At 45.2% G+C, this 53281-nt stretch overlaps 3 protein-coding genes across 6 annotated transcripts in view; 1 reads left to right on the forward strand and 2 right to left on the reverse strand.

Moving 5' to 3' along the window:
* The window catches only part of tmem235b (transmembrane protein 235b), a 13525-nt gene extending 7350 nt beyond the window's left edge, over positions 1-6175 (reverse strand). The window contains exons 1-3 of the mRNA XM_024388058.2: positions 5640-6175; positions 5378-5443; positions 5065-5202 (exon numbers count right to left, since the gene is read on the reverse strand). Of these exons, the coding sequence (XP_024243826.1) occupies positions 5065-5202; positions 5378-5443; positions 5640-5817 (382 nt within the window). The 5' untranslated portion in view covers positions 5818-6175. The remainder of the gene's footprint in view (positions 1-5064; positions 5203-5377; positions 5444-5639) is intronic.
* Positions 6176-17521: 11346 nt separating this feature from the next.
* Positions 17522-23742, forward strand: faap100 (FA core complex associated protein 100). 4 transcript variants are annotated; one of them, XM_042306145.1, is made up of 9 exons: positions 17522-17614; positions 18352-18518; positions 20038-20159; positions 20252-21216; positions 21288-21468; positions 21579-22548; positions 22874-22981; positions 23075-23161; positions 23345-23742. In XM_042306145.1, exons 2-9 carry the CDS (start codon positions 18363-18365, stop codon positions 23474-23476), a joined length of 2721 nt encoding a protein of 906 aa, XP_042162079.1. In that variant the 5' UTR covers positions 17522-17614; positions 18352-18362; the 3' UTR covers positions 23477-23742. The 4 variants fall into 4 exon arrangements, with proteins under 4 accessions (XP_042162079.1, XP_042162078.1, XP_042162076.1 ...); XM_042306144.1 differs by lacking the exon at positions 17522-17614 and adding an exon at positions 18105-18209; XM_042306142.1 differs by lacking the exon at positions 17522-17614 and adding an exon at positions 18132-18227.
* Positions 23743-24978: 1236 nt separating this feature from the next.
* Positions 24979-42591, reverse strand: fscn2b (fascin actin-bundling protein 2b, retinal). Its single transcript, XM_024388049.2, has 6 exons — positions 42496-42591; positions 41523-42249; positions 36373-36529; positions 27146-27267; positions 26830-26997; positions 24979-26639 (listed from the first exon to the last, which is right to left on the reverse strand). Exons 1-6 carry the CDS (start codon positions 42589-42591, stop codon positions 26437-26439), a joined length of 1473 nt encoding a protein of 490 aa, XP_024243817.1. The 3' UTR covers positions 24979-26436.
* Positions 42592-53281: the final 10690 nt, after the last annotated feature.

A 53281-nucleotide genomic window follows, 5' to 3' on the forward strand; every position in this document is an offset into this window, starting at 1 on the left:
AATTTGTTCTTAACTGACTTTAAAAGTTTTTAAAAAAATGTTTTAAGTGTGCTGATGACGCAACACTATACACGTCAGCGACTGAAATGACTGCAACACTTAAAAAAGAGCTGCAGTTTCAGAATGGGTGAAACTACAGTCCTAAATATTTCTAAAACTAAAAGCATTGTATTTGGGACATAATTCACTAAACCTCAACTAAATATTGTAATGAATAATGTGGAAAGACCAAACTGCTTGGAGTAACCGTGGATTGTAAACTGCTATGGTCAAAACAAATTTATACAACAGTAGCTAGGATGGGGAGAAGTCGGTCTATAATAAAGCGCATTCTAAACAGCACTATCCACAAGGCAGGTCCTACAGGCCCTAGTTTTCTTGCACCTGGACTACTGTTCAGTCGTGTGTTCAGGTGCCACAAAGAGAGACTTGCAATTGTCTCAGAACAGGGCAGCACGGCTAATATTAATAATATGCATGTCAATCTCGCCTGGCTCAAAGTGGAGGAGAGATTGACTTCATCACTACTTGTATTTGTGAGAGGTATTGACATGTTGAATGCACCGAGCTGTCTGTCTGAACTACTGGCACAACTCGGACACCCATGCATACACCACAAGACATGCCACCAGAGGTCTCTTCACAGTCCCCAAGTCCAGAACAGACTATGGGAGGCGCACAGTACTACATGGAATTCTATTCCACACCAAGTAACTCATTGCTAGCAGTAAAATTAGATTTACAAAACAGATACACCTTATGGAACAGCAGGGACTGTGAAGCAACACAAACATCGACAGATGCACACAAACATACGCACTATACACACGTACACATGGATTTTATGTAATAGATATGTAGTAGTAGAGGCCTGAGGGCACACATTTAAAATGTTGTATAATCTGTTATGACTGTATTGTAATGTTTTTAAAATGTATTACTGCCTTAATTTCGCTGGACCCCAGGAAGAGTAGCTTCTGCCAAGGCAGCAGCTAATGGGGATCCATAATAAATACAAATAGGAAGGAGGTGTCATACTGCATGAGGCAAATGGTGGTCACACCAGATACTGACCAGTTTTCTGATCCACGCCCCTACTTTAAAAAAAGGTATATGACCAATAGATGCATATCAGTATTCCCAGTCAAGTGAAATCCATAGATTAGTGTCTAATGGAGGTATTTCAATTGAGTGATTTCCTTATTTGAACTGTAATCAGTTGAAATTGTTGCATGCTGCGTTTATATTTTTTGTTCAGTGTAATTCCAGCCTTGATTCCATTTCACACATTGCCATGTGCTGTTGATTAGGTCTGAAGGCATTTAGAGTCTTGTTCCTTAACTCAGTTCTCCTGCATCACAAGGCTTTCTTTATCAGGGTTATTCTAGGCCTAACTGGCAGTGTCACGGGGAGAGAAAGGGCACCAGTAGAGTTAGAATTAGTAGAATCTAGAATGTTCCTTCCACTCATTCAAATTGTGTGGGGACGCCCATCGGTCAAGAGCGGAGTGTTGGCTGAAGCTGCTGCATTGGTCACTCTTGATTAAGTAAAACAGTAAACAACGCTCTACCCTCAAGTTCATAATCTATTTAGGCCCCTTGTCTGACCAAAATTAAGCGCTCGTAAAACTAACGTAATTCCCATTTTAGGCACTTCTCTCGCTATGTGTATTCTGACCTTGAATCTAAGCAGGAGAACAACATGAGTATTCTGACCTTGAACCTAAGCAGGATAGCAGCATGCTATTCACCCGCTATTTGTTCGGTGCGGAGATCTAAGAAATGAAGTTGTAACGGAGGTGTGTCTACAGATAAATCTTAGTCTGACCTTGGTTTAGTCGCCTCATTATTCCACTTTTACGCGCGAGGACTCCATGAATAAGATCGAGCGAACCTGCCCGTTCCAAGAGGAAAAAGCATATACTTTATGTTTTGCTTGGAGACGAATGTGAAACCAGCTATACGGAAGCAAACTGAAACTCAACATGACATGTTTTGCGGCCCCTTTTCCACAGTGAAAGAGGCTACAAATAGCTGTGCCGTTGTTACGAATTTTAAATGTGTGCCCGCATAATTTGCGTGGATGAAATTTGGACACCCAAACTATAGGCTTTTGTAGGGCCGAACCTGCCGAGTTAATGCATGCTCATTAGAATGTCTTAATTATAGCCTATGCCCGGGCTTTTCTCAGGTTTATTTTACAATGTGTGTAATGTTAAATATCAGCACTATCGGGGAGCCACCGTCAGTAATACCCACATACATTTATAACTCACTTCAGTGTTAGTTTTCTTCCATTTGTAGTTTATATTTTACATCATTCCATTCCGTTTCCCTTTCAATTCCTCTGTCACGTTCGTGTAATTGTTCCTGATGGTCGCTAGCATTTGTGGCTCATATTAGGCTAAAGTTGTGCAATAATTTGGGTCACGTAGCCTTTTTGAATCATTGAGTAAATCAGACCACACGTAGCAGGTTAAAGCCTGGAACCTTGCGCACGGTTCACGACGAGTGGACCGTTATGTTTCATGATTAGTGAGAATTAGGGTAAATTCATAGGACTATTGTTCAAACCCTATTGTACACTTTTTTCCACCTTTGAATATTTTATGGATTATACTTGAATATAACAACTTTCAGGATTAATCAAACCACTTTTTTATTCATTAAGATATGTAGTGCGTAAAGGCTCTCTAAACCGGTTTATGATTCATAGATACTTTCCTAACCCTAAAATATACCGTATTAATCGACAAGATCAGAGTATTTTTTAGATCTACCAGTTGGTGCTGAAACGGAGACGCATAGATGGCATTCTTTCATTGATCCCTATTTTCTGAACCCATTCTCTCGATGTATTCTAGTCTTTCGATAAAATTATAATTAAAAGGTATACAATATTTAAAGGGATGGCTTAAGATACATGTACTGAAAAGTTGTTTTACATTTATTCACCGCGCGCAAGGGAACCACGCCTGCAAATCCCGTTATGCACCTTCACAAGGTAAATCTGAATACCATCTACTGAGAAGTGCGTCGGAAAGGCGTGTGCAATAGTCATTTCCTAAGTCAGAATCGGGCCCCTAAAGAATAAGGTGCTAAATCCTGGTAATGTTGTCCAACGATGAAAAGGAAAACACTTTCCAGTGTGCTGTCCAATTAATTGATATTCCTCTCAGAGGACATACAGTACTGTGTACTTGCACTTTCCATAGAGAAGGTCTTTACAACTCTAGCGCCAAGTGACTCTCTATAACGATAATAAAGGATATACTGTACGGTTGAGAAGGTAATCCTCATAACTGGATTGGTAATCAACAGGCTAGGCAGGGGTGCCATCAAGCCATCTGTGGTCTGTTCCTTCCCAGTGATATGGCCTTGTAATGGGGGGGATCGGTGTACAGTGTAAGTCTATCATCATCCATCCCTCTCAACCTAGTTCTCTCTCTACAAACCTTTATTTTTACAATCTCTCCATACCCTCATTTCTCTTGTTTAAATCCCAAACACTAATCTCTTCATCTCCATCCAATTTAAAGCCCATAACCTCCACCTCTTTCTCCTCCTCTATAGCTGGCTGAAGTCATTCCCATCCATATCTTGCTCTCTAGTACCTTCCCTCTTCTATTCTCTCCACCCCCCTCACTATTACACAAATGGCTTATTTCAGTGGATATAACCAAATCATTGCTCTCCTCAGCAGCCCCCTTTCATCAAAATGAAATTAGGAAGTGAAAGTGTTTGAAAGCAGAGGGATATTGCAGTGTTGGCCTTCCCCAAAGATCAGTAACAGATATACTAATACCGGTAATCCATCTACTATCTGGGAGGCAAACAAACTAACATTTCCACTAAGTACAGGAGAGAGATGTAGGGCTGAATAGACTTTGTTTTCTTTTTTTCCTACTGTATTATTGACTGTATGCTTTGTTCATTCCATGTGTAACTCTGTGTTGTTGTATGTGTCGAACTGCTATGCTTTATCTTGGCCAGGTCGCAGTTGCAAATGAGAACTTGTTCTCAACTAGCTTACCTGGATAAATACAGGTGAAATAAATAAATAACATTTTAAAAGATGGACTGGTGGGCAGTGGAGAGAACATCCATCTTAAAATATTCTTCCTTCCTCCGTGGTCAAATCAAACCCATTATTATCAGTCTAGCTCCAACCACATGGAGATAGTTTAGTGTGTGTGGAGAATGACATTGTGGTAAATAACATTGCCGACAATAACAAGACCTTTCCAAGTCGTTCTGTGATGCAGAGCCAGATGGTGTGAGACCTTCTGTATCTGTGCTCCAATTAACCACACCACCACCCTCTCACTTCAACTGTGAAACTACAGGGGTGAATCTCAATTATCTAAAATTACCCTGATGCCTCCAATTGTCCTCCTTTGTACGATTGATATGCACACAACTCTAAGTGAATGGGCTGGCTCTAAAGCAGTCTTTCCCAACTCCAGTCCTCGAGCACACCCAACAGCACATATTTCTGTTGTAGCCTGAGACAAACTCACCTAAATCAACTCATTGAGGGCTTGATGATTAGTTGACTAGTTGAATCATGTGTGCTTGTCCAAAGCTTCATCAAAAATGTGTACTGTTGGGGTTACTTGGTACTGGAGTTGGGAAACATTGCTCTAAAGCAGAGGTTGGCAAATCCAGTCCTCGAGGGCCTGATTGGTATCACTTGTTCTCAATCCCTAGCAAACACAACTGATTAATCAAATTGCATTCTAAACTGAAGATCATGATTAGCTGATTATTGGAGTCAGGTGTGTTAGCTGGGGCAAAACTGATTCCAATCAGGCCCTCAAGGAATTGCCCACCCCTGTTCTAAAGACTTTATGGATGAGAGTATGTTGCATAGGAGTGCATTTGGACATGTAGGTGTCAGGTAACCTTTCCCTTGTCCCAGATCTCCTTGTGCTATCATGTCAACTTCGTGTCATGCCAAACATGACAATGAGTAACAAGGCGTTGGCATGGTAGCACAAACAGAGTAGCACTAAGACTAGGAGTTAGGGCCCTAAGGATGAGCGATGATGGATGACACACTTACTGCAGAGGATGAGATAGGAGGCGGTGCCAGTGAGGAGGGTGGGGCTCCGGGCCAGGGAACTGATCAATCCACAGATACCTCCGAACACCAGCAGGACCAGGCTTAGAGGCAATAGGACCACAATCGCACTGTGCATGTCTGGGGAAACAAACAGACACACAATATTCCAACCATAGGAGCACTTCTATCACCAACACTTGAGACACAGATTGCGGCTTCATCAATAAGAGAATCTATTCAAAATAGCAATACCTGTAAATGTTTTATTCTATAATGTATTGTTTAATAAGGTGATAATGGACAGGTAACTCACTCAACATGTGCATCTCAGGTTCAGAGTAGTTGGGGGAGTTAAATGTGTAAGAATAATACTTCTGACCTGAAAAGATGGATAAACACATTGAGGACCAAATGGATTATCCACGGATTTTATTCAGTTTTCATTGTGACAATAAAACAGTGTCTTGCTACAGGAAAAATGACAACAAATAATCCTAACTGATACTATAAAAGGCATCTATCTAAGAAAGACATTGGTTTCAAATTACTTCATCCAAATGCATAGGAATGCATACCTTCATAAGTTATCCACAATCCGGAATGGGAATCCGAAACGTCTGTATCGGTCCGGTTGGTTCTGTTCACCTCAATAATGTACCAGTAGTCGCTCCCGATCGCCGTAGCTAGGAACGCGAAACTGAGGATACCGAAGATGCCAGCGGTGATCACCAGAGAACTAAAGGACAGCTTCATCTCGCCTGATTGATGTAAAGTAGAGTATTTGCTCAGAGAAAAAAAGTGTGCATCGAGTCAACCCCCAACCGGTATAGGGACTGGTAACATGCCCTATTTGTACGCACTGTTTCTGTGGTTGACTAGAAGGGTTAATGCCAGTAAAAGGCGAAAGTACTATAGAGTATAGTGAAATTAAGTAAATTATCACAACTAATGAAAATCATCTCCACTGGTAATCTTTATTTCCTTGTCTTCAGGATGGCGCGCGGATGGCGGTATATCCTGCAAATTCACCGCCCAATAGAGATTAAACAACGAGGTTACGAGGTTGAGGCGTGAACCATTACTGATGAGGGTTGACCACTACGCTGAGGGATAAAATATTTTTTTCTGAGCAGCAGCAGAGTACAAGCAGGCGGGTCCTTTTATTTTATGTGCACCAGGCGCACAACAAGTCTCTCGCTCTCCCTTTTACGCATGGCTATTACGCACATCTACTAGTGCACAACACCAACATATTGTAGCGATCCGCAATGCTTAGGGTGTTTGCCTTTCACTCCAGCGACCCGGGTTAGCTTCTCTACCCCAACATTCACTGCAATTTGTCAGCAGATCCTCACATTCGAAGTTTATATAATCAGTTCTAACAAATGAACACAATATATGATAAACGTATCTTCAGATAATACATTTTTTAACTCAAAGATATGCCTGTATTTACAGTGCATTTGTAAAGTATTCACACCCCTTGACTTGTTCCACATGTGGTTAAGTTACAGCTTTATTCTAAAATGTATTCAATCAATTGTTTTCATCAATCTACACACAATACCCCATAATGACAACAAGGTTTTACATACATTTCTTCATGAATTTTTACAAAATTACATAAGTATTCAGACCCTTTGCTATGAGACTCGAAATTGAGCTCAGGTGCATCCTGTTTCCATTGATCAACCTTGAGATGTTTATACAACTTGATTGAAGTCCACCTGTGGTAAATTCAATTGAATGTACATGATTTGGAAAGGCACACACGCGCACACACACACACACACACACACACCTTTATATAAAGGTCCCACGGTTGGCTGTGCATGTCAGAGCAAAAACCAAGACATGAGGTCGAAGGAATTGCCCGTAGAGCTTCGAGACAGGATTGGTGTCGAGGCACAGATCTGGGGAAGGGTACCAAACAATTCTGCAGCGTGGAAGAAGTTTGGAACCACCAAAACTCTTCCTAGAGCTGGCGACCCGTCCAAACTGAGCAATCAGAGAGGTGACCAAGAACCCGATGATCACTGACAGAGCTCCAGAGTCGCTCTGTGGAGATATGGTTGTCCTTCTGGAAGGTTCCCCTCTCTGCAGCACTCCACCAATCAGGCCTTTATGGTAGTGGTCAGACGGAAGCCACTCCTCAGTAAAAAAGGCACATGACAGCCCACTTGGAGTTTGCCAAAAGGCACCTAAAGACTAAAGCATATAGAGGTCTGTAATTTTTATCATAGGAACACTTCAACTGTGAGAGACGGAATCTAAAACAAAAATCCAGAAAATCACATTGTATGATTTTTAAGTAATTAATTTGCATTTTATTGCATGACATAAGTATTTGATACATCAGAAAAGCAGAACGTAATATTTGGTACAGAAAACTTTTTTTGCAATTACAGAGATCATACGTTTCCTGTAGTTCTTGACCAGGTTTGCACACACTGCATCAGGGATTTTGGCCCACTCCTCCATACAGACCTTCTCCAGATCCTTCAGGTTTCGGGGCTGTCGCTGGGCAATACGGACTTTCAGCTCCCTCCAAAGATTTTCTATTGGGTTCAGGTCTGGAGACTTGCTAGGCCACTCCAGGACCTTGAGATGCTTCTTACGGAGCCACTCCTTAGTTGCCCTGGCTGTGTGTTTCGGGTCGTTGTCATGCTGGAAGACCCAGCCACGACCCATCTTCAATGCTCTTACTGAGGGAAGGAGGTTGTTGGCCAAGATCTCGCGATACATGGCCCCATCCATCCTCCCCTCAATACGGTGCAGTTGTCCTGTCCCCTTTGCAGAAAAGTATCCCCAAAGAATGATATTTCCACCTCCATGCTTCACGGTTGGGATGGTGTTCTTGGGGTTGTACTCATCCTTCTTCCTCCAAACACGGCGAGTGGAGTTTAGACCAAAAAGCTCTATTTTTGTCTCATCAGACCACATGACCTTCTCCCATTCCTCCTCTGGATCATCCAGATGGTCATTGGCAAAATTCAGACGGGCCTGGACATGCGCTGGCTTAAGCAGGGGGACCTTGCGTACGCCGCAGGATTTTAATCCATGACGGCATAGTGTGTTACTAATAGTTTTCTTTGAGAATGTGGTCCCAGCTCTCTTCAGGTCATTGACCAGGTCCTGCCGTGTAGTTCTGGGTTGATCCCTCACCTTCCTCATGATCATTGATGATCATGCATGGAGCCCCAGACCGAGGGTGATTGACCGTCATCTTGAACTTCTTCCATTTTTCTAATAATTGCGCCAACAGTTGTTGACTTCTCACCAAGCTGCTTGCCTATTTTCCTGTAGCCCATCCCAGCCTTGTGCAGGTCTACAATTTTATCCCCGATGTCCTTACATAGCTCTCTGGTCTTGGCCATTGTGGAGAGGTTGGAGTCTGTTTGATTGAGTGTGTGGACAGGTGTCTTTTATACAGGTAACGAGTTCAAACAAGTGCAGTTAATACAGGTAATGAGTGGAGAACAGGAGGGCTTCTTAAAGAAAAACTAACAGGTCTGTGAGAGCCGGAAGTCTTACTGGTTGGTAGGTGATCAAATACTTATGTCATGCAATAAAATGCTAATTAATTACTTAAAAATCATACAATGTGATTTTCTGGATTTTTGTTTTAGATTCGGTCTTTCACAGTTGAAGTGTACCTATGATAAAAAATTACAGTCCTCTACATGATTTGTAAGTTGGAAAACCTGCAAAATCAGCAGTGTATCAAATACTTGTTCTCCCCACTGTACCTGCTGGAATGTGTGCTACGGGTGGGTGTTGTTATCGTGACCAGTGAACTGAGATAAGGCGGAGCTTTACCTAGCATAGACTTATAGATGACCTGGAGCCAGTGGGTCTGGCGACGAATATGTAGCGAGGGCCAGCCGACTAGAGCATACAGGTCGCAGTGGTGGGTGGTATAAGGTGATTTGGTAACAAAATGGATGGCACTGTGATAGACTGCATCCAGTTTGCTGAGTAGAGTGTTGGAAGCTATTTTGTAGATGACATCACCGAAGTCGAGGATCGGTAGGATAGTCAGTTTTACAAGGGTAAGTTTGGTGGCGTGAGTGAAGGAGGCTTTGTTGCGAATAGTTAATTTCAGTTTGTGACAAAACAAGCAAATGTAAAGTGTAGAGAATCATTGTACCAGCAAAACACTAGTGGCGCAGCGTTTTAAGGCACTGCATCGCAGTGCTTGAGGCATCACTACAGACCTGGGTTTGATCCCAGGCTGTCACAACCGGCCGTGACCGGGAGACCCACGAGTTGCCGCATAATTGGGCCAGCGTCTTCTGGGTTAAGGGAGTGGTTGGCCGGCTGGGATTTTCTTGTCTCATCGCACTCTACCGGCTCCTTGTGGCGGGCCGGGCGCCTGCAAGCTGACGGTGGACGGTGTTTCCTCTGACACGGTGCGGCTGGCTTCTGTTCAGTAACCCAAAATATTGTATTTTCAGCTAGTGTACAAAACAAAGTAAAACCAAAACTTAAGAACAGGAAGCATGGAAATAGCACACACAGAACAGATCTACCACTTCTTAGACTTGCTTTCAATGAGAATGACATATTTATAACTCACGTTTCGATGTCAATTTGGTCAGGTTGCCCAAAACATTACATATTGTAGCTACACTGTTTTAACCAGTATTTTTCAGTTACAAGCTCTAGTGATGGGGAAACAAAGCTTCCTGAAGCATTGAGGCCTTTGAGCCAAATGTGTCGAAAATAGGTAAATTAGACACTGATCAACAATGTACACAATAGTGGCTCCTGCTGGTCAAAAGAATTTAGAGCAGCCAAATTATTATAGATTCAGAGTTTCTAAACCCAGAGTTGCAACATCGAGACTTCCGGGAACGCTTGCGAAACAGACCAAACATACCAGGCCGCTCCACGCTCCGGCCAAACTCGATCCACTCCAGCTCCACTCCGAGACAATGTCTTAAGTAGTAGAACATGTTATTATTCCAACCTCGTGAAAGCGACAAACTGACATGTTAAAAACAACTTTATATCAAAGGAGTGCCTTCGTTTTGTCCACAAAGTTGATGACTAAAGTGACTTATTAGGAATTTTCAAATGTGACTTCTCTATGTGGCCATCAATGGGAATTGTCTTTCTCAGTCATGATTCAGTTAAACTGCAGTACCTAAGTACTACTGTAAGTGCAGTCAAAAGCTTGCTTCCAGACCAGAACCCTGGCCCATTAGCTCGCCAACATCAGCACAACAGGCAAAATGGTTTCCAATTGTTACCATAGCCACAAAGCCAAAATCGTAAATTCATGAAAACATTTGCCTTTTGGTTGTGTGCTGAGTGATTAACCAAAATGTTGGTTATTTTTCGGTTTTTAATTAAACAACTAATTGACCGTCATTACATTTAGTAGATTTTTTTTCTATGAGCTCAATGTGCATATCGCAGTTTCTTTAGAGCAGAGATTGCTAACCCTATTCTTGTAATGCCTGGGTTTGGCGCTACCTGACCCAATGCATAGTGCCAACTGTACAATTTGATGGAAGAGAAATAATGGTCTGGGGCTGTTCTTCATGGTTCAAACTAAGCTCCTTACCAGTAAAGGGAATTCTCAATGCTACAGCATACAATTACATTCTAGACAATTATGTGCTTGCAACTTTGTGGCAACAGTTTGGGGAAGGCCCTTTCCTGTTTCAGCATGACAATGCCTCAGTGCACAAAGCGAGGTCCATATAGAAATGGTTTGTAGAGATCTGTGTGGAAGAACTTGACTGGCCTGCACAGAGCCCTGACTGCAACCCCATTGAACAACATTGGGTTGAATTCGAATACCGACTGCGAGCCAGGCCTAATCACCCAACATCAGTGCCCAACCTTACTAATGCTCATGGCTGAATTGAAGCAAGTCCCCGCAGCAATGTTTCAACATCTAGTGGGAAGCCTTCCCAGAAGAGTGGAAGCTGTTATTGCAGCAATGGGGGGGACCAAAACCATATTAATGGCTATGATTTTGGAATGAGATGTTCAACAAGCAGGTGTCAACATACACTACATGACCAAAAGTATCTCTACCTGAAAATACATGATCTAAAGCCTTGTTCACATTGGCAGTTTGAAGTGACTAAATGTTTTTTAAAAATTGCTTATCCGATTTGAATCTCTTCTTTCTCCTTCAGTCTGAACAGCCAAACAGCCCATGGAATCAGATATTTCAAGTCACATTCCTTGGTAGGTGGTTTGATGTCATATACAAATCTGATTCCTAGCATTGCGACTTGTGTCTGAATGGTCAAATCTGATTTATTTGCCCTGAAATGGTTTTTAGAATTTTTTTTGGCATATCTTGTTGCTTGCTAGCTAATTTGTTGACAGTTTGACAAGAACATGTGAAAGCTAACTAGGTTATTAATAACTTACAAATGAGTGAATTTGCTAAACAGGTACCCAGCTTACTGCTGTGGTTAGCCAAGTTGGATCATCTTATCCTTTTAGGCTTTAAAAGTGTTCTTACACTATGATTTCGAACATTCAAAGTAACCAGGAAACATCCATGAAGTCGGAAGTCTGAGATTTCCCAGTTCCAAGTTGTTTTGAACATGACAAAAGATGCCAGAGTTTCCGACTTGGATGACCATTCAAAACGATTTCCCTAGTCTGATCTCGCTTTCCCCCTCCCCAGAGTTCAGTTGTCTTGAACAAACCAAAGTCAGAGATTTCCAAGTTCCCAGTTCTTTTGGCACAACATCAGTGTTGCCAACTCCTGCTGTCCTAAAAGTCACTAAATAACATCCTCACCTAATTTGCATAATTGGCCATGTGCATGTAATTGTGATGGACGCTGTAGGAGAGAGGAATAAGGTCGTGGGAGAGACAAAAAGTTTGTAAAAAAACACCCTAAATATGTTTAGAACTACAAATGAACTTTCTTCTGGCGATTCTTGTTTTTTTTTTATGCCACAATTCCAACCCTCCTCCTTTATCCGGGCTTGGGACCGGCAAAAGTGACCCAAAAGAGACACTCAGGCGGAGTTACTTAGTTGTTTATTTGATTTTTTTGTTGCCTTAATTTGTTTTTTTTAACCTTATGGTCCACTTAAGAGCCTACAATAAGTCACAGTAAAACATGAACATTTTTAACCATAACATTTAAAAAAAAAAATCTTTGTATATAATCTACATTAACAATCTAAATGGACCAAAAAGAGACAATAGAAAAAACTGTCAATGGCAATGTGAGAAAATTATGGTAACTAGTCTGGCCCTAATTCAGGTTAATTGTTTTTTTTTCCCCCAGACCCCCCTCCACACACACACAGGCTGTGCTGGCTCACAGAAAGAGTGGGTCGTCGTCATTTTGGCAAGCCTCTCTATGGCAGGTTCAGCAACTGAGGGAGCTGACTTAAATGAGTAAGCAGCTGATGTGTCAAAAAGCTGCAAAACATTATCAGTGCTCATAGTAAGCCTCACCAGACAACTTCAGTCCATATCGAATGTACAGGATGGAGTTAAGGGTCTGCAAGGACATGCGATTTCTAAGTTTGCTAAGTGGTAAGGACAACACAGACACAGCAGCCATGGTAAGTTCTTGAAACGGGTTGAGATCAGCTGCATCCCTGAACTTCCAAATCTCACTCCAGATTCCCAGTGTGTTTTGTGTCTCATTCCATTTACTAAGATGGATGGCATGCCATTGCTGGACAATCTTGTCTATCTCTGCAGGGGAGTAGCCAAGGAGCTTGGCTATTTTTTTCTATTCCTCCAGGGCTCTTATTGAGCTTTTGATTTTCCTCCGCATTGAAAACTGACATCTACTGCAATGCGTCGATGTTGTCTGGCAGTCTCACCCTCAACTCATTAGTGAGGGAGATAGTGAAGGCAACACACCGCTTTCGGACATTGTTTTCATCCTCAGGCGCAAGGTGGAGCTCAGCTGCCTTTGACTCAAAGGTAACCAAGGTACGGTTTGGGACTGATGTATCCATCTATTGGCCCTTTGAGTACATCAAAATTTGCCAGTGGATTCAGCACCCTACTGCTCACAGACTTGATCAGGCTAACCAAGCTGTCAAGTAGCTTAAGAGGATCTACTTGCTCTCCCTCGAAAGCCTTGATGGCCAACTGTACCTCACCCAGCACTGACTTCAAAAAATCAGATACAATATGTTTTGAGGATCACTGTACATGGAGTATAAAACCTCAGCCATGTAGCAGTGTTCACTGGACTTGGTGACTGCAAAATGCAGCCTAAGCTCCTCCCACTGGTCCAAAATGCATGAAACCGCGGGTTCAATGGAGAGCCAGCGTGTGGCACACACCTTGGTTATCCGTAAAGGTTTCTCCCCACAGTTGATGGTCTCATATATGGCCTTGTAGGCCTCCCTGTGCTTTGGAGACACTGAAAACCAGTTATAAGTCTCTCGTACCAAGTATTCCACACTACGGGGGATGGTGTCATTGGAAGCATGACTTACAGCAAGCTGCAGAGAGTGGCACACAGCGAATAAGAACCAGATATTTGAGGCCATACACCTCCTTCAGCACTTTATGGACCCCATTGTTAATCCCCGTCATAACAGAGGCATTGTCAGTCCCTATCCCCAGGAGTTTCTCTTTTTTAAGACAACACTTAGAGGAAAGCCACAACAGCACTGGCTATAGATTTGACATCTTCTCCCTCCAACTCAACAAGCCCCAGAAATGTTGATACAATTGTCTGATTGGTGTCACTAAAGTACCTTATCACAACCCCCAGGTACTTAGAAACACTTACATCCGTGGACCCATCGAGGAGGAGGCTGAAACGCTGGTCACCCACATCTGTGGACCCATCGAGGAGGAGGCTGAAACGCTGGTCACCCACATCTGTGGACTCATCGAGGAGGCTGCAACGCTGGTCACCCACATCTGTGGACTCATCGAGGAGGCTGCAACGCTGGTCACCCACATCCGTGGACCCATCGAGGAGGAGGTTGAAACGCTGGTCACCCACATCTGCGACCAACTTTTTCAGAAAGTATGGTGCTAGAACACCATTAATCATTTCTGTGCACTTTGTCCTGTGCATGTTGAAGTGGGTAGCAGCAGTGGAGTCTGAGAAAGCAGCTCTACATGCTTCTCCAATGTGATCACCTGCCAGCATGGAACAGTGTTCAGCGATAGCTAATGCCATGGTGGCCTCAGCCTTTTTTGCAGAGTCAATTTTTTAAAACCATAAATGGCAGCTTGTTTTGGGTGGAACTGTTATAAGGCTTTGCCTTTTGAGTATGTTTTTGAGATGTCAATACACGGCTTCAACCAGCCTTTTAATTCAGGGTTTGATTCCCACTCCTTTCTGTATTTTTGAGTGTACAGTTTAGACATGAACTAGCCAGCTAGATGTTTAGCTTATGTCACAGAGAGGCACACACAGTGGACAAGGTGAGTAAGTGACTGAGGCTGTGTGAGTCAAATGCATTGATTTATTTTTGTGTAGTGGTTTATTTTAGACAAAGAACATTTTGCATCCCGCCCTGGGCGGGATCAGCCAGCAGAGGATTGGGCCCAAGGCAGCACCCGTGGCTCATTGAGAAGAGTAAGAACGATATGTGCTTTCACGTCAGAGTCTCAAAGTCTCCAATAACACCAGAAAAAGTCGCTAGATTTGTTGCTAGTCGATTTTTTGAAAATGTGTCGCTAAGTTGGCAACACTGCACAACATTCCTAGTTACATGTTTCTGGCGGCATTCTTTCGTTCACGTTACACACATTGAAATAAAGGACACAAAGAACCAATTTAGGGTACTTTAGTGATAAATTGTCCAACAACTCACTCTGGGTCATCTTCTGGCTCCCAGCCCTCCAGTTCTTTGAGACAGAAGAAGCACTTGGCTAAGTCCGGGCCAGAGTATATGTGAGCGGAGCGAGAAGCGAAGCTTGCCCAATTTTACTGGAGTGCGGAGCGAGAGACCCAAAGGCTGGAGTGTCGGCCTTCTCGCCAATTCCAATTGTGCTCACATCACAAGCTCAGGACATGCCAGGCCCCGCATGCGTTTGTAGTCTATGTGTGTGGTGCTGTAGACACTTGCTTCAGCTACTGTCATGGAGTTAGCTAAATATTTTCATAAAGAAATTGATAAAACACACATGTGCAAAATCAAGGTGACTTACAAAGATGAGGACCGAGAGCAAGAAAGGGATGTTTGACTAAAATATAATCATTTTAAACCTTGCTTACATATGTATACGATCATGTGTCGATCATGTGTCTCTCTATTATGCGTGGGAATACTTGGGAACAGATTTCTTAAATTAAAATCACTGAGCTGATTTCCTGGTGTTTTTGTAGTCTTTTATGTCCAACAATGAAAATTCTACAAAGTTTTTTTTTGTTGTTGCTCGGAATACTTGGGGGGTTCAAATAAAACCACCAACAGCCAAATTCAGCCCGGGGGCCGCCAGTTGGAGAACTCAGCCCTAGACCCACTTCAATTTCCATACCACCCTAATAGATCCACAGTCGATGCAATCGCCATCGCTGCCCTATCCCATATGGACAAGAGGAATAGCTATGTAAGAATGCTGTTCATTGACTACAGTTAAGCCTTCAACACCATAGTACCCTCCAAGCTCATTATTAAGCTTGGGCCAGGGTCTGAACCCCGCCCTGTGCAACTGGGTCCTGGACTTCCTGACGGGCCGCCCCTAGGTGGTGAAGGCATGAAACGACACCTCCACTACGCTGATCCTCAAACAAAGGGACTCCACAAGGGTGCATGCTCAGCCCAATCATCAAGTTTGCAGATGATACAACTGTACTAGGCCTGATTACCAACAAGATAAAGCCTACAGTGAGGAGGAGGTGAGGGCCCTGGCAGAAAATAACCTCTTCCTCAAAGTCAACAAAACGAAGGAGCTGATCGTGGACTTCAGGCAGCAGAAGGAGCACACTCCCATCTACATCGATGGGACCGCAGAGGAAATGGTGACAAGCTTAAAGTTCCTCGGCATACACATCACTGACAATCTTAAAATGGTTCACCCACACAGTGTGGTGAAGGCACAACAGCGCCTCTAACTTCAGGAGGCTGAAGAAATTCAGCTTTGCACCTAAGACCCTCAAAAACTTTTACAGATTCACCATTGAGCGCATCCTGTCTGGCTGTACTACCCCCTGGACAGCAACTGCACTGCCCTCAACCGCAGGGCTCTCCAAAGAGTGATGCGGTCTGCCCAACGCATCACAGGTGGCACACTGTCTGTCCTCTAGCACACCTACAGCAACCGATGTCACAGGAAGGCCAAAAAGATCATCAACATCAATCAACATCAACCAGCCACGGTATGTTCACCCCTCTATCATCCAGAAGGTGAGGTCAGTGAAGGTGAATCAAAGCTGGGACCGAGAGACTGAAAAACATCAAGGCCATCCGACTGTTAAATAGCCATCATTATATGGCCATTAAATAACACACAGCAGCATTTAAAATTAATGTAGAGGCTATATTTAGAGGCCTGTGAGCTAGGATCTCTTTAAGGCGAGGCCTATAATACATAAATAAACATTATAAAACACAAATAGAGTTCTAAAATAGTTATATTGTGTAATAGCCTAAATTGCAATGCCTACAAGTTGAAGGCCTATTTTTTTTTTTTTTGGATAGGCCTAAATAAAACATTGAATTATTAATTACTAAAGACCTTTGGATAATTATGATACTTTTGAATACACACATGGATTTCAATAAACACATGAATAAGACTGTTCCATTCTCTTTGATTTAGTTCCTATTGCCACTCAGACAAATGACAGAATGGATGTCAGACTGACTGAACTGAATGAAGGATGATTTAAATGTTCAAATATGTTAGAATGATGAGTTGCCCACATCAAGCATGCTTTGCACTTGATTTGGCTAGTAGGCAAATGGGCCTACATTAGAGTATAATGACTATAGCTGCATGCCTTCAGAAGGGCATCTTCTGAGGCTGAGGGGTGCTTTTCCAAAGGCTCATGGTGCTGCATGGAGATCACAAGCTCTTCACCTGGGCAGCAGTGTCACAATTGAGAGATTAGCCTATACGGAGACTACCTCAGACCACTGAACAGTTCTTGTAAAGTGTGGGAATAAGTTTATGGCAGATTTAGCCTAGATGTAACCAATTGGATGGTACAATATTGAACTAGTCACATTTTGAGAAGGTGCATACATGGGGGTGTCCACATCACCGAGAGATATGCCCATGCTGTAGAGATACACCTAGCAAACTTCACTGTTGTAGGCATAATACAGCTAGTGCCATCTAGACTTGCGCTGGCAAACAAATCCATTACATTAGCTACCCAAATGTGACGTAAACTCAACTGAGGAGTAATAGAGAATGGAGACTTTTAACTTGAAAACGTGCAGGATACTTATTTTTCCGGTTTCCCCGACTTCCGTTTTTTTATATACTGGGTTAGGCTTGTCCATGTAGCACTCCTAACAAGTGGCTTGGTGTACGTTTTTTTTTTTTTTGTGAGAGGAAACTGCCAAAACTCTGAAAGGCATTATTGAATGTCAGAATTGCAACAAGATTTGTTCAAGCCTAAAATGTTAGTCCGTAATCGTAACCTGGTGTTTGTATGTTTACATGGGCGGCAGGGTAGCCTAGTGGTTAGAGCGTTGGACTAGTAACCGGAAGGTTGCAAGTTCAAACCCCCGAGCTGACAAGGTGCAAATCTGTCGTTCTGCCCCTGAACAGGCAGTTAACCCACTGTTCCTAGGCCGTCATTGAAAATAAGAATTTGTTCTTAACTGACTTGCCTAGTTAAATAAAACAAATGAAATTTTACGTGTAATGTTTCACGCATGGCTTTTCTTACTGATACGTACGTTCAACCTTTTGGCAGCTATCTGACTCCGTACATAACGCTTTCAGCCAAGAGTTTACAATAGCTAAAAGCTTACGATCGCACCGCACTAAAACGTGTTCGAAAATTTGGCGGATGTTTTCCTGCGATGTTGTGATTGGTGGGAGGTTCATGACGTTATACGTTGGTATTGGTGTTTGGGTAATGGGTAAAAAAAAAAAAAAAAGGTTTGGAACGCTGATTGGTCAGAAACAACACCCACGGAGTTTTGCATCCGTCAACAACCAGTTGATGTTTTTTTCAATCAAGCTACAGCACTGAAACGACCTAAAAATTGGTATTATGGACATAACTAGTTAGTAAATAAGTTGCTGCTATCATAACTTTGACTGCACAATACATTTCCTAATTGTGACTATAAAGATAATTTGAATAATCTTTCTTGGTTGAATAATCTTTCTGACCTGTTATTTTTCCAGTTCTCTCGGCTATGGAGGCGAGATGTGCTGTTGTTGAGACTTGGGCTGAGTTCGGATGTCCTTCGCCGGGTACAGCTGCTAAAGTGATCTGGTCTGGGGAAGATGTGTTGATTTGCACTGGGGGCGACGAGGTGTCGGTCTTCAACACACAAGAGCTGAAACTGACGGTAAGGCTGAATCTCAAACGATACACTTCGCCCGCTTCAATTTTTATTCATTTTATTTTACCTTTATTTAACCAGGTAGGCAAGTTGAGAACAAGTTCTCATTTACAATTGCGACCTGGCCAAGATAAAGCAAAGCAGTTCGACAGATACAACGACACAGAGTTACACATGGAGTAAAACAAACATACAGTCAATAATACAGTATAAACAAGTCTATATACAATGTGAGCAAATGAGGTGAGAAGGGAGGTAAAGGCAAAAAAGGCCATGGTGGCAAAGTAAATACAATATAGCAAGTAAAACACTGGAATGGTAGTTTTGCAATGGAAGAATGTGCAAAGTAGAAATAAAAATAATGGGGTGCAAAGGAGCAAAATAAATAAATAAATTAAAATTAAATACAGTTGGGAAAGAGGTAGTTGTTTGGGCTAAATTATAGGTGGGCTATGTACAGGTGCAGTAATCTGTGAGCTGCTCTGACAGTTGGTGCTTAAAGCTAGTGAGGGAGATAAGTGTTTCCAGTTTCAGAGATTTTTGTAGTTCGTTCCAGTCATTGGCAGCAGAGAACTGGAAGGAGAGGCGGCCAAAGAAAGAATTGGTTTTGGGGGTGACTAGAGAGATATACCTGCTGGAGCGTGTGCTACAGGTGGGAGATTCTATGGTGACCAGCGAGCTGAGATAAGGGGGGACTTTACCTAGCAGGGTCTTGTAGATGACATGGAGCCAGTGGGTTTGGCGACGAGTATGAAGTGAGGGCCAGCCAACGAGAGCGTACAGGTCGCAATGGTGGGTAGTATATGGGGCTTTGGTGACAAAACGGATTGCACTGTGATAGACTGCATCCAATTTGTTGAGTAGGGTATTGGAGACTATTTTGTAAATGACATCGCCAAAGTCGAGGATTGGTAGGATGGTCAGTTTTACAAGGGTATGTTTGGCAGCATGAGTGAAGGATGCTTTGTTGCGAAATAGGAAGCCAATTCTAGATTTAACTTTGGATTGGAGATGTTTGATATGGGTCTGGAAGGAGAGTTTACAGTCTAACCAGACACCTAAGTATTTGTAGTTGTCCACGTATTCTAAGTCAGAGCCGTCCAGAGTAGTGATGTTGGACAGGCGGGCAGGTGCAGGTAGCGATCGGTTGAAGAGCATGCATTTAGTTTTACTTGTATTTAAGAGCAATTGGAGGCCACGGAAGGAGAGTTGTATGGCATTGAAGCTTGCCTGGAGGGTTGTTAACACAGTGTCCAAAGGGCCGGAAGTATACAGAATGGTGTCGTCTGCGTAGAGGTGGATCAGAGACTCACCAGCAGCAAGAGCTGAACAACAGGTGACACATTCACTCAGGTGAATAACAGGTGAACTGATTATTGATGAACACTCAGGTGAGTAGCAGGTAATATAATGACAAGGAACTTATTATTGATTATTGATTAACGCTGAAGTTGCAGTAACAGGCTGTCAAATATATCTGATATTCTTCATGGACAAGAAACACTCATCTTGTCTGTTATTCCAGACTGTTCTTCAGTTCCTGAGTCCAGTGTGTCACATGGTGCTGAGTGAGGACAAGCAGTCTGTCTATGCTGTCTGTGAGAGTGATGGGGTGTACTGTGTCAGTCTACCAACTCTGCACCCTAAGTATGAACCTCTTCATTTGAACTATGGAGACTGACCATGCAAAAATGACATGTATATTTGATTACCCTCTCCCCCTTGTCCTGTCTCACAAGGTCTCCCACTCCCACAGCTGACCAATCCCCTGGCCCTGCTCTGATCAAGGTGTTGTCTAATTCGCTGGCAGCCAGAGACGAGGGGGTGTGTTCTCTGATTGAGGTGGGAGGGTCCGGTGGGACCTTGGTGACCGTCTCCCTGAGAGACGCAGCCTGGTGGTTTACTCTCTATAAAGCAGCTGACCACCAGAAACTGACTCAGTTTAGTCTACCTGTCGTTTCAGCTGGTCACCATGTTGAATCAGAGGAAAATGGTTCCGCAGGACTGGTCATGAGACCTGTGTTAGCTTGCGTTTACAGCAGTGATGCACCACCCTTATCATCTTCATCATCCTCAACAACAACAAAACTACCACCTTTGTCATCATCATTAGGCGTCAAACATTTTCTCCTGGAGCCTCTCCTCTTCAAGCTCCTCTTCGGCGTCGACGCTGCCCTCATCAACTCCCCCATGATCCTTTGCGGCCTGCCTGATGGGCGTCTCTGCTCCCTCCCCTTACTTCTCCCTGGACGATCAGACCCCTGCGTTAGAGTTCTACACAGCATGGAGCAGCCAATCATGTTTATCGGAACCACGACCGGGACAAATTATGGTCCACAGTGTTTGGTGGCAGTAGGCCAATGGGGGAGGGTGGTGCTGGTCAGAACCTGTGAAGGGGGGCCGGAGGAGGGGGGCAAGGTAGCAGCATTAACAGAGGGGTGTGTGTCAGGGCCTGTGGTGTGTGTGTGTGCAGGCAGGGAGGGCCTGTACTACAGCACAGGGTCAGATCTTCTAGCCCTGGATCTCTCAGGGGTGCGAGAGGAACCTCCGAAGCCAGAAGAGAGCCTGGTGGTTGGCCACAGGGAGAGGCAAGGCCAGGGACAGGCCATGGTGAGAGCAAGGGAGTCTGCTACCCTACAGAGTCCTGTCAGCCTTAATGTCTGCAGAGTCATTGCCCTGGCTGGGCCCTCACACAATGCCTCAGGTAAAGTGTGTGTTCAGCTCAACCAATATTTTCTGCAACCGATCTTTGTTATCAAGTTTGTTTTCTTTCAGATCATGTTTGTGTGTGTGTTACAGGCATAGTGCAGTTGGTGGCTTTGTCTCTCCGGGGGAGGCTCCAGCGTTTAACCCTGCCTAAGGGGACAGAGACAGGGGGCATACCCAGGCTCCCCTTATCACAGGTGGGACAGAGAGTGAGGGACCTCCTTGCAGCCATCGGAGATGTGTGTGAGAGGTGAGGAGGCATGCAGTAGATTTGATGGTAGATCTAACATGTTTTATTCAGATGAATAGTACTTATTTAACATGTTAATTTACTTGTATGTGCTCTTGCTTGTCCCACAGAGCATCTGTGTTGAAAAGCACCATACAGTCCAAAAACCACTCCCTCAGACACCTGAATCAGGTGCTCAATGTCTGCTGCCTACTGCTAGCAAATCAGAACAGTGGAGAGCAGCTCCCGGTCAGCAAGAAGCCAATCAGGTGTCACGTTGTTGCCAAGTGGAGCCGCCTGCTACAGAGAGACTCCCTGAATCTGACCTGTGTTCTGGACAATTCTAGTCCTTACATTCTAGAACGGAACTGGATGTTCTGTGTGAGAGTTCTACCATTATCCTACCCTCTTCCTGCAGGGGGGGTGAACACCTCTCAAACATTCTCATTCCCATTCCAGAAACTAGAGCCGGGTGGGAGAATGGAAGTGTCGTTGCCCCTAACAGTGGCGGGGGACACATCTTTCCCTGTGACGGTTAGCTGCTCGCTCACCTACTCACTGCAAAGCCTGCTGGGGTCTGAGGAGCTGTCCCGCCTCCTGGCCAATGGGGAGCCGGCATCTCGTCTGGGATTGGAGGGTGGATGGGTCAGTCTGCCCCTTGACACGCTGACAGTGGATTGGCTGGATGCTCTGCAGGTGACCGGGACCACGCCCCCTCACAGGGACCCAAACAGACCCCCCATTTCCCCGGATACCGTCTCGATGGATATCGTTGAGGCCTTCGTGAGCACCCGTCGGAGCAGGGGTTCTGGGAGGGGGGGTGGAGAAGGAGGAGGAGAGAGGATGGTGGCGTCTGATGGGGGGCTGTTTTCAGCAAGCATCAAGGTCTCAACAGAGCTACTGAGAGGGACACTAGGACTGGAGCCAGCAGGCTCTGCTGGCCCTTCTCAGGGTGTGTGTGGCTCTGTGCTGGGCTGGCTGCTGTCACAGGGGACAGGAGGAGAGGACTGGAGGGGCAGAGGGGACAATGGAGGACAGGAAAGCTCTGTGGTCTACGCCCGGTGTCTAGGGCGACACACCGTCAAACTCACAGCCAAAGAGGTGTGTATTTATTTTATATTTTTTACATATCATGAAAACATGATTGTATTGATACTGGGTGTATCAGTTGGGGTCCTTTAGCTCAGTTTGTAGAGAATGGCGCTTGTAACACCAGGGTAGTGGGTTTGATTCCCGGGACCACCCATACATAAAATGTATGGCATGCATGACTAAATCTCATTGGATAAAAAAAAAGCGTCTGCATTTATTATATTATTATAGTTGTATCCTTTTAGACTCACTTTAAGGTCATGTTTAACTTTCCTGGGAGAATATTGTATGAGGTATGTGTTGAGAATGACTGTACCTGTATGTTGTTGGCCAGGTAACTGTAGGGGACACCAGTGTTAAGGAGGCTGTGGAGGTGCGGGTGCAGTGCTCCTCCATGGCAGCCGTGTGTGGACTACACCATGCAGTGTTAAGCCGTGTTCAGGTAGGGAATCCCAGCATGTGTGATAAACATTTGTGCCTGTTTGCTACATCAACCTCTCCTCCCTTACACCCTGTGTGTTGTGTGTGTTGAAAGGCTCTTCTCCAGGGTAATGCTAGCACACAGGAGTCCTCTATGGGAGTCCAGGGACTGGGCTTGAGACAGGCCCTACAGCGGGCACAGGTGAGACCAGACTAACAACAAACTACCTGGTAACATAAGGGTTGAAAGAAATACTCAAACACATAAATCCTCAAACACACAAGAAACAGACAATCTGTAGTATTTTCTCAACTTTTCTCTGTGTCTATAGCCTTACCTCTTTTTCCTGTTCTTTATCTTCTTCCTCCTCCTCACCCCTGCCAGGTCCTATCTGAGCATCTCCAGGAGGCTCGTATCCCAGAAGCCATTGGACTGGGGATGACCACGGGACAGACCACCAAGACACTGTTCAGCGTTTACAGGCAACTCAGAGAGAACCCCCTCCTCATCCTCTGACACCGTTACCATCCCACATACGCTCCTCATACACAACATCCTCACACACAACATCCTCATCCACACATTTACAATCCTCTCCTCATCTTCATTCTCAGCCCCACACTCACTATCCAATACATCTCCTGCAAAGGAGAAATAAATGACTGTTTGTCTCCCTCTGCTGTTTTAGTACACAAACAGCATTTATTTATTTATATGAACGTTTGTAAAATAGTACATAGCAGGTAGGTTGTGTGTGTGGATTAAAATGTACCTGCAACGGATTTGAAGAGTCACTTCACTGACAACATTATCCACACACGAAACATAACTTTTACACATCTCAGAGATTATTTTTATTATAGTTTTTCAAAACTTTTCAGAAAAATTAATATTAGAAAAGGATAAAACAAATGAAGTATGTATCATTGCCAAGTGACAGGCTGTAAATCACGAGCACTATACTCTTTCTAGGATGGTCGTGTAGTTTTGTTACACCTGATGTGTTACTGTTTTGATTGTAGGGAAAAGCCCGTAAAAATCTCAAACGACACCCATTACACTCCTGTATCCCATATAGAGGGCTCCTACTTATCACCTGAAGCCATTACTCTATGTGTCTGTGTTTAGAAGTGGGCCTACTGCCCTACACGGGGAAGAGGGTAATGTTTGAGATGCAGCTGCCTGTCATGCTTGTTAATGTCACGATGCTAAGGGAGCTGTCCGCTAATGATGACTCGGCTACGATGAATTGATGACTTTCTGAGTTTATTATTACACACCTCTATACACTGTCACTCGCTTAGAAAGGCAGAATTGGCAAAACGACAGGGAAGAATGGGAATGGGAATGGAAGAGTGGAAAAGAACAGTTGGTGAAACCAGAGAATCAAGTGAGAGAGAGGGGTGGAAGAGTGTAATAGACAGTTGGTTTAAGGCACATTGGTTTTACACCAGAGTGTCTATAGGTATTTGTAGCATTGTGTATATGTTCTGGAGTATTTGTAGCTGCTGTAGTAATGTATACCATTTAGCAGATATATTTATCCAAAGGAACTTAGTCATGCATATATTTTACATATGGGTGGTACCAGGAATCAAACCCACTATCCTGGCATAGCAAACACTAAAGTGCCATGCTCTACCAACTGAGCTACAGATGACCAGTAGACACTTCAAAACTGAAAACCCAAGCTATGTCAACTCCTCTATAGCCTCATTTATACCTGGTGCGAACATGCATCCTCTTTCCTGATCTTTTCCACAGTCTGATTGTGCCCACATTTTCAGAAATATGTCTACACGTGGTATTAAAATGTTTCTCTTATCCATCTACTGTGACTACATTTCCTGGTCCCTCCCTGTATGCAAATTAATTGACAGCTATTCTTTCAAAATAATATTTATTTCTTTATTTTAAAGGGGCAATCAGCAGTTGCTACATCCATTTTTGGACTTATAAATGAAGGATATGTACCCATTGATTCTTGAAGAACTCCTGAGTGGTGCAGTGGTCTAAGGCACTGCATCTCAGCGCTAGGGGCATCACTACAGACCCTGGTTAGATTCCAAGCTGTATCATAACCGGCCGTGATTGGGAGTCCCTTAGAGCGACTCCCGGTGTCGTTAGGGTTTAGCCGGGGTAGGCCGTCATTGTAAATAAGAATTTGTTCTTAACTGATTTGGCTAATTAAATAAAGGTAAAATCAAAAGAATGAACTTGTAAATGTCTCATGAGCTTAGTTTAACGATCAGAACCCAAAATATAAGTCCTTGCAGCTATAGCTCTGTTTATGAATTTGAGAGTGGTTACATTTCTCCAGCCCAATCCCTCAGCCTTTAACCAAAACTGGTGGGGAGTGTGCTTTGATATTGTTTCTACTGTTGATTGCTGCTTAAAGATACATATTGATGCCATAAGTCAACAGTGCCAGCTGTCAGTGATTTTAGAAGGCTGGATAATGATGATTTAAATGGTTTCACTGTCCAGAGCCCGGTTTCCCAAAAGCACCTTGAGGCCTAAGTTCATTGTTAGAACCTTAGGATCTTATAATTCTAAATTGAACTTAGCCTTAAGATGCTTTTGGGAGACCAGGCCCAAATCCGTCTACACTTGTAAGATATCAGACCCACAATGTGTCTTTTAATGCATCTGGTCTATGCGATTAAAATACTCATTTTAATACCATGTATAGACATATTTCTAAAAATGTGGGCACAATCAGAATGTGAGAATGTGGACCATGACAGGACAAAGGACGCATGTTAGCGCCAGGTATAAACAAAGCAATGTGTTGACAATGGAAATATTAGTAGTTGTATTGCTGTTGTATCATGAATAGTGTTGTTGTAGCTAAAATAATGTTGCAAAATGAAAACCCAAGCCATGACTAGTCCTCTATGTGTGAGTATGGTACTTACTCTGAACCCTGACTTTTACTAGTAACATGCTAATTTTAAAAAACATTTTTAAAAAACCTCATAAGCCTATAAAGCATAGTGTTGTATGGAATCTGCCGTTGACTCACTGAACAGTGTTGACTCCAGCAAACATGATTAATTTCTTCTGACCAGGCTCTTCTGAGCTGAAAACTTGAGACCTCTGCCTTATTTTAAATGAACATTTTAGTCATTAAGCAGACACTCTTATCCAGAGCGATTTACAATTAGTGCATTCATTTAAAAGCATGTCTTCCCTCGACCTCCCCTGTAAAAAGAGTCTGTTTTCTCTTTGTGCCTTCTTCATTGGCTGGCATGCCAGGAGTAGGTTGAGGGGAGTGACAGGGGCAGAAAGGGACCTATGGGAGAGGGCAGAAGTTGCCACTAACTACTAGTCTAGGGTCAGATATTCTTTACCAATCTGTTCATTCATTTTTAGGACATGGGGGTTAGGGTAATCTGGTAATCTGCCCCAATCTGATCCTAGATCTGTGGTTAGGGGTAACCTCCGGCAGGGTAGGAGAGTGGCCCCCATATTGGTCAGTACTCCCAGAGAGCAGAGCTGTCGGGGGTAACCCCGTCACCCTTCAGCATGCCCCCCTGGCCTCGCAGGTATCTGCCGTTCTTGCCTCGGATGGCGATGCGTCCGTGCTCCAGGAACTCAAATGAGAAGTCATCTGGTGTCTCTCCGTCTGAACATACCAGACCACTGCTGTTCACATACCAGAACCTCCCTCCCTCACCTACAAGAGGTTAGTTAGAGAGAGACAACATGGACTGGCAGCACTATATGAAAGGCCTTTACACATCAAGGCAGATTGAAGCAGAAAGCAATAGATTAAAACAAGCAGTTGCACAAAACTTCTTACATTCTTCATGAAAAATGCATTGAATTCTATGCAATAAGCTAGAATGTGCATATCATATCCTCACCTTTGATGTGGTACGCCCCATCACTGAAATGCAGTGTGAAGATGTCATAGACTGATCTGTTGGCATCCAGCGTGTTGGAGTTCTTATGGTGGCAGATGAAGCCGTTCAATCCTCGCAGGATCAGCATGGGACGGTTTATCAGCTTTAGAATCAACTTCTCATCCTCACCTGATCAGGGAAGAGAGGGAGGGGAAAGAGAGGGAAGGAGGAGGAAGAGAGGTAGAGGTAGAAATTAAGGAGAGAGGAAGGAATATTAGGTTTAAAAAGCATAAGAACCATGGAACCCACTCACCCACTTAAAGACACAAACACTTACCTATGGAGTCGCTGATGGCTGCTAGCTGGCCGTTCTTCTTGGTGCAGATGTATTTCCCATTACTGGCTCTTAGTGCCACCCTGCGGCCCATCCACTCCACTGCAAACATGGTGTTGGCAGACCTGGATAATAAATGGTTAGTGTTGTGACTGGAGCTAGGGTTAGTGTTGTGACTGGAGCTAGGGTTAGGGTTGTGACTGGAGCTAGGGTTAGGGTTGTGACTGGAGCTAGGGTTAGTGTTGTGACTGGAGCTAAGGTTAGGGTTGTAACTGGAGCTAGGGTTAGGGTTGTGACTGGAGCTAGGGTTAGGGTTGTGAATGGAGCTAGGGTTAGGGTTGTGACTGGAGCTAGGGTTAGGGTTGTGACTGGAGCTAGGGTTAGTGTTGTGACTGGAGCTAGGGTTAGTGTTGTGACTGGAGCTAGGGTTAGGGTTGTGACTGGAGCTGGGGTTAGTGTTGTGACTGGAGCTAGGGTTAGTGTTGTGACTGGAGCTCGGGTTAGGGTTGTAACTGGAGCTAGGGTTAGGTTGTGACTGGAGGTAGGGTTAGGGTTGTGACTGGAGCTAGGGTAAGTGTTGTGACTGGAGCTAGGGTTACTGTTGTGACTGTGGCTAGGGTTAGGGTTGTGACTGGAGCTAGGGTTAGGGTTGTGGCTAGAGCTAGGGTTAGGTTGTGACTGGAGCTAGGGTTAGTGTTGTGGCTAGAGCTAGGGTTAGGGTTGTGACTGGAGCTAGGGCTAGGGTTGTGACTGGAGCTAGGGTTAGGGTTGTGACTGGAGCTAGGGTTAGGGTTGTGACTGGAGCTAGGGTTAGGGTTGTGACTGGAGCTAGGGTTCGTGTTGTGACTGGAGCTAGGGTTAGGGTTGTGACGAGCTAGGGTTAGGGTTGTGAATGGAGCTAGGGTTAGTGTTGTGACTGGAGCTAGGGTTAGGGTTGTGACTGGAGCTAGGGTTAGGGTTGTGAATGGAGCTAGGGTTAGGGTTGTGAATGGAGCTAGGGTTAGGGTTGTGACTGGAGCTAGGGTTAGTGTTGTGACTGGAGCTAGGGTAAGTGTTGTGACTGGAGCTAGGGTTAGTGTTGTGGCTAGAGCTAGGGTTAGGGTTGTGACTGGAGCTAGGTTTAGGGTTGTGACTGGAGCTAGGGCTAAGGTTGTGACTGGAGCTAGGGTTAGTGTTGTGACTGGAGCTAGGGCTAGGGTTGTGACTGGAGCTAGGGTTAGGGTTGTGACTGGAGCTCGGGTTAGGGTTGTGACTGGAGCTAGGGTTAGGGTTGTGACCGGAGCTAGGGTTAGTGTTGTGACTGGAGCTAGGGTTAGGGTTGTGACTGGAGCTAGGGTTAGGGTTGTGAATGGAGCTAGGGTTAGGGTTGTGAATGGAGCTAGGGTTAGGGTTGTGACTGGAGCTAGGGTTAGTGTTGTGACTGGAGCTAGGGTTAGGTTGTGACTGGAGCTGGGGTTAGTGTTGTGACTGGAGCTAGGGTTAGGGTTGTGACTGGAGCTAGGGTTAGTGTTGTGACTGGAGCTAGGGTTAGTGTTGTGAATGGAGCTAGGGTTAGGGTTGTGACTGGAGCTAGGGTTAGGGTTGTGACTGGAGCTAGGGTTAGTGTTGTGACTGGAGCTAAGGTTAGGTTGTAACTGGAGCTAGGGTTAGGGTTGTGACTGGAGCTAGGGTTAGGGTTGTGACTGGAGCTAGGGTTAGTGTTGTGACTGGAGCTAGGGTTAGTGTTGTGACTGGAGCTAGGGTTAGGGTTGTGACTGGAGCTGGGGTTAGTGTTGTGACTGGAGCTAGGGTTAGGGTTGTGACTGGAGCTAGGGTTAGTGTTGTGACTGGAGCTCGGGTTAGGGTTGTAACTGGAGCTAGGGTTAGGGTTGTGACTGGAGGTAGGGTTAGGGTTGTGACTGGAGCTAGGGTAAGTGTTGTGACTGGAGCTAGGGTTACTGTTGTGACTGTGGCTAGGGTTAGGGTTGTGACTGGAGCTAGGGTTAGGGTTGTGGCTAGAGCTAGGGTTAGGGTTGTGACTGGAGCTAGGGTTAGTGTTGTGGCTAGAGCTAGGGTTAGGGTTGTGACTGGAGCTAGAGCTAGGTTTGTGACTGGAGCTAGGGTTAGTGTTGTGACTGGAGCTAGGGTTAGTGTTGTGACTGGAGCTAGGGTTAGGGTTGTGACTGGAGCTAGGGTTAGGGTTGTGACTGGAGCTAGGGTTAGTGTTGTGACTGGAGCTAGGGTTAGTGTTGTGACTGGAGCTAGGGTTAGGGTTGTGACTGGAGCTGGGGTTAGTGTTGTGACTGGAGCTAGGGTTAGGGTTGTGACTGGAGCTAGGGTTAGTGTTGTGACTGGAGCTCGGGTTAGGGTTGTAACTGGAGCTAGGGTTAGGGTTGTGACTGGAGGTAGGGTTAGGGTTGTGACTGGAGCTAGGGTAAGTGTTGTGACTGGAGCTAGGGTTACTGTTGTGACTGTGGCTAGGGTTAGGGTTGTGACTGGAGCTAGGGTTAGGGTTGTGGCTAGAGCTAGGGTTAGGGTTGTGACTGGAGCTAGGGTTAGTGTTGTGGCTAGAGCTAGGGTTAGGGTTGTGACTGGAGCTAGAGCTAGGGTTGTGACTGGAGCTAGGGTTAGGGTTGTGACTGGAGCTAGGGTTAGGGTTGTGACTGGAGCTAGGGTTAGGGTTGTGACTGGAGCTAGGGTTCGTGTTGTGACTGGAGCTAGGGTTAGGGTTGTGACTGGAGCTAGGGTTAGGGTTGTGAATGGAGCTAGGGTTAGGGTTGTGACTGGAGCTAGGGTTAGGGTTGTGACTGGAGCTAGGGTTAGGTTGTGAATGGAGCTAGGGTTAGGGTTGTGACTGGAGCTAGGGTTAGTGTTGTGACTGGAGCTCGGGTTAGGGTTGTAACTGGAGCTAGGGTTAGGGTTGTGACTGGAGGTAGGGTTAGGGTTGTGACTGGAGCTAGGGTAAGTGTTGTGACTGGAGCTAGGGTTAGTGTTGTGACTGGAGCTAGGGCTAGGGTTGTGACTGTGGCTAGGGTTAGGGTTGTGACTGGAGCTAGGGTTAGGTTGTGGCTAGAGCTAGGGTTAGGTTGTGACTGGAGCTAGGGTTCGTGTTGTGGCTAGAGCTAGGGTTAGGGTTGTGACTGGAGCTAGGGCTAGGGTTGTGACTGGAGCTAGGGTTAGGGTTGTGACTGGAGCTAGGGTTAGGGTTGTGACTGGAGCTAGGGTTAGGTTGTGACTGGAGCGATTGTGAATGGAGCTAGGGTTAGGGTTGTGACTGGAGCTAGGGTTAGTGTTGTGACTGGAGCTAGGGTTAGGGTTGTGACTGGAGCTAGGGTTAGTGTTGTGACTGGAGCTAGGGTTAGGGTTGTGACTGGAGCTCGGGTTAAGGTTGTGACTGGAGCTAGGGTTAGGGTTGTGACTGGAGCTAGGGTTAGGGTTGTGACTGTGGCTAGGGTTAGGGTTGTGACTGGAGCTAGGGTTAGTGTTGTGGCTAGAGCTAGGGTTAGGGTTGTGACTGGAGCTAGGGTTAGGGTTGTGACTGGAGCTAGGGTTAGGGTTGTGACTGGAGCTAGGGTTAGTGTTGTGACTGGAGCTATGGCTAGGGTTGTGACTGGAGCTAGGGTTAGGTTGTGACTGGAGCTCGGGTTAGGGTTGTGACTGGAGCTAGGGTTAGGTTGTGACTGGAGCTGGGGTTAGTGTTGTGACTGGAGCTAGGGTTAGGGTTGTGACTGGAGCTAGGGTTAGTGTTGTGACTGGAGCTCGGGTTAGGGTTGTAACTGGAGCTAGGGTTAGGGTTGTGACTGGAGGTAGGGTTAGGGTTGTGACTGGAGCTAGGGTAAGTGTTGTGACTGGAGCTAGGGTTACTGTTGTGACTGTGGCTAGGGTTAGGGTTGTGACTGGAGCTAGGGTTAGGGTTGTGGCTAGAGCTAGGGTTAGGGTTGTGACTGGAGCTAGGGTTAGTGTTGTGGCTAGAGCTAGGGTTAGGGTTGTGACTGGAGCTAGAGCTAGGTTTGTGACTGGAGCTAGGGTTAGGGTTGTGACTGGAGCTAGGGTTACTGTTGTGACTGTGGCTAGGGTTAGGGTTGTGACTGGAGCTAGGGTTAGGTTGTGGCTAGAGCTAGGGTTAGGGTTGTGACTGGAGCTAGGGCTAGGGTTGTGACTGGAGCTAGGGTTAGGTTGTGACTGGAGCTAGGGTTAGGTTGTGACTGGAGCTAGGGTTAGGTTGTGACTGGAGCGATTGTGAATGGAGCTAGGGTTAGGGTTGTGACTGGAGCTAGGGTTAGTGTTGTGACTGGAGCTAGGGTTAGGGTTGTGACTGGAGCTAGGGTTAGTGTTGTGACTGGAGCTAGGGTTAGGGTTGTGACTGGAGCTCGGGTTAAGGTTGTGACTGGAGCTAGGGTTAGGGTTGTGACTGGAGCTAGGGTTAGGTTGTGACTGTGGCTAGGGTTAGGGTTGTGACTGGAGCTAGGGTTAGTGTTGTGGCTAGAGCTAGGGTTAGGGTTGTGACTGGAGCTAGGGTTAGGGTTGTGACTGGAGCTAGGGTTAGGGTTGTGACTGGAGCTAGGGTTAGTGTTGTGACTGGAGCTATGGCTAGGGTTGTGACTGGAGCTAGGGTTAGGGTTGTGACTGGAGCTCGGGTTAGGGTTGTGACTGGAGCTAGGGTTAGGGTTGTGACTGGAGCTGGGGTTAGTGTTGTGACTGGAGCTAGGGTTAGGGTTGTGACTGGAGCTAGGGTTAGTGTTGTGACTGGAGCTCGGGTTAGGGTTGTAACTGGAGCTAGGGTTAGGGTTGTGACTGGAGGTAGGGTTAGGGTTGTGACTGGAGGTAGGGTAAGTGTTGTGACTGGAGCTAGGGTTACTGTTGTGACTGTGGCTAGGGTTAGGGTTGTGACTGGAGCTAGGGTTAGGGTTGTGGCTAGAGCTAGGGTTAGGGTTGTGACTGGAGCTAGGGTTAGTGTTGTGGCTAGAGCTAGGGTTAGGGTTGTGACTGGAGCTAGAGCTAGGTTTGTGACTGGAGCTAGGGTTAGGGTTGTGACTGGAGCTAGGGTTAGGGTTGTGACTGGAGCTAGGGTTAGGGTTGTGACTGGAGCTAGGGTTCGTGTTGTGACTGGAGCTAGGGTTAGGGTTGTGACTGGAGCTAGGGTTAGGGTTGTGAATGGAGCTAGGGTTAGGGTTGTGACTGGAGCTAGGGTTAGTGTTGTGACTGGAGCTCGGGTTAGGGTTGTAACTGGAGCTAGGGTTAGGGTTGTGACTGGAGGTAGGGTTAGGGTTGTGACTGGAGCTAGGGTAAGTGTTGTGACTGGAGCTAGGGTTAGTGTTGTGACTGGAGCTAGGGCTAGGGTTGTGACTGTGGCTAGGGTTAGGGTTGTGACTGGAGCTAGGGTTAGGGTTGTGGCTAGAGCTAGGGTTAGGGTTGTGACTGGAGCTAGGGTTCGTGTTGTGGCTAGAGCTAGGGTTAGGGTTGTGACTGGAGCTAGGGCTAGGGTTGTGACTGGAGCTAGGGTTAGGGTTGTGACTGGAGCTAGGGTTAGGTTGTGACTGGAGCTAGGGTTAGGGTTGTGACTGGAGCGATTGTGAATGGAGCTAGGGTTAGGGTTGTGACTGGAGCTAGGGTTAGTGTTGTGACTGGAGCTAGGGTTAGGGTTGTGACTGGAGCTAGGGTTAGTGTTGTGACTGGAGCTAGGGTTAGGTTGTGACTGGAGCTCGGGTTAAGGTTGTGACTGGAGCTAGGGTTAGGGTTGTGACTGGAGCTAGGGTTAGGGTTGTGACTGTGGCTAGAGTTAGGGTTGTGACTGGAGCTAGGGTTAGTGTTGTGGCTAGAGCTAGGGTTAGGGTTGTGACTGGAGCTAGGGTTAGGGTTGTGACTGGAGCTAGGGTTAGGTTGTGACTGGAGCTAGGGTTAGTGTTGTGACTGGAGCTATGGCTAGGGTTGTGACTGGAGCTAGGGTTAGGGTTGTGACTGGAGCTCGGGTTAGGGTTGTGACTGGAGCTAGGGTTAGGTTGTGACTGGAGCTAGGGTTCGTGTTGTGACTGGAGCTAGGGTTAGGTTGTGACTGGAGGTAGGGTTAGTGTTGTGACTGAAGCTAGGGTTAGGTTGTAACTGGAGCTAGGGTTAGGGTTGTGACTGGAGGTAGGGTTAGGGTTGTGACTGGAGCTAGGGTAAGTGTTGTGACTGGAGCTAGGGTTACTGTTGTGACTGTGGCTAGGGTTAGGGTTGTGACTGGAGCTAGGGTTAGGGTTGTGGCTAGAGCTAGGGTTAGGGTTGTGACTGGAGCTAGGGTTAGTGTTGTGGCTAGAGCTAGGGTTAGGGTTGTGACTGGAGCTAGGGTTCGTGTTGTGACTGGAGCTAGGGTTCGTGTTGTGACTGGAGCTAGGGTTAGGGTTGTGACTGGAGCTAGGGTTAGGTTGTGAATGGAGCTAGGGTTAGGGTTGTGACTGGAGCTAGGGTTAGTGTTGTGACTGGAGCTCGGGTTAGGGTTGTAACTGGAGCTAGGGTTAGGGTTGTGACTGGAGGTAGGGTTAGGGTTGTGACTGGAGCTAGGGTAAGTGTTGTGACTGGAGCTAGGGTTAGTGTTGTGACTGGAGCTAGGGCTAGGGTTGTGACTGTGGCTAGGGTTAGGTTGTGACTGGAGCTAGGGTTAGGGTTGTGGCTAGAGCTAGGGTTAGGGTTGTGACTGGAGCTAGGGTTCGTGTTGTGGCTAGAGCTAGGGTTAGGGTTGTGACTGGAGCTAGGGCTAGGGTTGTGACTGGAGCTAGGGTTAGGGTTGTGACTGGAGCTAGGGTTAGGGTTGTGACTGGAGCTAGGGTTAGGGTTGTGACTGGAGCGATTGTGAATGGAGCTAGGGTTAGGGTTGTGACTGGAGCTAGGGTTAGTGTTGTGACTGGAGCTAGGGTTAGGGTTGTGACTGGAGCTAGGGTTAGTGTTGTGACTGGAGCTAGGGTTAGGTTGTGACTGGAGCTCGGGTTAAGGTTGTGACTGGAGCTAGGGTTAGGGTTGTGACTGGAGCTAGGGTTAGGGTTGTGACTGTGGCTAGGGTTAGGGTTGTGACTGGAGCTAGGGTTGGTGTTGTGGCTAGAGCTAGGGTTAGGGTTGTGACTGGAGCTAGGGTTAGGGTTGTGACTGGAGCTAGGGTTAGGGTTGTGACTGGAGCTAGGGTTCGTGTTGTGACTGGAGCTAGGGTTAGGGTTGTGACTGGAGTTAGGGTTAGGGTTGTGAATGGAGCTAGGGTTAGGGTTGTGAATGGAGCTAGGGTTAGGGTTGTGACTGGAGGTAGGGTTAGTGTTGTGACTGGAGCTAGGGTAAGTGTTGTGACTGGAGCTAGGGTTAGTGTTGTGGCTAGAGCTAGGGTTAGGGTTGTGGCTGGAGCTAGGGTTAGTGTTGTGGCTAGAGCTAGGGTTAGGGTTGTGACTGGAGCTAGGGCTAGGGTTGTGACTGGAGCTAGGGTTAGGGTTGTGACTGGAGCTAGGGTTAGGGTTGTGAATGGAGCTAGGGTTAGGGTTGTGACTGGAGCTAGGGTTAGGGTTGTGACTGGAGCTAGGGTTAGTGTTGTGACTGGAGCTCGGGTTAGGGTTGTGACTGGAGCTGGGGTTAGTGTTGTGACTGGAGCTAGGGTTAGGGTTGTGACTGGAGCTAGGGTTAGTGTTGTGACTGGAGCTAGGGTTAGGGTTGTAACTGGAGCTAGGGTTAGGGTTGTGACTGGAGGTAGGGTTAGGGGTGTGACTGGAGCTAGGGTAAGTGTTGTGACTGGAGCTAGGGTTAGTGTTGTGACTGGAGCTAGGGCTAGGGTTGTGACTGTGGCTAGGGTTAGGGTTGTGACTGGAGCTAGGGTTAGGGTTGTTGCTACAGCTAGGGTTAGGGTTGTGACTGGAGCTAGGGTTAGTGTTGTGGCTAGAGCTAGGGTTAGGGTTGTGACTGGAGCTAGGGCTAGGGTTGTGACTGGAGCTAGGGTTAGGGTTGTGACTGGAGCTAGGGTTAGGGTTGTGACTGGAGCTAGGGTTAGGGTTGTGACTGGAGCTAGGGTTAGGGTTGTGACTGGAGCTATGGTTAGGGTTGTGAATGGAGCTAGGGTTAGGGTTGTGAATGGAGCTAGGGTTAGGGTTGTGACTGGATCTAGGGTTAGTGTTGTGACTGGAGCTAGGGTAAGTGTTGTGACTGGAGCTAGGGTTAGTGTTGTGGCTAGAGCTAGGGTTAGGGTTGTGACTGGAGCTAGGTTTAGGGTTGTGACTGGAGCTAGGGCTAAGGTTGTGACTGGAGCTAGGGTTAGGATTGTGAATGGAGCTAGGGTTAGGGTTGTGACTGGAGCTAGGATTAGTGTTGTGACTGGAGCTAGGGTTAGGGTTGTGACTGGAGCTAGGGTTAGTGTTGTGACTGGAGCTAGGGCTAGGGTTGTGACTGGAGCTAGGGTTAGGTTGTGACTGGAGCTCGGGTTAGGGTTGTGACTGGAGCTAGGGTTAGTGTTGTGACTGGAGCTAGGGCTAGGGTTGTGACTGGAGCTAGGGCTAGGGTTGTGACTGTGGCTAGGGTTAGGGTTGTGACTGGAGCTAGGGTTAGTGTTGTGGCTAGAGCTAGGGTTAGGGTTGTTACTGGAGCTAGGGCTAGGATTGTGAATGGAGCTAGGGTTAGGGTTGTGACTGGAGCTAGGGTTAGTGTTGTGACTGGAGCTAGGGTTAGGGTTGTGACTGGAGCTAGGGTTAGTGTTGTGACTGGAGCTAGGGCTAGGGTTGTTACTGGAGCTAGGGCTAGGATTGTGAATGGAGCTAGGTTTAGGGTTGTGACTGGAGCTAGGGTTAGGGTTGTGACTGGAGCTAGGGTTAGTGTTGTGACTGGAGCTAGGGCTAGGGTTGTGACTGGAGCTAGGGTTAGGGTTGTGACTGGAGCTCGGGTTAGGGTTGTGACTGGAGCTAGGGTTAGGGTTGTGACTGGAGCTAGGGTTAGTGTTGTGACTGGAGCTAGGGTTAGTGTTGTGACTGGAGCTAGGGCTAGGGTTGTGACTGTGGCTAGGTTTAGGTTTGTGACTGGAGCTAGGGTTAGTGGTTGGGGTTAGTCTTAGGTTTAGAGCATGTGTCAAACTCATTCCACAGAGGGACGAGTGTCTGCATGTTTCCGCTCCTCCCTTGTACTTGATTAATGAATTAAAGTCACCGATTAGTAAAGAAATCTCCACACCTGGTTGTTTAGGTCGTAATTGAAAGAAAAAAAGAAAAACCTGCAGACACTAGAGTTTGACACCTCTGGTTTAGAGTTAGAGTTACCTCTCTGTGGTCGTAGTCTGGATGCCTCCGTGGGCCACCAGGGCCCAGTATTTCCCCTCGTTGGTCCGAAACAGACACTTCCTGCTCTCCTTGTCAATCTCCATCTGGAACGTCTCCAGGTCCGTCTCGTCCTCCTGGTTTGCCGAGATACTCACACCTGGGAGGGGCCAGAGGTGTGAGGTCAGTCAAATTCAGTTCATGGTATGTTCAGTTCGAAATCAATCCAAGTTTTATTGATACTCATAACTGTCAATACAGGCTGTCTGAAATCCATGGGCACGCACGTTTACACACTCACACATGCATGCCCTTATACACCCACATGTGGATGGCCCGTAACCCACCATACTGTCAAAGACCTCTGTCCATTATGCAGAATACAAATAGCATTAACATTAATTAAAGACACAGGCATGCACGCAGACAGGCAGGCAGATTCTACCAACCCCTTTACTAACAGTCTTCTGCACTAGGGTCCTCCTTAGTTAATTTCAACCTAGCTTTCTAAAGCAACTATTGGCTTAGTCTAAAAAAAACTATTCTCTATCTTATCACCAGGGCTTGTGTTTCTGTTTGATCAGATTCCCCTCTCATCTCAGCACTGCTTCACACTTTATTGTCCAATTTCATGTGTGTGTGTGTGTGTGTGTGTGTGTGTGTCCATTTCACACCACACCATCCCCATAACAGTCTGCTGAGCTCAGCTGTGATCAGACTACAGCCCATCTAAGAGAGAAAGAGGAGAGAATGAGAGAGAGGAAGAAGACAGGAAATCAGGGGGTATCAATAGAAGCTTTTATACCTCAGGGGGTATCAATAGAAGGTTTAATACCTCAGGGGGTATCAATAGAAGCTTTTATACCTCAGGGGGTATCAATAGAAGGTTTAATACCTCAGGGGGTATCAATGGAAGGTTTTATAACTCAGGGGGTATCAATGGAAGGTTTTATAACTCAGGGGGTATCAATAGAAGGTTTAATACCTCAGGGGGTATCAATATAAGGTTTTATAACTCAGGGGGTATCAATAGAAGGTTTTATAACTCAGGGGTATCAATGGAAGGTTTTATAACTCAGGGGGTATCAATAGAAGGTTTAATATCTCAGGGGGTATCAATGGAAGGTTTTATAACTCAGGGGGTATCAATGGAAGGTTTTATAACTCAGGGGGTATCAATAGAAGGTTTTATAACTCAGGGGGTATCAATAGAATGTTTTATAACTCAGGGGGTATCAATGGAAGGTTTTAAAACTATCTGATACTGCATCTATCTGATATCTTGAAAGGCATTGCTGACACTACAGTTGGTCAATCATACCAAATGGTGCACACTGACTGCTACATAGCCTAGGGCAATGGTTTTCAAACCTCTCCTCGGGGATCCCCAGACGTTTAGCAATTTTGTTGTAACCCTGAACTAGCTGAGCTGATTCACTTAAGGTCTAGCTGTGGATAGTTAAAATACATTAAACGTTTGTGGGTCCCCAAGGAGAGGTTCAAAAATCACTTGCCTAGGGTAGAGTGTGCTAGTCTACACTCTTAGAAAAAAAGGTTACGTCTAGAACCTAAAAGGGTTCTTTGGCTGTACTCATAGGAGAACCCTTTGAATAACTAAAAAGGGTTCTACCTAGAACCAAAAAGGGTTCTACCTGGAACCGAAAAGAGTTCTCCTATGGGGACAGCCGAAGAACCCTATTGGAACCCTTTCTTCTAAGAGTGTAGTGTAAGGTTTAAAACAGACCGCAGACCCATCTCCAATTCCTGGTGATGGCCTACCTGGAAGCCCGCCCACCCGCCTGCCCACCCAAAACTGGATCAGGCACGACTAATACATCAGAGAGTCGCTCTGCCATCCATTATTAATGATGCCACAACCCACTGTCCCTCTCTTCCTCTCTCTATCCCTCTCTCTCTCCCCTTTGTATCTTTCTCACTTGCTCTCCTCCATTGCTATTCTCATTTTTTTCTCTTTCTCTTTGTTTATTTCACGGCATCCTTTATCTGTCTATCAGACCGTAGCGGGATGAAGTGTGTGTGTGTGTGTGTGTGTGTGTGTGTGTGTGTGTGTGTGTGTGGGTGTGTGTGTATTTGAGCGTTCGTCTCTCTTACAATTTCTTCCCAGACCAGATCGATGTACCCGAGGGAGTAGAGAGAGGTGACGACAGACATGATAACAGATCTGACCCACACACACACACACTCACGTACACACACACACACACACACACGCTCATGGACACACACACACACACACACACACACACACACACACATGCGCATGGACACACACACACCACATGGGCACTTTAATAGAAAGAGAGTGGGTAGGCAGTAGAGAGAAAGAGAGAGAAGTATCAAGTCAGTTTCTGAGCCTAGTTGTGTCTGTAAACTATCTGACGGTGACACGTCTGCTCTTCAGGGAGAACTGGCAGTCCTGTTGATTTATGTGCGAACACATAGAGAAGGTGACTTCTTCTATATCTGACTATGCTCTCCGCTCTCTCTCTCTCTTACTCCTCCTCATGTACTTTCACAACCACTCTCTGCTCACTTTCCTCTCTTTTCTCTATTTCCTCCTTTCCCATCACTCTCCCTGTATATGCTTTCCCCTTCCACCCTTCTCCTCCTGTCTACCTCACTAACCCTCTCTCCCCACCCTCTCCCCTGGCTGTTCCCCACAGTCTTTCCCTTTCCTCTCCTCCATTAACTCTTTTTTCCTCACTTGCCCTTCCCTCTCCTCCTTTATTCTCTTCGCAGCTCTCTCCCTGGGTCGCCCTCTCAACCTCCTTTATCTCCATCCCTGGGCTGGGGTCTGTGGCTGACTGACTGACCCAGTTGTCTTTCTGATTTGTGGGCTGAGTTGCTATGGGCTATGCCCCTGGTGTGCTGTTGGCCAGAGACCCATAGAGTTAGAGTAGGGCTTGGGTTTCTGAAAACAGACTCCCCGCCTTCAATGAACAACCGCCCTGGCACTATCAATTATTTAACACACTCTGCACCTCATCACTCACCAATACAGGAGTGTTTGTAAAAGAGAGAGAGAAAGAGAGAGACAAAGCTTGTGTTTGTGAAAGAGAGAGTGTGTGTAATGCATGTTTGTAGGTACAAGATGGAGAGGGAGAGAAAGTGTGTGAGTGCATGTGTGTCTGTGCACTTGTCGTCTGAGTGTGTGTGTGTGGGTGTGTGTGTGTGTGTATGAGAGAGAGAGAGAGAGAGAGAGAGAGAATGAGAGTGGAAAAAGTAAGTGTAAGGAAATGTTTTGTGTATCCTGTTTGAGTGTCTTTCAGCACTAGCATAGAGGTGTGTCACCGCCCTTTCTTCCCTGCCCTCATGAGGTTTCCTGTACCCCTCAGGCCTCAAGGTAATCACTTTCTGCTCGTCTCACTCAGTCATTTGGTTATTGCAGATCGTAGTGCTAACCAGGAACAATGAGCCACAGCTACAGTTACAACCCTCAGGTTAGAGTAACACTACTCCTCAGACAAGAATATTCACCAAAGACCACAGCATCAAACACACGGACGATACACAGAACACTCTAGAGATTCTAGGAAAAGATTCTCTCTCGATGAGATTCTAATAACACTGTAGATTCTGGAATCATTTACCGGGTCTATGACATTATCATAGACCCGGTAACTGATTCCAGAATTGTTTGTGGCTCGGGCAATGGGAAAGAGGCACAAGTTACTACATTATCATATTATACAGTGATGCTGACACTATTAATCAGTAACACACTTTTCACAGTGGTCATGCATGCAGGTTAGGCCAGAGATGAAGTCTACACTGAGATGAAGTCTAAACTGCACTGGAATAATCAGCCATTATAATTTGCCAATCTCATTCCCACTGACCTGGTGACCTGTTTTCTGAGCCTGAAATACAAAAAGACTACTATGCTGCAGAGGGGTTTAAGCTACTGGTAGGAGGCAGTGGAATGATACTACAACACTGGAACTTCCCTTTTAACAATACAATAATGATATGTTAGAAATAGAACAAACGATCAACGCATGCACAAACATGACCACATATCAGTATTTATGCTGCAGTAGTTTATGTGTCGGGGGCTAGGGTCAGTTTGTTATATCTGGAGTACTTCTCCTGTCTTATCCGGTGTCCTGTGTGAATTTAAGTATGCTCTCTCTAATTCTCTCTTTCTCTCTTTCTTTCTCTACCTCGGAGGACCGGAGCCCTAGGACCATGCCTCAGGACTACCTGACATGATGACTCCTTGCTGTCCCCAGTCCACCTGGTCGTGCTGCTGCTCCAGTTTCAACTGTTCTGCCTGCGACTATGGAATCCTGACCTGTTCATCGGATGTGCTACCTGTCCCAGACATGCTGTTTTCAACTCTCTAGAGAAAGCAGGAGCGGTAGAGATACTCTTAATGATCGGCTATGAAAAGCCAACTGACATTTACTCCTGAGGTGCTGACTTGCTGCACCCTCGACAACTACTGTGATTATTATTATTTGACCATGCTGGTCATTTATGAACATTTGAACATCTTGGCCATGTTCTGTTATAATCTCCACCCGGCACAGCCAGAAGAGGACTGGCCACCCCTCATAGCCTGGTTACTCTCTAGGTTTCTTCCTAGGTTTTGGCCTTTCTAGGGAGTTTTTCCTAGCCACCGTGCTTCTACACCTGCATTGCTTGCTGTTTGGGGTTTTAGGCTGGGTTTCTGTACAGCACTTTGAGATATCAGCTTATGTATGAAGGGCTACATAAATACATTTGATTTGATTTTATATCAACTGCGTTCCTCTCGTCTTCGAGGAAACACCCAACCTCAGACAATATGATAAGGAATCTGAAGACTACATTACCCATAATTATGGAACAGTCTTTATCGGCTGTCAATCAGCCATATCGAATGACAGTGGTGAAGGTCCATGCATATTCAATACGGCTGCTAATGTATTTTCTGTACATCTGAAAGCTCAGTTACCACAGTAGGTATCAAGTGGTACGAGAATATGAGGTAGTAGTAGTAGCAGTGGTAGTAGTTGAGTAGTTTTAAAAGTGACACATGAGGAGAGGGAGAGAAAACAAAAAAGAGAACAAAAGAGGTGTATACTGTATATTTTTGCGTGTGTGACATCTATGTTCATACTGTGTTTTGTCTACTGTGTGTGTCTTACGTTGCCGTATAGACACGTATTTCCCATTGGCTGCCATCAGCACCACCTGAGGGTGGCTCTCCTCCAGGTCAAACAGCTCGTCCTTCCCCGGCTTGCTGCACCTGCCAGACCTCAGTGTCCCCGTGGGGCCCATGGGACTCAGGTACTTCCCCTCACAGTCCTTAAACGCCAGCTTCCCACACTTCAGCTCCAGCGTGTACCCCGTGCCCCTCCCGCTCTCCGCTGACAGCTTCCCGTCGTTGACAAGGTAACGGCTGTCACAGGTCTTGAGCCGGTACTTCCCCTCCAGGTAGACGAGCGTCAGGAGCGCCGCCACGCCCCATGGAATGTTCCGGTCCACGGCGATCTCGCCGTCGTCGGGTGACAGGTGGGCATAGCGCTTGCGGGCGACACTGAGCAGGTTGGCCTGCGGGTGGAGCGCCAGGTGCACCGCCCATAACTCTGCCTCTGTGATAACTTGGGCGAAGCAGGACAGATAGTCCCGGGAACCTCCGAATAACCTCAGGTAGGGTTCCGACTGAAGTGCCCAGCGGCCGTCTGACTGGGCAGCGATTAGGAAGCGGCAGTCTGTGTTCCGGCCCTCGGCCTCACAGGTGACCTTGCCATCCTTGTCGGAAGCCAGGTAGCGGCCCAGATGGCTGCGGAGGTAAACCACCTGGGGGTCCTGGGAGTCCTGCTCTAATGTCCACACCTGCTTCCTCTTCAGACTCGGGGCCGACGCATTCACCTGATGGAGGAGAGATCACTGTCAAGAGCACTGGGAATAGACCGTTTTCACTTGTCTACCTAAAACACCTTCCCTCTTCCCCTGTCTTCACCCTTTCTAACTCTTTCCTGCTTTAGATAAACTTCTTTGGCATCTACTCTACTCTGGCATGAAAACTACAAAGGAGTTGGCTAAAGCAGGACCAGACTGGTACCAGTCTAGACAGGAACACAGTAAGACTAAGCTGTGTCAGATGAGGTATCTCACCTTGAAGCCAAAGGCCTCTGCGGTGAGGTAGCGACTCTCGTGGTTGATCAGACCAAACTGCAGCTTCAGTGGACAGTTTGTACCGTTAGTGGGCATCCTGGCCTGGGGGAAGGAAGAGGAGGAGGGATGGGAGGAAGAAGAATGTGTGGCGGAGGGGAAGAGTGGGGAGGGGAGGGCATGGGGGTATGAATGACAAGTATGAGGTGAGGTTAAAAGGGTGGGCAGAATTAGGCAATAAAATATGAGAAGAAATCAATGAGGAAGGTAGCTATAATGCAGGGACTTTGTCTTCTACATTTTCTTTACACAGATTTATGATCTACTTACTGTGGTTATTTGGTTCCTTTCTGTAGTTTCTGTGATTCCTATGCTCCTAATTCCCAGATGAAAACGTTTCCTTTCAAATTGCTCCTCTTCTTATTCTGTTTCTCCTCCCTTCTCCGTCTCCTCTCCACCTCTGTTTCTCTCTGGTGGTAGTGAAGGGCTCTTTCTCGTCTTTTCTCTTTCTGTCATTCAGGGCTCATGTTTTTTTTCCTTCGGTTTCCTAATCAGGATTATAGTAATCAGCAGGGCTCAATACTGCAATCCAACAAGTGACGTCACCCTCTCCACCTCTCCTCTCACAATTTCTTTCAAACTACCTCTCCCCTTCTCCATCAATTGATATTTTCCCCCTTCTCTATCTCCCTCTCTTAGTCTTCCTCTCACTAAATCGTTACCTTTGGCTCTGTCTCACTCTAACGCTCTTCCTCTATGCTTCCCCCCCTCTGTTTCTTTCTCTCCCTCTCTCTCTCTTTCCCTCAGCCAGTCTCTCTCTTTTTTCAATTCCCTGTTATTTCTCTCCCAGTTCCTTTCTCTGAGATTACTGAGCCACTGATCTCCTGACCAGTCTCCAACCTTGGCCTTAGTGACCAGTCAGTAACCCAGTCACCCAACCAGTCAGCCAGTCAGTCAGTCAGTCACCAAACCAGTCAGTCAGTCAGTCACCAAGTCACGCAAACAGTCGGTCAGCCAGTCAGTTAGTCAGTAACCAAGTCACCCAACCAGTCAGTCAGCCAGTCACCAAGTCACCCAACCAGTCAGTCAGCCAGTCACCAAGTCAGTCAGTCAGTCGGCCAGTCACCCAGTCAGTCAGTCAGTCAGTCAGTCGGCCAGTCACCCAGTCAGTCAGTCAGTCGGCCAGTCACCCAGCCAGTCAGTCAGTCAGTCACCAAATCAGTCAGTCAGTCGGCCAGTCACCCAGTCAGTCAGTCGGCCAGTCACCCAGTCAGTCAGTCGGCCAGTCACCCAGTCAGTCGGCCAGTCACCCAGTCAGTCAGTCGGCCAGTCACCCAGTCAGTCAGTCAGTCAGTCGGCCAGTCACCCAGTCAGTCAGAGTCGGCCAGTCACCCAGTCAGTCAGTCAGTCGGCCAGTCACCCAGTCAGTCAGTTTTTATTTGTTTTGTCATTTTTATTGTTGGGGGGTTACAGGTAGAATATTCATATCAATTCACACACTCAGTTTATACCACATGTACCGTAGGCTGACAGTCAAAAGAAAAACTAAGAAATACACACAGAGAAATTATCATATTGATCACACAGGATTTTGTAATAATGATGGGGTGACAGATAGCCTCGAGGTTAGAGCGTTGGGCCAATAACTGCAAGGTCGCTGGGTTGAATCCCAGAGTCGAAAAGGTGAACAAATCTGTTGCTGTGCCCTTGAGCAAGGCACTTGTGTCTCAGGGGGAGTTGGGATATGCAAGAAACACATTTACATTCCACACTTGGGTGTAACAGGGCAAATATAAGCACCCCCCAAATGATTATACCCTGGCGACCAGAGAAAACCCTCCCCATACCACTTCTTCCCCGTGGGTCTGAAAGCAAAGAATAAAAAATACAAAAATGTTTCCTTGGTGTTAAATACAGTCTGTGAACAAACTTAAAATGTGTAAATTGATGGTTTGGATTACAGGAAGCAAAGGCCATATTTTTCCAGTTATATCTATGGACCATATTTTTTTAATGGCCAGCTTAGAGTATGAGCTTTCCAAATGTTTATATAGTTTAGAGATCAGTCCTTTCAGGGGACCCCAGGTCATTTATTTATAAATCCCATCATTGGATGGTTTGGTAGTTGGGTTTCCCCAGCATACCTGACCTAAGTTAGAAATATAGATATCAAGGGTACGGATTCCACATTTGGACCATTGGGGGGGATTTCCCAATTTCCCATCAATTTCTTGATAGTTGCTGGTTGAAAATACTTCTAATTTGCCGGGAGATTCGGCTTTCTATGGTGACATCACCATGGGGTAAACTGGCTAATAGACCAATAACAAAGAGTTCAAAATCTCTCTGCCAATTACAGCTAGTTTATAGTTGCCCCCTCCCGATTCAGACCACTCCCAGACATTCCTAGAATTATTCTTGCTTGAGAAATAGTTTTTTTTGCTATAAAGCTAATTTTGCCAATTTTAATGGAAATCTATTAGTAAGGCACTTAATTGTTACCTAGAAATGATTTGATATTGACATAAAAAACAGTGGTGTGTATTCATGGATGCTAAGGGAAGCCAGGCTTCCCCCCCAAATTGTCCTATAATGTTTTTTTAAAGATAAAATAATGTATCTTTTGTCTCTCTGTGTTTCATAATTGTCCTTCAATTCGCAAGTGGCTGAAAGTATCTCACCGGAGAAAGCATCTGAGCAAGCGAAACAGTGCCCCTCTGTCTCTGTGTAGCCTTCTATCTGATGCTGTCAGGTCAAAAAGTGTATGACATTGTTGCCGCCCATTGCATTGAATGCAAAGGAAGCCAGGGAGCATTTGGCCTCCCTTGATAAAAAGTATAAAATAATAGCCAATCAGCGTTGAGCTAAACTGAATGAGCTCAACTGTGATTGGGCCCGGCACACCAAAAATAAATGTTAAGGGAAACCAGTTTGGATTTGGCTTCACACCAATCACATCACATCGAGAGTGAAACATAATTGACAGAAAAACTTGAATTGTTGCATCTCGTGTTGTTGTCCTCCGGTGGCTAGCAAGCTAGCTAAAATTGTCCCTTTCCTAAATTAGCCATGGATGGAGATAGGGATTTGGACTTGTGGTTTTACTTAATTTTCCATACAGGGCAATGATTATAATGACGATTCTGATCCAATCAAAAATTCATACATTGTGCCCCTGGCCTGAGAGGATGGAAGTTCAAAATGTAGTTTGACATAGCATGCTAATGTTAACTAGCTGGCTCATCTTTGCCTATGTATGGAAATTAGGCTTGCGAGCATGCATTTTAGCCAGGTTGCCTAGGACAGCAAAAACTAAAAGTGTGTACTGTATAACAGAGTCATAGACCGTTTTGTCAACATGAAAGAGAGGAGGATGGCATTAGCGTTTCTATACAAGTAGGGTGACTCAAAATGTTTTTTCTACTAGCACGAATGTAAGCACACACACACACAGAAATCAGAACCATGGACAACCACATCATATTTAGCTTATGTTGATTGGATTAAATCGTTTTTGGTATATTTCAGTTGTCACTGCATTAAACTAAGCAGAAGTGATTTGATAATGTTGAAGTTGAAGTAGTGATGGAATAGTGGAGGCAGTTCCTGTTCTCTCTGTGACTTGTGGTAACTCTCTGTGGTTCTAAATCAATAGTTGTTTAGTAGCCCGAAAATAAACATTAACCTGCAGGTCATGCTGCAGGTCATGTAACAGTTTGTTACCTGTAATATGCTTTGTGGACTTCACCAGACAGAGGTTGCTCTCCGGTTTTGTGATGAAACAAAGGTGTGGTTGAATTTATCCTGCCACTGTGTCATCTTATTGTCTCAGCCTTTGTTGTAATATGGCATTTTCTTCTGGCTTGGCTTCCACAGTTATTTTACTCACGCACCGCTACTGATAAAAACAAGTGCATTGGGACTTTAAGGGATCTATCAGTATAGGCCACCTCTTTCAGAGGAATAGGAAGAATCATGTCTAAACCAATTTAGGATGTGGTGAAATGCTAGTTCCTGGAAAAATCCTTTTAAGTTTGGTAGGTATAGTCCTCCTATGTCTTTCCCTCTTTGTAAATGTGTTAATTTGATCCGGGATCGCTTACCTTGTTATATTCATTTTGAAACCGTTTTATCTCAATAGCCAGAAGGGGAAGCATTGAACTACAGAAATTCAGCCTTGGCAGTATATTCATGTTGACAATAGATACTCTGCAGGTTAAAGCAACTGGGATGCTAGTCCATCTACTGAGGTCAGGTTGAATCGATTTGAGCGTTCTGTAAAAGTTTTTGTTGTCTGTGGTTTTATCTAAGAAAGGAAATATAACTAATCCCAAATATTTTAAATGGGAAATGATTGGGATTCCATAAGTAGAGATGGGGTGTTGAGAGACAGTAGGTCTGATTTGGTTAGATTAATTACAGTGGGGCAAAAAAGTATTTAGTCAGCCACCAATTGTGCAAGTTCTCCCACTTAAAAAGATGAGAGAGGCCTGTAATTTGCATCATAGGTACACTTCAACTATGACAGATAAAATGAAGAAAAAAAATCCAGAAAATCACATTGTAGGAGTTTTAATGAATTTATTTGCAAATGGAAAATAAGTATTTGGTCAATAACAAAAGTTTATCTCAATTCTCTGTTATATACCCTTTGTTGGCAATGACAGAGGTCAAACGTTTTCTGTAAGTCTTCACAAGGTTTTCACACACTGTTGCTGGTATTTTGGCCCATTCCTCCATGCAGATTCCTTCTAGAGCAGTGATGTTTTGGGGCTGTTTCTGGGCAACACGGACTTTCAACTCCCTCCAAAGATTTTCTATGGGGTTGAGATCTGGAGACTGGCTAGGCCACTCCAGGACCTTGAAATGCTTCTTACAAAGCCACTTCTTCGTTGCCCGGGCGGTGTGTTTGGGATCATTGTCATGCTGAAAGACCCAGCCACGTTTCATCTTCAATGCCCTTGCTGATGGTAGGCTTTGTTACTTTGGTCCCAGCTCTCTGCAGGTCATTCACTAGTTCCCCCCGTGTGGTTCTGGGAGTTTTGCTCACCGTTCTTGTGATCATTTTGACCCCACGGGGTGAGATCTTGCGTGGAGCCCCAGATTGAGGGAGATTATCAGTGGTCTTGTATGTCTTCCATTTCCTAATAATTGCTCCCACAGTTGATTTCTTCAAACCAAGCTGCTTACCTATTGCAGATCCAGTCGTCCCAGCCTGGTGCAGGTCTACAATTTTGTTTCTGGTGTCCTTTGACAGCTCTTTGGTCTTGGCAATAGTGGAGTTTGGAGTGTGACTGTTTGAGGTTGTGGACAGGTGTTTTTTATACTGATATCAAGTTCAAACAGGTGCCATTAATACAGGTAACGAGTGGAGGACAGAGGAGCCTCTTAAAGAAGGTCTGTGAGAGCCAGAAATCTTGCTTGTTTGTAGGTGACCAAATACTTATTTTCCACCATAATTTGCAAATAAATTCATTAAAAATCTTACAATGTGATTATCTGGATTTTTTTTCTCATTTTGTCTGTCATAGTTGAAGTGTACCTATGACGAAAATTACAGGCCTCTCTCATCTTTTTAAGTGGGAGAACTTTCACAATTGGTGGCTGACAAAATACTTTTTTGCCCCACTGTAGCTGAATTTATCTATGATCTTCAATGCATTTCAGAGCAATTGAAATACATTGTCTAGATATAGTAAAATATCATCTGTATATAATAAGATGAAGTGATCAGTAGATTTGAGGGAAATTTATGTTATTTCATTCGATTGAAGAATTTCTTGAGCCAAGGGTTCCATGGATAATAAAAATAGCAAAGGACAAATCGGATCACCTTGCCTGCTGCTTCTAGTGATTATGAACGGAGCTGAGCAGATATTGCCTGTTATAACTATGGTTGAGGGATTGGCATATAATATTTTAATCATATGAATAAAATTGGAGCCAATTCCCATGTTCCAAGACATACCAGAGATATGACCATTTCACTCTATTAAAAGCTTTCTCTGCATCGAGAGATAAAACAGCCCAAGGATCTGTTGTTTCTGACTAAGCATTTAAGATATGTAATAGTCAACGGAGGTTGTTTTTTGACAAAGCCGCTTTGATCCGTGTGGACCAATTTGACTAAGTAAGTGTCAAGGCGGGATTACATTTTTGGAAAAGTTTAATATCTGTGTTATTTGTGTTTATGAAAGATAGAGGGTGATAGTGAAGACACTGGGTGGCATCCTTTCCTTTTTTTATATTAGTGCTGCATTCACATCCCCAATGAACCTTTGTGAACGGCTGTGATAATCATTTTGAGCAATAGTGGACCTAATTGATTCACAAATGTCAAATAGACCTCAGGAGGAATACCATCCAATCCTGATGATTTTATTTATGTTACCCAATGCCCGTTTGAGTTAATTGAGAGAGATTTGGGCTCGCAGTGAGGTAGCTTCATCTGTTGAGAGAAGAGTTCTTCATTATTTTAGAAAGGACTTAGTCTGGCTTGGTGTGGATTTACAATCAGAGGTGTACAGTTCTTCATAGAAGAGGGAGAATCTTTCATTTGGGTTCTGTAATTCCACTGTTTCAGATTCAATAGTGGCTAATATCAGCTAATTAATCATTACTGCTTAGCTTGTTGGCCAGTAAACAACTGGAACAATTACCATGGAAGTAATGGTTGAGTCTAACTCAATGTATCGCAAATTCTTCTCTCTGTCTTATCAATAAATTAAGTTCTATCTTGACTTTGGAAAAGACTATTAGCTAAAAAAAGTGTTTATTGAGACCGCTCTAAGGCAGTTAACAACATTTCTAATTCTGAAATCTTTTCTACTTGTGATTTATTCAACCCAGATGCGAATTGCCGTTGCATTATTTTTACGAAAACCTTTGGTGGCATCCCATAGAAGTCATCAACTGAATTTTTATTGATCATTATGAATTCATTTAGTTAAATTTCTAATTTATCACAGAATGTAGGATTGTGTAGTAAAGAAACGTTGAAACACCATCTTATAGCTCTTGTGGGAGATTCTAAAATTTGTAGTTGCCAGTAGTAAGCATGGTGATCAGACAATCTCATGTGTCTATTTTCTATTTTCTTAATTTTAAGAAGGTAGAGGTGTAGATAATAATATAAAATCTATTCAGAAGAATGTTTTATGCCTGTTTGAATAGAAAGTGTATGCTTTTTTGATTATGTGCTTGCCAGGCATCAATGAGGTTGTAATCAGAGAGCTTGTGTTGGAGAGCTTGATTGCGTGTGGATTGTCGTTGGTCCTTACCTTCTCATTCACTTCATCTCTCTCCCTCTCTTTTTACCACTCTCTCACTTTCTGCCTCTCACGTTATCTTCTGTTTGTTTTTCTTCTCCTCTTCTTTCACACCTCTGCCTTTATTCACATTCCAGTTTCCTTCTTGACCAGAAGCAAGTTTGATCCGCACGTCCCTTAAATATGCACATCTTTTGATTAAAAAGGTTCCACCCTGAGATCTCAGTGAGGCCCTACAGCGGCGCGACACCCTTTTCCTTCCCCAACTCCTAAGCACCCAAACATAAACCCTTCATCTTTACGCTACAGCAAAGTGGTGGAACGCATGCTTTAGTACTCTTTAGTCTTTCCCTCTTTCTTTGTATCTCTCCCCTCCTTTCTCTGTGTCTCTCTCTGACGTGGCGGCTGTGTATGTACTCCTGTCTTTATCTGGCTTTGCGCTTTATTCTGCTCTCTACTTCTTGCCATGACGAGAGAGGTGGAGTGACAAAAGCCAAGGTAACCAGAAACAATGTGTAGACACACACACACACACACACATATATACAGTGAGCGTCGGGTAACCAGAGCCCACCCTGTGCCTCTGTGGCAGTGGCCCGAGTGCAGCTCTCCTTACCTGCCTGGCCAGTGTATGGTTACACACCATCTCTGATTCCAAGTTCTGTCGGTCAGCTTTAATGGAACACGTGTGTGAGAGAAGGAAACAGAGAGATGGAGAGAAAAAAGAGGAGGGAGAGAAAGGAAAGAAGGGATGAATTTCAAATAAATGTGAATTTCAAAGAGAGGGAGGAAAGGGGAAAAGTTGACAGAGAGAAAGAAAGAAAGACAGAAGGGGGAGAGTGGAAAGAGAGAGCAACATAATGTGTCTTGTTCCTATTTTAGTGAGAGCACTAATCATCACGTCATCTTTTCTCCTCTGGTGTACCAACAAAGAGTTGTTGATCAAAGTAGGGCCTGTGTGTGTGAAAGCGTATTTGGATAGTAAACAGACGTGTCCATTCCTTAACCCTTCTAATCCTTCTCCAAGTGATCCCAACCTGGCTAATCTACCACCCGTAACCCCTCCCCCTGACGAGTTACACACACACACATACACACACACACACATACACACATACACACACACACACATACACACATACACACACACACACATACACACACATACACACACACACACACACACACACACACACACACACGTACACACATACACACACACACACACACACACATACACACACACACACACACACACACACACACACACACACACACACACACACACACACACACACACACACACACACACACCTACACACATACACACACACACACACACACACACACACACACACACACACACACACACACACACACACACACATACATACACACACACACATACACACACACATACACACACATACACACACACACACACAGTTGGAAGTTTACATACACTTAGGTTGGAGTCATTAAAACTCGTTTTTCAACCACTCCACAAATTACTTGTTATCAAACTATACTTTTGGCAAGTCGGTTCGGACATCTACTTTGTGACACAAGTCATTTTTCCAACAATTGTTTCCTGACAGATTATTTCACTTATAATTCACTGTATCACAATTCCAGTGGGTCAGAAGTTTACATACATTAAGTTGACTGTGCCTTTAAACAGCTTGGAAAATTCCAGAAAATTATGTCATGGCTTTAGAAGCTTCTGATAGGCTAATTAACATCATTTGAGTCAATTGAAGGTGTACCTGTGGAAGTATTTCAAGGCCTACCTTCAAACGCAGTGCCTCTTTGCTTGACATCATGGGAAAATCCAAAGATATCAGCCAAGACCTCAGAAAAACAATTGTAGACCTCCACAAGTCTGGTTCATCCTTAGGAGCAATTTCCAAATGCCTGCAGGTACCACGTTCATCTGTACAAACAATAGTACGCAAGTATAAACACCATGGCACCACGCAGCCGTCATACCGCTCAGGAAGGAGATGCGTTCTGTCTCCTAGAGATGAACGTTCTTTGGTGCGAAATGTGCAAATCAATCCCAGAACAACAGCAAAGGACCTTGTGAAGATGCTGGAGGAAACAGGTACCAAAGTATCTATATCCACAGTAAAACAAGTCCTATATCGATATAACCTGAATGGCCGCTCAGCAAGGAAGAAGCCACTGCTCCAAAACCGCCATAAAAAAGCCAGACTACAGTTTGCAACTGCACATGGGGACAAAGATTGTACTTTTTGGAGAAATGCACTCTGGTCTGATGAAACAAAAATAGAACTGTTTGGCCTTAAAAAACATTGTTATGTTTGGAGGTACAAGGGGGAGGCTTGCAGCCGAAGAACACCATCCCAACCATGAAGCACGGGGGTAGCAGCATCATGTTGTGGGGGTGCTTTGCTGCAGGAGGGGCTGGTGCACGTCATAAAATAGATGGCATCATGAGGGTGGAAAATTATGTGGATATATTGAAGCAACATCTTAAGACATCAGTCAGGAAGTTAAAGCTTGGTCGCAAATGGGTCTTACAAATGGACAATGACCCCAAGCATACTTCCAAAGTTGTGGCAAAATGGCTTAAGGACAACAAAGTCAAGGTATTGGAGTGGCCATCACAAAGCCCTGACCTCAATCCCATAGAAAATTAATGGGAAGAACTGAAAAAGCGTGTGCGGGCAAGGAGGCCTGCAAACCTGACTCAGTTACACCAGCTCTGCCAGGAGGAATGGGCCAACATTTACCCAACTTATTGTGAGAAGCTTGTGGAAGGCTACCCGAAAAGTTTGACCCAAGTTAAACAATTTTAAATGCAATGCTACCGAATACTAATTGAGTGTATGTAAACTTCTGACCACTGGGAATGTGAGGAAAGAAATAAAAGCTGAAATAAATCATTCTCTCTACTATTATTCTGACATTTCACATTCTTAAAATAAAGTGGTGATCCTAACTGACCTAAGACAGGGAAGTTTTAGGAATTGTGAAAAGCTGAGTTTAAATATATTTGGCTAAGGTGTATGTAAACCTCCGACATCAACTGTACATACACGCACACACAGAGTCCATCTGTTAGTGACTGACCAAATGCACGCACACACACACACATGGGAATGACACACACGCAAACTTGAGTGAGAGAACAGTCCAAGAGTTCATGATAAACTCCTCCTCCATCTATTTACTCTTTCTGCGACCCAGACTGGACCTGCTGGCCACATGCAAACACTGATGTATGGACACACACACATAACCACACACTACATGACGGAGCTACAAACACAAACCGTAACCTTGTCTTGGACAGATCAGGTGAATGCCTACCCATTTAACCATGTGATCAGTCACTGAGACTCAAGGCCTGTGGTACAGCAGATAAAACACTGGTCAGCTCCCAACAAGGCCACCAGAGGGAGCTCTTCCTACACACACTGAAAGCTGGAACAAGACAACAATCCATTTTGAGGATGTCACAGAGCGGAGAAGGACTTGATTCAATCTGTAGCCCT

The sequence above is a fragment of the Oncorhynchus tshawytscha genome, linkage group LG25 (genome assembly GCF_018296145.1).
Source record: "Oncorhynchus tshawytscha isolate Ot180627B linkage group LG25, Otsh_v2.0, whole genome shotgun sequence".
NCBI lineage: Eukaryota > Metazoa > Chordata > Actinopteri > Salmoniformes > Salmonidae > Oncorhynchus > Oncorhynchus tshawytscha.

Excerpts from the sequence above, each read along its gene's own strand:
- fscn2b (XM_024388049.2), bottom strand. The coding sequence starts at position 42,591 with ATGCCCACTAACGGTACAAACTGTCCACTGAAGCTGCAGTTTGGTCTG. Across the intron at positions 42,250-42,495 it reads CAGAGGCCTTTGGCTTCAAG|GTGAATGCGTCGGCCCCGAG; the intron begins GTGAGATACCTC and ends CTCCTCCATCAG. Across the intron at positions 26,998-27,145 it reads AGCCATCAGCGACTCCATAG|GTGAGGATGAGAAGTTGATT; the intron begins GTAAGTGTTTGT and ends TTCCCTGATCAG.
- faap100 (XM_042306142.1), top strand. Across the intron at positions 21,217-21,287 it reads GCCCTCACACAATGCCTCAG|ATCATGTTTGTGTGTGTGTT; the intron begins GTAAAGTGTGTG and ends GTTTTCTTTCAG. Across the intron at positions 21,469-21,578 it reads ATCGGAGATGTGTGTGAGAG|AGCATCTGTGTTGAAAAGCA; the intron begins GTGAGGAGGCAT and ends CTTGTCCCACAG.